This window comes from Ruditapes philippinarum, unplaced genomic scaffold (genome assembly GCF_026571515.1).
Source record: "Ruditapes philippinarum isolate M1 unplaced genomic scaffold, ASM2657151v2 ctg3094_1_1_1_1, whole genome shotgun sequence".
NCBI lineage: Eukaryota > Metazoa > Mollusca > Bivalvia > Venerida > Veneridae > Ruditapes > Ruditapes philippinarum.
The window spans coordinates 12,455-73,402 of NW_026858409.1; the positions used below are offsets into that span (position 1 = coordinate 12,455).

A 60,948-nucleotide genomic window follows, 5' to 3' on the forward strand; every position below is an offset into this window, starting at 1 on the left:
TGTTAAAGTGCTTGAGCTAGAATCAACAAACAAACTTTACAGGAATGCTGATCAGACTGTGAAGTTGTAAACCTGGGGTTTTGTATGTGGTATTATTTGCTTTTATCAAAGTCATTGCACTAGACTGAGCAAAAATTAGCAATCGGCCGTAGCTCAAAAAGTATTTGGTCTGGAGTAATGACATTTTACAGGTATGTTGGTCAACATGTGCTGTTGTGTTGTGCACCTGTGAGTTACCTGTAAGTATTTACTTAGTAAAGATTTGTAATTTTAAACTTGAGTCGCACATAGCCCAAAAGGTATTTGACGAAAGATTAGAGTCACGAAATGTTACAGAAATGTTAGTCAGCATGTGTTGTTGTGCACATGGGGATTCGTTTTTGGATTATTCAGTATTTGCAAATTTATTGCCATTGACTTAGTAAAAATTGGGTATTTTCATCTTGTGTCGCGCGTACCACAAAAAGTATTTGATCTAGAGTCATGAAACTTTACAGAAATATTGGACAGCATGTCGGGGGGGGGGTTGCTAGTGCATTTATTCAGTATTTGTAGAGTTATTGACTTTGATTTAATGAAGATTTGCACTTTTTAATTTGTGTCGCAAGTAGCCCCCAAAAAATTCAGCTGGATTCATATAATTCTACAGAAATGTTGATCAGCATGTGAAGTTGTGCACATGGTGGTTTGTTTGTTGAATAATTCAGTATTTGTAGTTGAATAATTCAGTGTTTGTAGAATTATTGCCATTTACTTTGAAAGTTGTCGTCTTTATACCCCAGCCACTTAGGTATATGGAGAGTCATGTAGAATTTCCTTTATCTGTCCCTCTGTCATTCTGTCCTACTGGATGTCAGTAGACGCGTACTTCACGGACAAAACAGTGTAATGTGAGGACACATTTCTAAGTAATAACAAATATCTAAGATGCTCTAACACTATTATTTAAATGTTATTAAACTCATATTTGCCCTTTCTAAAAAGTATAATAATTAGTCATTTATTAGGCATAATGTGAATGATATATGTGTTTGATCAAAAACATGAAATGAAAAAAAAATGATTTATTCAACATGTGTTGGAATAAAGTTATACACATGATAAATCTTCATGTCACATAACAATTTTCTCTTTTTAGTTAATAAATATTCATAAAAAGACTTAACTCGTGTTACAGAATCAAATATCATAAATATATATGTATTTGATTTCTATCTGGTAGTTTTATTCATTGATGCCTCATCTAAAACAATGAATAGTAAGTACATCTTACATTAGGAATTTGTTGGTCTTGTAAGCTGTAAATTCTCAAGACATTTTGTCTTGCTGTTTGGTGCTCATTACTGTACAAAATAAGTTCTCGTTTTGAGAGGTCAGCTTTTATACGTCAAGTTTGAATGTTATTTGTTGCAGTAAAAGAAATACAACAAAATGACGAATTGCTCTGGTGTTGAGAAGAAATAACTTACAATTTGCATTTGCTGTGTTGTCCTCTTCTTTGTCATTTTATTTTACTGCCCCCATTCCACACCTTAAAATAACAGAACAAAGTATGTAAATATATAGGAAATGTGTGTTGGTAAATTATTTTGCCCTTGATTTCTACTAAGTAAGTTTGTTTAAAGATATTTAGCGCTGTTTTTTAAAAGAAATTTCATTGCTAATTAGTTTAGTCACTATTTCACTTTTTCAGGAATTTGAGCGACCGTTGAAGAAATATGGTATGTTCAATTGTTTATTTAAACTATTCCCCTACCAAACAGATAGGACTGTCAAATGCATAATTACACGATATATGCACAGCGCAACAAAACGAACTTACACGCTATATGACGTGAAACATGGCGTCATATAGCAAATAACTTCAGGAAAATTACATCAACGTTCAATGTAGTTAAGCATATTTTTAACAATTCTCTTTTTTATCAGATGTTAAAATGGAAAAAGATATTAATTATTTTATATTTTAGTATAATAATGCACGTTTTATCGTTCAAATGCTTTTAGGCAAAAAAATATGTCTGGTTCAGGAAACATTGGTCCAAAAAATTAGGAGTGTAGAGATTTTCATTCTTTTTGGTTGGGCGAATGTCTTATTATCCATATTTAGATGTGTTGCTTTCTTAACATACTTAAACAAAGATTGTAATCAATCTGTGCAAACACCGTTTTGTAATAAACTATCAGCATGTGATATTGTGTTGTTTACTTCTTGTATGTAGTCATTTAACCATGTAGAACCTGTATTCATACTATTTTGCTTTCTATTCTTGCTTATAATGTACCCTTTGCCTTTGAATCACCGGCTGTACTTTGCTAACCTGCATCTGACAGGTCTGACAATTAAAAGATCAAGGATCACCTCTGTAACATGTTAACAGTAATGCTGTATTATACACATAGAGCATCTGACATGCACTATTCCGCGGAACAAAATAACACAGCTATATATAATTTTAATACTAAACATATTCAAATGGTCTTCAGGGGGCACAAGTCTATAAATGTATGTGCAACTGAAATTTCAAACAGGTAGTGCGTTTCACTTCAGCCTCAATATGAATTGTTTTGGTAAAGAATTAAATAAAAATGATCGCTGTCAACAAGTCAGGAAATATTCTGGATGACACTAGACTATTTATAAATATGATAAATTAAATAAATAATAATAATTATTATGTCTATAATGCCCAGACATTTCAAGCATTATTTTGTAATAACTCAGTTGAATGTAAAAATGATCGTCTTTCTTTAAATTATTAATTAGTGTGACCATGATATAGAAACAAAAAAAGATGCTGACCAATTGAAATAGCAGGGTTCTCACTAGTTTTCAAAGTAGGAGTCCTGGGACTCCCAAGCACAAAAAGTAGGAGTTCCAGATCTCGTTGAATATGTTAAGCTATCTTTGCTGCACTTATGCAGTTGACGAATATGATGTATTTAAACAGAGTAAGGGGTTGGGGAGTCGGAGTTTGAACAGAGAAAATTTTTAAGCTTATTCAGGAAAATGGTAATATGTCACAAATGGAAATCACTGTACCATAAAAGTGATTAAAAAGATTTGAAATACAATTTCAAAAACATACATCACCAGACCATTATATATGTTGTTTTCTTCCAGATTCACTCCAACCACCCCAACCATGAGAACATATAATAATCAGATGTTCGTACATTGGTTCATTAATTATTGAGTTTCATTATGTGACGACAGGGAACGTGTTTTTATTTTTGGTTATAATACAAAAGAGAAAAAACATTAAAGCAATCTGATTTATACGTGGGGGTTATGTATGACCCTTCGTACAAATCAGATAGCCTCGTGTATTAATGTTTTTTTCTATTACTTAACAAGGCTCTTATTTTACTATCTCATACTGAGAGAGAATAGTCAATCACGCTGATATTGATAATTTTACTAAGAATGAATGTTAACATAATTTAAGAAGGCAAGACTGTTTAGTGTCCAACTTTATTTGTCATCCAATGAAAACGCTGTATTTCTTAAAAATTATGTGCGTTAATTTTCATAGAAGAACAAAAGTCGATACTATATCGAATTCCGTTCATAGTCGCCTTCTATTTTTCATAGTACTTCATAGAACCGCGTAGTGACGTAATAAAGTGGATACAGGATAATAATGAGGCTAAATAAAGTTTGACACCTAGTATGTTAGTATTCATCCGTAGCTATTCTACAGAAATTATAAACATTCTCATGTCGCTATCGTTCTAGTCGAAGTTTCTAATTTCTGTAGAACAGCACGGATGAACACTAACATATACCACTCTCAGATATTTTGATAAATCAGTTCAGTGTGTAAAATAATATTTATGAGATTTTATTCTTTTTTGTGTCGCCTCTACGGAGTAGTGGCGACATATAGGGATCACTTCTCCGTCGTCTGTCTGTCCGTCTGTCCGTCTGTCCGTCTGTCTGTCTGTCTGTCTGTCTGTCTGTCCGTCTGTCCGTCCATCACAAAACTTGTCCGGACTACTCCTCATAAACTACTGGTGCAATTTCATCCAAACTTTACAGGAATGATCAGTACCAAGTCTAGTTGTGCATATTGTCAGGATTTTCCGGTTCAATGATTTTTGTTAGAGTTATGGCCCTTTAATAATTTTTAATTTTAAAGTTTGTCCGGACTACTTCTCTTATACCACTAATGCAATTTCAATGAAACTTTACAGGATTGATCTGTAGCTCAAGTCCTTGCGCATATTGCACGGGTTTTCCGGTTGAATGATTTTTGGCCGAGTTATGGCCCTTTGATAAAAAGGTTTCTTTTTCTGTGTGTTGCCAGATACACAAAAGCTTGTCCGGACTACTCCTCATAAACTACTGGTGCAATTTCATCCAAACTTTACACGAATGATCAGTACCAAGTCTAGTTGTGCATATTGTCAGCATTTTCCGGTTCAATGATTTTTGTTTGAGTTATGGCCCTTTAAAAATTTTTATTTTTAAAAGTTTGTCCAGACTACTTCTCTTATACCACTTATGCAATTTCAATGAAACTTTACAGGATTGATCTGTAGCTCAAGTCCTTGCGCATTTTGCACGGGTTTTCCGGTTGAATGATTTTTGGCCGAGTTATGGCCCTTTGATAAAAAGGTGTTTTTTTCTGTGTGTTGCCAGATACACAAAAGCTTGTCCGGACTACTCCTCATAAACTACTGGTGCAATTTTATCCAAACTTTACAGGAATGATCAGTACAAAGTGGTTAGTCTAGTTGTGCACTGTCCGTCTGTCACAAAATTGTCCCAACATGAAATTGGCCATCATGAGGCGACACATGTGATTACTGATCGCTCTTGTTCATTCTTTAACATTATTCAACAATTTAACATCTTTAGTGTCCGAATTAATTTTGAAACATTTCTGTTTTATTTGCCGTCACTATATGTTCATTAAAAAAGCATATTCTAGGTATGTTATCGTTTTTTACATTTATATTTATCAGGTACATCAACAGTTCCATGCAGTGAGATACGTCATTCAGGCTCAATGCGAACATCACAGTTTAACAAACTAAACCGAGATTCTCAAGTTGGATTACCCAAAGTAGTGTTCAAGTTCCCCTTACCAAAAGGATATACAACAGAATTCATTGAGATGTGTTGTGCTGATGTAATTAGCAGTCTTGAGTGTGATGTTTCATTCACAAAGCATGAACTGATTATCAAGTTTACACTGGAAGTATTTGAGATAGGAAAAACTGTGATTACTGATGTTCTGAAAAATATGCAGAAAGAATATCCAATTTATGACTTTCTTGACCTTACTCAGGGGGAGTTTAACCTGCATGATGTCAGGAAAAAGATTGAAGAAATAGAAAAATGTTCAAAGGTTAGATGTAGTGTAAGTAACAATGGAACATCAGTAAATTTCTTTGGCAAAATAGTTCAAGATGTGAAAGATGCAAAAAATAAAATTGTCAGTTTACTTCTGCCCCCTAGACGTTACTTAGAACAGAACAGCCCAAAGGAAACTAAAGATGCAGGCTCAAAATTTGTAATATATCCAAAAGACACATCTGTTTCACAGGTTTGTATTTTTTGTATACATGTATACAATAATATTTAAAAAGATAGATATGTAGACAAAACTTGAGAAGAAATTTTTTAAACATGTATGCATGAAGTCTGGGAGCAATATATAGACTATATTTGTTTATTTTGAGTGATAATGATACATGTATCTCGCTGAGAAATAAGAAATTCACATAATATGAACAAAATACACTGTAGTTTATATACGTCCAGGTATGTAAACTATAGCCTTGAAAAAAAAAGATTTTATACACAAGAACCTTCTTATTACTTGATAAAATGTATATGTAAAGTATTTTTTAATCAATTATTATATAATGCCAACAGTAATTTAGTCAAATAAGTAAATAAATAAATATAGTGCAATTCAAATGAAATTTGGTGAAGTTAGTTTCAGACATAACTCTAGATAAGCTGCATTACCCTATACATAGAATATATGTTTATATAAGATTTTCTTTTCATTTTTAAATAATATACTATAGCATAAGTTGTACGTTTTATTTCAAACATTCATTAAAATATGAATATATGATGATTGATTGTACAAAGAAGTTTTGTGCCTTTCAATAATTTTCGAACAATGCATCAAACAGTAAAGTTAATTTTGTAAGCTTGTCACTGTTGTTAGATGGCTAGTTTAGCTGTCTTTACATGTAAAGAAAAATAAATTTAAAAATAAAGGCTTTATAGTGAGAAAAACATTATTTTGCCACAATGACTAAAGTTATCTCATTATGACAAATCAGATATGTTGTTCTAGAGCGACAAAAAGGAAAGTTACTAATAGTTACATTTACACGATATCGGTTTGGATAATAGGAGAGCAATGCAAAATGGCTCATTTGGTGTTCTTGATCTGTTGCTGCTGTATTGGCATAAATGAAAATTTCAAATATGATGCCTTGTGTTGCATGAGCGTGAAAGAACGTAAAAACTAGTATCAATATTAATGTGACATCAAATAAAGACAAAAGTGATGGTGTGATGAATTGCTTAGAATGTTGTAACCGATTGATACAATTATCATGATAATATAGTTAAGGTACAATGAGTATTACAAAATAGCAACAAAATAGTTGAAATCCATTTCATTTGTCTTGTCAATATTAAAATTATTATTATAAAACATATTCTTTTAAAATGACAAAATAACATGTTATAATATGAAAAATTAACGTATGTTTCACTGTTTCAGGAATTCGAGATAGCAGGAAAGAATTTTGGTACCTTCAATTGTTTGAAAAAGAATATATTTCATCATGTTGTTACTAAAGATTATGATTAAGCGCTGTTTTTATTATTTTGAAAATAACTTAATAATAGACAAGTGTAGGAATTTTTCTTACACACATTTTGCCTTTTGTATTTTCTGTTTTCTTCCTTTGCATGACGAAGGAAATAAATTTAAGCAGGAAAGAATGTTTATTCAGTTAAATATTACATCACACAAACTTTTCTAATAGCATTTATTAGAAGGTCATTTTAAATAGAAGTTACTTTACGTGGTGCAAAAAAAATAACAAGTGAGCTTTTAATTTATTATCAACATTTTGATTGAATTTGCTTATTTCGCTGTGTAATGTTCATATATGATAAATCAATCTGAATGTGAAAAAGTGCAATACAAAAAAGCTGAAACTCTACTGTGTATACTTCTAAAGTTATTGTTCTTTATTATAAGTCCAATATTTATATCAACGTGAAATATAATAGATGGATAAACCTCATAAAGGAAAAGTACCAAAATGATCAAATACCAAAAAAACTACATATGATTGCACTTTCACTGCTAATTGATTTTCAATATCCATTACACTAATCACATAATCTTAGTTTCAAATACTCATCACGCTGAGTTTTATCTAAATTCAATAATGCATGGTAGATAACAGTTTGTAAAACTTGCATGTAATACAATTGGAATAATATTCTCAATATTTGCCAATGATGCAGAAGCATCAATGTCATGTTCATAATTATAAGGCGCTTCATTTCCAAGAGGAAACGTTAATGTAAGCTGCATGTTCCGTACATTGAAAGTACCCAAAATTATGCATCATTTTATACTTTTTAGCTGTAAATATTTCCTAAGCAACCACTCACTTGAATCTAGGAATGTTAAATATGATGTTTACATTATTTGATTCAACAAAGTTTTTTTTAAAAGCTTTTATAAATGTCATTTTTTCTAGACTTTCTTTGTTACTACTGATACATTTGTCAGAACTTAATATCAAGCTTCTTTGCAAATATAAAGAGATAATATTAGTGGTATGTCCTGGTTTGTTTATGTTCTGTCAATTGCTCATCCTTTGTATAGGACAAAGCTCAAAAGCTGTTCACGTACTTTGTTGATAGCGTTAAAATTGAGATGAATTACTTTTTTGAACAGATATTGTAACTAGTACCTTACCATGGATTCTACACCTATCTACCAACAAGTCGATATTGCTCTAACTTTTTGTTTTCTAACCTTCACCCACAGACAAAAGTAAAAGTTAGAAATACCAACCGGACCAAGCTTATAAAAAAGTGTCCATGCAAGGGAAGCGTCCCATCTAAGAGATTTTGGGAAATATATTTATAGATTTTAAGTATGCTGTACTTCAATTACAGAAGAATACTATGCCACTCTAATTAAGGCTTTCGCTTTTGATTAAAAAACCAAGGGAATGAAGTCGCTTGGTGTCCCTTTATAGCATGATGATTGTTAAATGTTATGATAAACAAAATATAATGATTTCTTCAATATTTCCTATTTTTACTCACACAACATATCAAATTTATTTTTTCATGACCCTTAGTTGTCATGTCACTCGATGTTAAACATAGCTAAAAAAATCCTCAAAATTCTTACGACAAAGTGGTCACTTGACTTTTCAAAAAAAAGATCACACTATCTTTATTAAGTTTTTCCTCCTTCGCTATAAAATACATTTTGACCAAAAGTTCTCCGGAAATTTTAGTGTCAGAACTTTAAATGTATTTCACGGGTCTTCAAAATATGGGAGACGTTTTGATGAGCAAAAAGGTATTGCATGACTGCCCTTAAAAATTGAATAGATTATTTTGCCAAAGTTAAAAAAACAAGATATAATTAATTGACTATTTATAAATTGTTGTTGACCGAATTTAGAACCCACCTTTTCAATGTCATTTTTATACAATATTTTAGCTTATATATTGTTTGATCCTATTCCAAACATTGCTTATCACTTATGAATAGTATTGATCTTATTTGAGATTTTGTGTCACCTGCTACAGTGTGGTGGCATGTATATGAAACATTTCTCTTTCGTCTGTACATCCATCATAAATTTTGTGTGGACTACGTCTATAAATTTACTGGTGCTTTATCATCCAAACTTTACAAGAATGATTAATACCATTATCAGTTTAGTGTGTTTTGGCAAATTTTTGGCCATGTCATTATTTGTTCTTTGAAAAAGTTTGTGTAACTAAAGTAATTTAATTGAAACTAAATATGATTGATCTGTATCTCAAGATCTTTTGCCTTAAAATGAGTTTGCTGGTTGAAAATTATTTTTGTATGTTCATGATTTTTGTGTCCCCAGCTACACAGAAACTACAGCATGATACAAAGTAGCTTAAATGTATATAAAACAAACTGTCCAATCAACCCTCAATACAACTGCGTAATTGTCTATAATTAGGCAATACATGCAATCACTGATTGCTCTTAATATAAGACCCTCGGGTAAAAAATATTGACTTTATTGAACTGATATACACAACAAAACATGGTACTAATCATTCTTGTAAATTTTGGATGATATAGCACCAGTAAATTTATAGACGTAGTCCACACAGGTTTTATGACGGATGTATAGACGGCTATTGTCTGTCCTACATCAAGTGACATGTCTATCATGTGTTTGTACTTTAACAAGGTGGTATTGCTTGTCATAAAACTATTGGGTTATCATATATCATGGTCAAGGTCACTGTTAAAAAAATGGGGAAATTGCTTTCTGAATGCTAACTAGATTTAGGAATGAGATATTGTAATCAGTTTTTGTATAAAGCAACTTTTAATTACATTGCTTTTAGACCCTTGAGTGTCTAGCTTAAAGTCATTGTTACTTAAATTTCTAGGCTATAACTAGAGATAGGATTAAGATAGAATAAACAATCTTAGTATATTGCAAGTTTATGTGGATACCTTCCTTGTATTGAATTGTAATAATTTCTGGTTCACCAAAAAGATGTCTGCACATAAGCCTGCTTTATACCAAGTTTGACTTTAAGATCTTATTCTTATGTCTAGATGTTTTCAATTATTAACATAGGTTTTAACCTGTTTGCATAGGTAAGGTAACAAAAAGAGCAGGTGAGAGTTGTCTGTCCTACATCAAATGAATTGTCTAACAATGTGTTTGTACTTAAACAAGGTTGTAGTGCTTGTCATAAACATATTGGGTTATCATATATCATGGTCAAATATTGTTTTAGTATTTGTCAAACAAATTTGGTTTTTTTGTATTTTATGTACCTATCTGCTGTCTCAGCATTCCTCTTATCTTTTATTTGAATAACAAAAGATTTAACTACAAACATTGACATGTGCTGTTTGGTTAAAAATATGTTGTGATGACAGTCTTATTTCATCCACTGATCTGATAATTAAAATTAGACAGGTCTATGCATCAACTGGTACATATTGTCACCACCACTCCACTCTGAAGCGAGACCATCGTAAACAGTGTATTTTACTTCTTGTTTTAGGAAATATACAAGTACATGACTCACAATCTTTACCAACTCCTCCACCAAGGGCAAGGAGAAATGCTCAAACTCAGCGTCCGGAAATGAAAAAACTAGGTAAAATTTGTTCATAAGAAACCCATTATCAACAAAATCATTGATTCTTGGCTTGTATTAGATGTCATTTATTGGAAGTATCTCATTTTTATGCTCTCCAAAGGGAGAGCATATAGTTGCACCTTGTCCATCTTTATATCCGTCGTCCGTTCTGTCCGGATCATAACTTGAAAACCTTTAGACATAATTTGTTTAAGCTGCACACAGTGGTAGAGGCCATTAAGGTCAAGTGCAAAAGCTAAAACTCTGTCCGCCTAATTTTTGAGTTATTGCCCTTTGTTCATTTTTACACTTTGAACTTTGTTTGGGACAAAGCTCTGAAACCATAAGAGTTATCAACAAAGAAAATGTGTAGGTAGATAGATCACACTAAATAGAAGAGCAGTGCAAAATAAACCTTATCTCTGCTTTGCCTATTTTGGAGTTTTGCTTTTTGTTCATTTTTACACTTTGTACTTTGTCTGGGACATAACTCTAATACTATAAGAGATATCAACATACAACTTTGTAGGAAGATAAATCTGGTAAGGTAAAGGTGCAGTGCAAAAGACCAATTACTCCGCGCCTTCCGTAATTTTGGAGTTATTGCTCTTTGTCCATTTTTATACTTTGAACTTTGTCCGGGAATTAGCTCTAAAGCCAAAAGAGGTATCAACAAGCTATTTTGTAGGTAGATAGATCCATTAAATAGAAGTGCAGGGGGGCCCAAAGGAACCGATCGCTGCCCCCCCCCCCCCCCCCACCCCGCTTGGGGGCCCCTTTTGGGGCCAAAATTTGAAGACCCTTTTTGGGGTTTTTCCATTTTTTTTTACACCTTTGGGGGGGGGGGGGGGGGGAAAGGGGGGGACCCTTTTTTTTTCTGGAACCAATTTTAAAACTTCAAAGATTTATTAAAGGGGGGGAAAAAGATGAATTTTTAATCCAAAAACATGAAAACTGTTGTAGATAGATTGATCTCATTATGTAGAAGTGCAATGCAAAAGAAACCATAATTCTGCCGTCCCTAATTTTGAATAACTAGCCCTTCGTTCATTTTAAAATAAAATTGAACTTTGTCCTGGTCATAGCTCTGAAACCATAAGAGGTATCAACAAGAAACTTTGTAGTTAGATAGATCTCATAAAATAAAAGTACAGTGCAAAAGAACCGAAATTCTGCCTTCCTTAATTTTGAAGTTATTGCCCTTTGTTCATGTTAACACTTTGAACATTGCCCAGGACATAGCTCTGAAAGTGTAAGAGATATTACCAAAAATAGAAGTGCACTGCAAAAGAACCGTAGTCTGCCTCGCCTCTTTTTGGAATTATTGCCCGTTTTCAATTTTACACTGTGCACTTTTTCCTGGACATTGTTGTGAAACTTTAAGAGGTATTTAAAAGAATCTACGTCGGTAGATATATCTCGTTGAATAGAAGTCCAGTGCAAAAGAAAACAGTAACTCTGCTTTGCCTAATTTTGGAATTATTGCACTTTGAACTTTGTACGGGACATAACTCTGAAACTACAAGAGGTGTACTTTTCTGTGTCTATCTATTCAGGGAGCATCATTCGGTTTAAACCGGCTCTTGTTAAAGTAAGATACGAATTTAAAGAGAGAAAGCTCTTAAGAATCATCTATTTTAAATGTAAGAAAGGATGAGTGATAATCATAATTACTCCATAACAACCTACTGTATATTAGTCATATGCTCTTAGAATTATATGATTTTACCAGAGCACATCAGTAATAAAACCATATAAATATTTAATTATCTCCTCTTCAAACACTTCAGAATTTGATGAAACTATACAGCAATGATTGTAAGGTAGTCATTTACATATGGCTAAAGTGGTTACCGTCCGCTGAACAGAATTGCCACTAGAGCTAAAGATAAAAATGAACTTACTTAAAAAATTGTTCTAATTGTTCATGTCTCAGAATATCAAAGAATGTACTGGTATTAAAATCTTAATTATACCGGCGTCCGTCCATAAATGTTACTTGAAACGACATCTCCTCATAAACAGCTAATCCAATATCATCCAAACTTCACAGGAATGATCCTTTGGTAAAATTATTTAATTTCATACAGATATATGGGTGCCATGGCAACTATAGAAAAAAACCAAGACCTAGAGCTCAGATATTTGACATGAAACATATTCTAGTACGTTTCTACATAGTTTGTTCAAATAATGGCCCCAAGATCAAACTTGGCCACGCCCCTTGGGTCATTGATTTTCCTTATATGTATATAGCAAAACTTAAGAGATAGAGCTAAGATAATAAGCATGAAACAAATTCTAATGGGTGTCTACTAAGTTTGTTAAAATAAGCCCTTATGACAAATTTGGCACCGCCCGGGGGGTCATTGATTTTCCTGATATGTTTATATTAAATTCCTTAAAAATCCTCTTTGAAAAACTTCTAGTGAGTGTCTTCCAAGTTTGTTTAAAAAAGCCCTAAGGTCAAAATTGGCCCAAGGGGTTATTGAATTTACTTATATGTACGTATATAGTAAAAATATAAATACCTTCTTTTATAAAAACCAAAAGAGCTAGAGCTTAGAAATTATGCATGATACATCTTCTAGTGAGTGCCTACCAAGGTATTTATAATAAAAGCCCTTGGGTCAAAGTTGGCGCCGCCCAAGGGGGTCATTAATTATCCTTATACATGTAAACATCTTTTGGAGCTATTGTAACAAACAAACAAAGTACCTTTTTATTGACGATTTGAAATCAAGGGGGCAATTAACTTTTCTGTGTGTACATTAAAGCTACTGGTTCAAACAAAACGTTTACAACATTGTTTCTCGTTTCTTATGGTTCAAATATGACTTTGATTTTTATAAGACGTTCAATAATCAATATACATTTGCTTAAATTGTCATAAATTTGTTATGGATTCACAAATTTATACTTACACTTAAGAACAAATATGACAAAAGAGGCGTGTAAATTGATTCTTATATGACCTTGCCCTTTATTTCACCATGACAATTTGAAATTGAGTTTTGCTTAATTTTTTTTATTAACTGACAGATTTGATTAATGCTCTGACAAAAGAACACAATGTCATTTAACAAAACTGGCTTGATGAATTATTCCGATATGACCTTGAAATTAGTCATTTACTTTTTTATTCTATATACTATATAACTTTATTTGTGGCCCCTTGAGACTTAGGGTTGAGGCGTAACAATTGCATCCACCGTTTATCCTTGCGTGATCGTAAGAGGCAACTGAAATGGGTTTGAATAATTGGAGTCTTTGCATCTCTCTTAGCTCAAGTAGGTTAGATGGTTTTGACCTCTGGTATTGTATTGAAGTTTGTAACACAACAGGTTAGCCAAAATATTCTTTCCAGTTTATATGACCCATAACATCCAAAAACCAAACAAAAATATCTTGGCAAAAGAACATATAATGACAAAACATGTTTTGTAGGTGCAGTACTTACTATAATATGTTCCTGTGATGTGTTTGACTTCAGAAATAAGAAAAAGTGGTGCTGGAACCGCTAGGTAGTGGCTCTTGTTACTCTGTTTGATTGTATAAGGCTGCCTATCATACATGCCAACCCTCAGACCGAAATTATGTCGATACGAACATGACCACTAACACTTAATTTCGTATCAAGCGAAGATTATTCGCGCTGTCGATTTTTGTAATGAACTGTTCTATTTAGCACACTTTTGTCGCTTAAGTGTAATGAATTATTAGATAAAAGAAATAACTCAAAAAAAATGTTTCACCTTGTCATGAATTTTACATCTATCATTTTTTCAACATTTTAAAATAACGTGTCAGAATGAATCAATTTGGGTTTTTATCACACTTAAAACCGATGTTAGTTTTAAATGACGTCCTTTTGCGCCTTTATGAAGGAGATGCATTCTTTGGATGACGTTATAACACTGCTTACGAATTCCTGTAGATTTCTCTGATATAAATTATATCAACTGAAAGGGATAGAAACTGTAGCGTTAGTTTATCTGAGTTGTCAATTAAACATACATGAAAAGGAAAAAAAGACTTGGAACAGAATGTCAATAAAACTGGATTATTATTGTTGCCCACAAAGTCTTTGTTTATCTCTGTTATCTGAGGAAGAACATGTATAAGCAAAGAAATTTTACAAAACCATTCTGTCCCCAATACGTGTTAAGTTGCAGTTAAACTCCGATTGTTTTCTACTTTGTGTAAATTGACAGACATACGAAGCATGTTTGAATATTATATAAAATATATATTTGTCTTATTCAGATCATTCACTATTGTTATATGGTCAGGCAAATGACACAGGTCAGATGTGGAATTCACGGGTTTTGACCCGTAGCCTAAATCGATCTGCTGGACAAACAATGGTAGAGTGTAATATCTTTTTACAGTTTGTGAAATGATTGATAATATCTAATTTTCCTGAAAGAAAGTATTTATATATGTCATCAAGGACAGAGTATATGACTTTTGTTTGATACAGCAAAATGTTATATCCAGCAATAATCGCATGATAGTGGTGATTTCCTTTGACGATAGGGGTTCTCATAATTTCTGGTATCTGGACCCTTGTTGTGCTCTAAATTAGGTATGAGGCACAGATGACGGTGTGTTTTAGATTAGCTGTGGGAAACAGTTTAAGGTGTGCTCTAAACGAGTTATTGGTACACCTTCTCGCACATGCTCAGTTTATTATTTTGTTTCGTATATATTCAGTTCGACCCCGGTAATTCGACAATTCGAAGCCAGACTAATTGGCGCTGACTCACTCGCTGACCGTCCCAACTTGTGAACATTTCTAACAAATTTGCATGCATTTAGACAGTTGTAATTATAACACGTAATTTGTTTTTAATTTTCATTAATTGCCAAAAATTACTTGCATGCGAGTGATTTTAATAATTGGACATCAGTTAAAAGTATTCAATTTAAAATTTTAATGAAGAATAAAAGTAAACAATCTTAATAATGAAATAAATAAACAAGCAATTGCAAAAAACATCCCTGTATCTGTATATGAATACTGAAAAGATTTTTTTTTCAAATCAGTGCACAAGATATCCTAATAGTGAATACATGTCGATCTTATCTATGATTATAATTCTGTACCGTGTCCGAGGTTATAACAGTTTATGCTTGAAGATGACAGCAATAATTTTCATGTATACGTTATGTGCTACATAATGTAGGATAAAATGCAAGTATCTATGTTTTCTATATCAATTAAAAAAATTTATTTGTTTAATTTATTTTCGATTGATTAATTGAAACAAGTGTGTTGTAAACGGTACTTTCACTATGATTGGCGTAAGGCCAAATTGAAAAGTTGTCGTCTGTCACTAAATAAGTTAATTTTCAGTCCCCAGCAATTCGGATAATCGAGGTTGGACTGTTTATATAATGAAATGAGCATACCTGCAAAAGTGCAAAATAAAACGAAAAATGAAACGATATATAGGCAGAATTTTACAAATAATCTCAGTCTTTCAAAACTTGAAAATACAGTTATTTTAAATAAGCTGACCTCCGCCAGACTAACGTACTGGATCATACTTATTCATACAAATTCGCACACATGTTGAACATTATTGTAGCTACCATACTGAGTTTATTTCGCACCACCTTAGTCTTTTTCAGCGCATAAAATGCCGTTGTATTTTCTTTTTTTACGTGTGGTGCTTCTTCGTGATCCTGCGCTAGAGGATACTTACTATGGGGGCTGCAGTCCATGAACGTGGCACTCTTCTCCTCTCTTAATTCTTATAATTTAAATCAGCAGTTGCTAGTTAATGTGTACAGGTGTACACTACGTCAGGATCTTGTATGGTGAAAGAATTTAACAATTTAACAGTTCTATTGCGTGCAATTAAAATATATGCTTTAAAAAACAGTGACACAGGCAAAACACAGGCATAATACATGCCCTTTTAGTCATATTTTTATGATGTCTTTACCCCGTGTTGAATAATATGCTTTGAATTTATATTTGTTCAAGAAGTGAACATCTTTATATCATTTGATTTAGCAAAATCTCTTTTTGAATATTTTTAGAGGACTATGAAATATGGGAAACAGTCACCAACTGCCAGTGATGATAAAAGCGGCATGAAACAGAAGAAATATTACTATGAAAAGGACAATGAAGAGAAAACTGCTCAAACTGTGGGTACTGGCCGAGAAGGTAGACTCATACTGTTGTCCTCCGTTAAGATTATTTATAATTTGTCCTAGAGGTCACAGAGGTCAGGAACGGATAATCCGGAGATAAGTCACCATAACATACACAATCATTGGTTAAATATTAGATTATCTTCTTGTTAGAAACCAGAGTTTTTTGAAAGCGTGAACTTTATACATTGACCTATGAAGTTTTTTTTTAAAACAAATAACACTCGGACTTTGTCAACAAGAACATGTGTGTTGTAATTAACATGATATTTGATGTACTGTGTCATAAACGCGTCGGCCTTGTAATGAAAGAATAGATAGCTATGTGGGAAGCCGATATTTCCTTGAATTAATGGCTCATTACTCATTGGTTTCAGGATCGGAATCAAAAGTGTGAATATATATAAGCTTAGGTTTCTACACATTGGCACGAAATTGTGTACAAACTTATTTCGCATTATTAAATAAAAATTCGGTGAATGGTATCCTGTTAGCTATTTCTGTATTACTGTTTAAGCAATCTATCTCAGGTTAGCAAAAAGAATTGTTTCGTGGTCGTATTTGGTAACTAGCATTGTCTATTGGACCTATATCGTGTTAGAAAAAAATGCCAATCATTTTGGCAAATACTCCAGTTTAGATTTTTATATTGTTACGTAAGAAAGTGGTCCAAACAATTTTTTTTAAATTATGGCCCTGTGGTAAATAGACTTGTCCAATGTTTACATGTCACAAAGATCAATGCATCGATGACAAAATTGCTGCTGTTCCCTTTATAAGTTTCATTTATAGAGCGGTAGTACCTGAAATTATATAAGGGGTAAAATGTCACTTGAGAATTTCACGAGCCTGTGGGCGGTAAGTCTGAGGGTAGTATGATTTAGCTGGCACATTTCAATTTTGTACATCTACATGAAAAGTGCGTCTGTGTGCCCGAACTTGTCAAGACAGTAACATGACTAACGATTTAGGGATGCCTCAAGAAATATGTTGTTCAAAATACAGATAATCATAGCTCCGTTAAAATAAGCTCATGTAAAAGAAAACCTAATCGTTCATTGTAAAATATAAACTGTGAGATGGTAATTATGAGTAGTTAGTGTGGTAGGCACAAAAACAATGTGTACAGATGAAAGGTCAATTTGATTGATGGTTTAGAAATATCTTGGCACAAACGTTAACAAATGTAAATGAGTTGACATGTCATTTAATTTGTGTGTGTATCTCAATGATTACGGTAACATGTTAAGCCGTAAAGTAGTGGATTTCAAGTATTCTTATATCATTTTTGAAGGGGAAGGGGGCGATTCTAAAATAACTTGTCTCACTTGCTTGTACAGCACAGTCAACATATCTTAAAAGGCTGTTTTCCTATTCACTTTTTAAATGGTACTGTTTTTCATATGATCAAAGGAAAACTTATATTCGTATTTAAAATTCTTTGTATAAATTTTGATTGTAGACTTTATCTTGGAAGATGGTGATGATGATGATGATAAAATGTGTCAGTCAAGCATGACTGAATGCAAAACATTAAAAGAGAAGAAAGATTACGACCTTTGGATCAAATACCACAAACGTACTGGTATCTATACACTTTAAGCGCTTATAGATAAAGTGCTGATATTGTTATTAAGTACAAATAATGTATACTGGGGAGGTAAGGTTTATTTGTTTAACCGGGTTCGGTCGGTTTTTAGCTACAACCGGTTAGAAAATTAAATAACTGGTAACCGAGTTTAATATTTGACCAAGAGGCATAATAGTTTTAAATTGATTCTAAATATTACCTTATTTTTTTATAAAAAGATGTGACAATCGTCAGTTGTACTCAACAATGTTTTTTTTTACCCGATCTGATCGAGTACCATAAGACCCTAGCGCAAAAGAATAGTTACTCAATATTCGGATGTATATTGAACAACAAAATACGAACAAAATGGCATATTTTGTCATTGAGTAACAAAGCGAATGTTGAAAATCTAAGGATTTTATTTGTACGGCCGGTTAATCGTTTTAACGATAAGCATTTGTCTAACCGTGATACCCCTTGAATAAGAGTCAATGTTTAGGAACCTTTATACCTTATCATAATTGATCAGAGATGTGTTGTTACAGTTTAACTCGAATGAAAGGTTCCTTTCTCCATGTGGCTGAAGGGATGCCTTTAATAAAGGTTTGAGGCATCTAATGCAGCCACCTTTTACCCCTGCTTGATTGTGAAAACAATTAATGGGTTCGAATTACTGGAGTCTACGCATCTCTTACCTCCAGCAGATGGAATGAATTTGACCCCTGATGTTGCTCGAAGTTTGTAACACCTGAAGATAGCCAAAATTATTTTTCCTGTTTAGGCACCATATGACCTACAATGTATTTGTGTGCCGTAAAAACATAACAAGTAAGAAAGGTAATTACGCCTACATATATTGGTCGAACAAAAGAAGATTCTGAAAAGTTCAACGCAAGGTGATACCAGTTGCGATAGTCAGACAGAAATATGGCTTTTAAACAAATGCACGAAAGAAAAAAGCGTACTTTCTCTAATTATATATCCATGTGTGTGGCTTTAACTGCACGTTGTTGACCCCATGTAACACTCACACATAAGGCATATGATGAAAATATTCGTTATCTTTTCTTATGTAAGCGACAAGAAAGCCATTATAGTTTTATATTTAATAAGTGTAATAATATTTTGTTTCATTTGTGAAAGGTTTATGAAATCAATTCAACCTTTGGATGAGAAAAAGGCATGAATACTTATAAAAAGCGATTTGAATTTTCTCATTCAAGATGACAAGCCATTCTTTAGAAATATTTATTTTCGATTATAATTCCAATTCAAACAATACTAATCTTTCATCATATTGAGTCTTATCATATTTTACTTGGTTTGAGGTTTTAACAAACATTAAATCCAAAATGTCTGTAGTCCATTTAATAATATTTTCATCATTATGCAAGATAATCATAAGATTGTATATATGATATTTTATTGGGAGTTTATTTTTACAGATTTTTCACCGAAAGAGACTTACAGTGGGTCAAATCAAACATGCCCAAACTGTGACACAAAAAAGCCCGACCAGATTATTGGGCAAAGAAAGGTAGAGTGTGATATTCTTAAATTATGGCTATTCCTTCATGAATATGAAGAAAATCAGAAGGGGCGTATTATGCGATTTCACCGAATGCACGTTGAAACATTGTATGTTTCAACGAAAGATTAAATTTAATCCGCCTATTTTATTATGTACTTGATGAGTAAAAAATGATATATTTGTGTTATTTTAAACATAAATATCTATTTAAGCATGTCCTTCTGTCAGTCTGATCTCATTTATTCTGCATGTGTCAAAGTTAAATCATCGAAAGACGCGAGGAACCAAATTTTAGTCGTTGATCTCGAAGAAGTCACAGTTACAAGTCAAATGCTTTAATCCACTCTTAAACTTTTGAAGCTGATGATCATGCTATTTTGGTCATGTATTAAAGTGCAAAATTATAGGTCAACGTCACCATTCAAAGTATAAATTTGAAGTTAATTAGTTTGTTTCAGCATGCTTTCTCCTAAGAAGATTGAGACAAATTTAAAATGCCTTGCGGTATGATCATCGTATTTGGGAAGTATACAGAACCTGATTTTCATGCGCTTACCTTCCACTAAGTCTATGTCACAATTTACAGCTGCCCAATTTTGTCCACCATTTAATATCCTTGAAGCTTGAATAACTTGTTTAGATCTAAGGCAGAACTTACGTTTTAAGTCATAAGTCATTTAAGGTCATTAATAAGGGTGAAAGGTATTCAGTCAGAAATTTCTGTTCGATCATTTTTTCTGGAATTCGTACCAGAAATTAATTTTATCGTCATTATCTAATAGCAATATTGCACTCTTTCAATTTTTTAGTCGCCAAATTGTTTTGATTCAACTGTGTATTTCAATACATGTGTATTTAAAAAACAAACATCTCACCATTACTTAATGGGTTATTAAGCCAATTCATTTTATAGAAATTTAAGTCAGAATGACTCATTTAATCTATTCCTTGTAGTGTAAATTCCCTGAAATATTTATTATATGGTTTTAATATTAAAATTACAGAGCTCCAATATGTCTGAAACTTCAAAGGAAAAGTCCTACGAAGTAAAGAAAGTGGGAAAATGTTGGCTTCTTGGTAGATCAGGAGGAACATTAAAAAAGTGCCCACTTTTAACGAATGCAGAAGAAGTAGATAAATCTGACAACTTTATTGCAGCTGATGATCAAGTGTATGAAATTAAAGAAGACGAATTTGAACAAGTGTATCTTGTGAGTGTTGAGGAAACACCTATTTACCATCATAACAATAATAACAGAAAAACCAGTCAGTCTCGGCAGGGGGAATCAATTTCCCCTAGTTCATCTCAAAAAAGAAGCAGAGCATGGTTCCAATCACACCAACAAGAAACACTGCCTCAATATGCAAAAGAACTAAATGAAATGACGATTACAGATGGATCAGAGATCGGAAAGAATGAGGATCAGTACTACTTATTAGAGGCAGGCCAAACTGAAGACTCAAGTTTGATAGAAATTGGTTTTCCTGCAAAACAGTGAAAATATTTAAAACTTAAAATAGTTATTTTTATCAATTTTCTTTACGACTAAACGGATTTAAGTCAGACTTCAGATAGATGTTTCTGATGAGCACTCATGTTATTAATAAAATAATTGTTGCATTTATATTTAAAGAAATATCTTATAAGGATTTCGTTTAAAATTGTCATTTTGTACTCCACCCTATTTCTATCGAGTGCATCTTCCTTTCCAATATGTCAAGTTTGTTATTTATTATCACCACTCTCTAGAAACTTACATTTAAGGCATTGTTTTAAACTTTAACTGAGAGTTTGTCTTAAAAACGTCAGTTAAGCTTAATTAGCATGACATGATTTTACTTTTTACTTAGTTTTTTTTTATTCGTTACAACAAGAAGAATGTTGCAATTTGATATTTCACATATGTTTATATCTGTTAAGTTATGTTATGTTAAGTTTAGCGATAGTTCGTTTTTTATTCAGTATACCATGAATACATGTATATTGTAATTTGCAAAAAAACATTTATATACGGCCATATAACCTGTCAATAACATTTATAATTGATAGTATATTTCATTCATAAACACGATTTGACCAGACAGTCTACGGAGTCACATGGGAAGTCAAAGGCAGTTGTTGGATTAAGGAATTTCTGACCAATTATTATGAAAGTGATAAGGGAAACTTTGGATTATTTTTTTTATTCATACAGCCATATTTTAAAGTTTATCTGCCAGGACATATACAGAAAATAAATATACAGCTTACAACATATCCTTTAAAAGTTTTCTTTTCATAAATGACTGGTAAAGATAATATCATATCATGATCGAATGTAGTATTACTACTTGCAAATCTAAAGGATATTGAGAAAATTCTATCAAAACAGTCGGTAATGAATTTTATAACATTAACGGATATAACTAAGCTTGGTTTCTTTCGTCAACACACAAAAACACATTTCATTTAAGATGAAAGGGAGTGCAAATTGATGTAATCAACGTATGGTTCCTTCATTAAAGCTACGTATTGCAGTTCAATAACTCTGTCAATGGTAGGAACCGGAATAATAGAAACATTTTTAAACTTAAATGTTGGAAACGATTTGAAAGTGAACAAATGTAATGATTTTCAGTTTATTCATACAGAATAAGTGCATTAACATCTGCAGAAGCACGAAGATGCATCTATGGCCGCACCCCGCAGGGCAAAGGAATTAATAGATTCAATGGCTTCTGCACGAAAGAAAATGTGCATTAACGCAATTCTTGCATGAAAGTATACATTTGATTCTTTGATATTTTTGTCTGTAAAGAACTCGGATTGCTATGCTTTTCACTTGCTTGTGTGATGTCATTTTACATTTATGTTTTGATAATGAAACTACTTGTGCTATCGTTGCAGTAAGTTATTTTGATATGATATTCTGAGTCACTGACCCATATTGAAAATCATGCAACAACGGCGCGGCTCTTGTGATTATATCCATGAATTGAACGTTTCCTTGTCCGTTAATGTTTACATGCATGAGCAGGTTTTATACAAGAATTGATATATATATATATTCTTGCATAAAAAGCTGCATACACGGACCTGAAAGGTCCAAACATGCATATTTTGTCCCTTTGAAATGATAACAGTTTTGTTTAACAATTATATAGTCATACTTTCACCGAACTTCTATAAACTTTAAAAAAATCATTTTTACAGGAACAAATGGATGCATTATGATAAGCCCCGGTCTGTTCGTATTGAAATATTGATATTTAGATTGCTTTGGGAACGGTTGTTAACAGTAAATTCATTCCTTACGCAACACGTGATAAGGTGAAATTTCTATGCTAAAGGACGAACATGCTTGTCAAATAAGTATTCATTTATGATAACGTCATTTAAATACAGAATACATGGTTTATGTCGGGATGGAGAAGGTTTATCCGGTGAGCGAGAAAGTGTATCTTGGCAAGCTTTAGCGAGCCAAGATTCATTTTTGCAGCGAACCGGATAAACCTTTTCCATCCCGACATCAACCATGTATTTGACTTATCCTGCTTTTAATAATGTGTTTTAGAATAATTAAATGGTTTCATTATTAATTCATGTACTTGTCTCCGATAAAATAGCATCTATGTGTAGCTAAACATTTGACGTCATCATATGACGTAATGACTGGAGATAGATAAGTTTATCCGGAAAGGGTTTATCCAGTTGATGATACAGACCGTACTTAGCAGGATAAAATACCATGTTTGCAAAATAATTTTTGATCCCCTTGATGTATATTATCATTAAAATTGTGTCATTAATGTCATGGAAACAAGCTGTTTATTAGTTATTTTTCCCTTAATAACCATATTATTTGTTAGAATTTGATTTTGCGAAGAACGCTTCTGCTTTTGTTTGTCTGGTATTCAAGGAATATGAGGGTAGGGGTTTGGTACATAATAAATTTATTTATTTTTTTGAAGTATATTGTGCTCCTTTTTGACACTTTATATGCCCGTTTTTTCGTTGTTTAGCTAAGTATCTAAGGGCTTTCTTTCTTTTTTGTTATTATTTCACAATGGTATTCAACACAGTGACTATTACTTTTTCTACTAAAGTGCCATTTCTGTATGTTAATTTTTCTACATACCTTTATATTTTAGAAAGACAACTAATACTAGTACAAGTTAGATATACATTTCTGAATTTTTTCTGAATTTTTCAATCATAGATGTCAGCAAGTATGATAAACCTATATCCAACATGTGCCATCCATTTTTTATTATTATCATTTTTGTCATTCCTGTTGTTTTTCATTTTTCTACAATATTTTTAACTACAACATTCCCAACAAACTTGCAAATTTTGAATGAAATATGTTCCTTTCAGCCTTTGAAAATTTGTCATTTTAATTTGGCATTGACATTTTTGCTATACGTTTTAATGCACATAATTACAATTATTCAAATGATTTATGCTTTATCACTATTATTGAAAGGAGTATTTTTTACTTCTTAGTTGTGGTTATATTGTTTTCTTTAAAAAATGTGTCCATCATTGTTTGTTACTTCAAACAATGAATAGAAAAACATTTTGAATATGTCTTTTGCTGATTTTTGCTATTTGTTTTCCTAATATTTTTATTTTATTGTTGCTGCTGCTGCTATTGTTGCTGTTGTTGTTGTTTTACATTTTTGTTTGAAGGAGAAACTATTATCAAATTTGGAATAGAGCCACGTTATATGCTATTCCCTAGACTTCCATCCGTTACCCATTTCTTATTCGCTTATTATGTTATATAAACAAAGGTTAAATGTTTATCTAAATGTGCCTAAGTACAGAATTTTGTTCTCAGATGGACAACTTTAGTGTTAAGTTAAAACAAACAACGCAGTCTAAAGGACAGTTAAATCCCCCTTCCGCAGTGAATGTGTGGCAAGTTACTTAAAATCTTCAATGAAGTCAAAAAGTTATGGAGAACATTTTACCTCGACCTTGGGAAGTAACCAGGATTTTATGCTCTGCGCATTGTGTCATGGTGGGGATCATTTGTGCCATTTAATTTTAAACCATTGAATTGTCAATAAGTTATAGAGCGTACATGAAAAATAGGTGGGTTAACATTGGACCTTTTGAGTGTGAACCTAACCTTGAGGGTTGTGACTTGATTATTGTGCTCTTGTCAATGGTTTCATAATGGTGATCATTTCTTCCAAATTTTCTTAAAAACATTGCAGTGGTTTAAACGTTATGGAGCGCACATGAAATGTAGACTTTTAACACTTGATCTTTATAAGTGTGCCTTTGACCTTGGGGTAAGCAACCTAATTATTGCGCTCTGTACATCGTTTCATAATGGTGATCACTTGTAACAATTATTTAAAAAAGAATCAGCGGTTTAAAATTAATGGGGCATACACGAAATATAGTGTTTTTTAATATTTGGCATTGACATATGTGGTAGCAACCAAACTAGTGTGTCTTATTATGGTGATCACTTGTGCCAAAATATTAAAAAAATTCAGATGTTTAAAAGTTATGGAGCTGACACGAAAAGTAGACTTTTACCTTTAAGTGTGACATTGACCTTGAAGGTAGCAACCCAATTAATGCGCTCTGTACAATGTCTCATTATGGTGATCACTTGTGCGAATTTATTTATTTATTTTATTTTTTTTTTTTTTGGGGGGGGGGGGCAAATTGAAGCGGACACGAATCAAAGACTTTTTAACATTTACCTTTAATTGTGACCTTGACCGTTGGGGTAGCAGCCCAATTATTGCGCTCTGCACATGGTCTCATAATGATGATTACTTGTGCCAAGTTATTTCAAAAACATTAAAGCGGTTTAAATGTTATGAAGAGGACATGAAATGTAGACTTTTTAACACTTGACCTTTAAGTGTGACCTTGACCTTTGGGTTAGCAACCCAATTATTGCGCCCTGGACATCGTCTCATAATAGTGATCACTTGTGCAAAGTTATATCAAAATGTTTTCAGCGGTTAAAACGTTATGGAGTGGACATGCTTTTCATTGAACCATTTTAGATTTTACATATTTTCCGACAAATTTCTTTTGCATCTTTGACTGAAATCTTATTTGATTCTTCAACAAATCTGCCTGTGATGCATACTTAGTTATTTAACAACAAAATAAAACGAAGTATCCATCATACAATTCTTATCTTCACGGAAATTAAGACTTTAGTTCCTCCATTTAAAATATGATATAATTGCATAGATGTACAAATTGTTTCCTGATAAAGATATTCATAAGCAGGCTATAAGTTTTCAACATACAACTTGTTAACTTATGAATGATTGTCCAGTATATTAAAATGATATTGATATTTAACAGAATATAAAATTAAAGAACAAAAGTTATCTCTCTTTCTAAAGTTGTCACTCGTTCACTTGGCAATCCGTTTGCTTTTGTTATAATTATACTCATTAGTTGCATAATATAATATGCTAATATAATATGTGTGTGATAGAATAAAATAATCTAATACAGTTTGTTTTTGTTTTTAATTAAACGATTATATATATTTTTATAACCCTTCCAGATTTTTTCCGCCTTTTTGATTGGATATTGATCACCCGAAAGAAATTGATATAACCGAGCCAGACGGGTAATATACACATTAAATTTCCCCGATTGGTACCCCACGTTGTAAACAACATGCGCCGTGCGATGCGCGTACGGTTTGACTTTACGCGATATAAATTCCGATTTATAAGCACTTTTAAACTATCAAATGATAAATATTTACCAAAATAGAGTAATGATACATATTCTCGTCAGTATAGGAAACAAATATGACCTTGTGAAAGCTTGATAATAATTCCAAAAAAGTGCGTTCAACAGACTACTCCTTTTCTCTTGTTTACATCCGTTATGTTCGAAAGAAAATACGTCATGCATTTATGTGACGTCATGTTATGGTGAAGGGGTATCCTAAAGGGAATCTTATTTCGACGTTTCATTTGAAGTAGCAATGATTTATTTTAAAATCGTCTTAACTCGGCACGGGAAAGGTAATAAAATTATTATTTTGGTTTTGGAGTGATATATGTGGATATATTACCTGCCAAGATAAAATATCACCCTCGCCTAACGGCTCGGGTGATATAAATCTTGACAGGTAATATATCCACATATATCACTCCAAAACCAAAATAACATATAATGTTGTCAATATACATTGTAATAGCACAGGCAATATATTTTCTACTTATCAAACATGCATAATTTCTACTGCGTAATTTTGAATGATGTACCTGCCAAAACAATATTTCAAACCAAATTATTATTAATAAAAACTTAGGGTTGTTTACAAACGAATAGAAATTGTCGAATCTTTTAAATATCTTGGTATTACACTTTTCAAAAATGGTAACTAATATAGAACACAACAAGAAAAGCATTGATGCAAAGCATCAAAGGGCGTCCAAACAGCAGGTGTAGATGAACTATAGATATATGATGACAAGATATTCTTATAAACTTTTCAATGGTTCATTGGGTTTTACCAGAATTGTATATCACTTTTGAATGAACGGACGAAAGACATTGTTCATTATTTATAACTTTGATCGGCATGCTAGAAATTAGAATATTACTTGTATTTCTTTATGATCGTGGTTATTAATAGCAACGGATATACATGTATACAATCATTTATAATCCATATGTGTAACGCATGATCAACACCATACTTGTGTAATTGTCCCTTATTATGTTATTGCTATTAACGAGGACCCCCTCTTAAGGTATCTGTTCACACTAAGTAACAATATGACACTTGTTATATTACCATGTTGATCATGTTGAGCATAATTGTTTTATTATACAATAAATGTAATTTCTATTTTAATAAAAAATACAGATTTTATGAATATTGTTTTCTTTTCTTTTTTTGTGTGTGTTTTATGCGCTATTTTAATACTGAGTTTTTACGTTTACTACTATTTTAAGAATTCAATTGTCATAATGATCGACGATTATAAGTCAAAACTTAACTGGAAAAAGTCAGTAAATCATGGTTAATCTTTCAATTTATAATATTGTTTATTCTTAAACCATATACATGTACAATTGTATTTTTTCTTTATCATTTTTTAAATTATCAATCAATTGAATAATTCATAAAATCTGATTTGTAACTTTGAATAATTCCTCGGAATCTTTACTAAACACGAATAACAAATTATATAAAATGTTTTAAAGTTGATAGTGTCATATTAATGCCATAAAAATGTACATTTTTTCTCAATTATTGTACATATTTATTGTTTTTATCTCATAAAGATAAAATATAACATGCGATTTGTGTTGTTGGTTTTTTTTTCGAATTGTATGTTTATGTATAATAATAATCAATCAATTCGAGAGTTGATCTGTGTTTATGAATTATTGTAACCAAACTAAGTGACAAACATTCATTTTGAAAAAAAGCTTATTTATCTGTAAAATATTTGTTTTCTGTTCTGTAACGATATCTACTCCAAAACCGGAGAGAGACCGGACAATAAACGTGTGGTACTATTCGCCGGTCATTAGTAAATCCCGGGAGAGACCGGGAATTACCTAGGAGTACATCCCTCTATAAATAGATTTTCGGAATATTAAGGTCATCAACTCATCATTCTATTAACAGCTTTCGGAATAACATACCATAATAACCCACTGTGTACTACAAAATGATAAGCAAAAATACCCCGAAGAGCGCGATTTATTGACGGAAAAGGTTATTTCATTTGAAAATGTTTGCATTGCGAAATTCTCCAGTTCGCCATTCATTGTACATATCGCGATTAATTAACAATCAAGCACCCTCATACCGATCGGAATGATCGGCTTTTATTATTGGCAACTATAAAAGGCTCGAGAAGTTGCTGTCGCCCTTTCACAAAATCTCATTTCATTCCAATAGGCGCCGCGCTTCGGCGCGGACGCCAAAAAAGAATCGCTCAACATGCGTCATATGCACTTTTTAACCTTTCTACAGTTTTTAGACACATACAGCTACCAGTTTATCAGAAATGTAAACTATTCGATTCTTTAGTAGGTTCAATTTTAAATTTTAGTTCAGAAGTTTGGGGTTTACACGATGCATCAGATATCAAAATTTTTGCGTAGAATCCTGGGTGTAAAAAAGTCAACGAATCTTGCAGCTCTTTATGGAGAATTAGGTCGAGTTCCAATACAAATCTTTCGTAAAGTTAATATACTCCGATATTGGAAAAAGATACTTAAACAGAATGACTCCTCAATTGTAAAACCATCATACCTTGTCCTCAAATCCGACACGGACTCCGGTCGTTATTAAGGTGGAAAAAATTGGGCCTCTTATGTTAAAGATATTCTATCAAGTAACGGATTTGGGTATGTCTGGGATAACCAATTTGATATAGAAATTCCGATTAACTCTATAAAACAAAGATTATTGGACACATATATGCAGAAATGGTATGACGAAATTAATAATTCTTCAAGATTACAAACTTATTGTCTATTTAAACACAATTTTGTTAGGGAATTATATTTAGACTCCGTACATGAAAATAAATATAGAGTAGCCCTTACTAGGTTTAGAACTTTTTATTGAAACAGGAAGATAATTATGATAATACCCTACGTGAAGACCGAATATGTAAATCGTGTAACATGAGAAAAACTGAAAATGAATACCACTTTCTGCTTTTGTGTCCACACTATAGAGAGCTTAGAATAAAAATTTTTAAACCTATATATTGTCATTGGCCAAACATGTATAAATTTGATAATCTTTTATCATATAGATCAAAGAGAACACTGTTGGCATTGTCTAAATTTTTGTATTTTGCAAATCAGAAACGTATTTCTTGATCACACATAACCATATAACAATATGGACGACACATAGAAACTTAGGTTGTATGGAAATCTAGAATTGTTTATTTTTCTGACACATATTTTTACTCTCCGGAAAATTGTTCTGTTTCTCATTGTATGTATATGTTTATTTGTATTTCTATGACTATAAACATTATACTATGTTTTATGCTGAATAAAGTTCGTATTCGTATTCGTATATTTAAGAAATAATATATCCCAAACCGTGATTTTATTGTTAAATAACATCACTGTTTGGAGTTCGGATGCGGGGAATTATATCACGAGGGCGTAGCCCGAGTGATATAATGATGCGCATCCGAACGACAAACAGTGATGTTATCAAGCAATAAAATCACCGATTTGGATATATTATTTCGATTCTAACACGAACATCAACAATTAAAATGCTGCGTACCTGAAATATTTAGCTAAATTTCGCCTGATCTTTTTTCCGTACTTTTTGTCAGCGCGTCACAATTTTAGTGGTTACGTCACGTGTATAATGATTACGTCACATGTCTAAATATAGAACGTCAAACAGTGATTTTATAGCATAATAACACACACTTTCGGTTCTTCTATGTTTAATAGGGACACATGCTGGTCGTGTTAGAATATAATTTATATACATGTAATTGTCAATCTTATACTACATGTATTATTATACAGCCATAGACAAAACACTGCCAAACCTAATAAACCTCAGTAAAACGTTATCAATCTAAGAAAGAGTTATTATTGTTCCCTCTGCTAATAAACAATTATCAGTAGAGTTTGTGACAAACACTACGCGTCCTTTTTTTGGATGATAAGTTGTTATTAGTCAGAACAGAACAGAACATATCTTTTATTTTCACCCAAGCATTTTTCAATACAATATGGGGGCATGACAGTTCCGGTACGAACAAAAAAGTGTATAATCATTTAACACATGTTACACAGTACATTTCCAATGAGAAAAAAAAACTTTACTAAATTAGAAAAAAAAATCTTTTTTAAACTATGGAATGAAATATCGAGCTGGGGTTTGCTTACTTTAAATCGATATACACCATTAATTCATTATTCTACGTGTAACTACATTTGAACAAAAAAAAATCGGGATTACTTAGCTTTGAAAGTTGTGTTATTATGGAACCGACAAAGGAAGCCATAGTGACAAAACAGTTTCTAAAGAGAAATTTAAACGGTTTTTAAAGTGCTGTTTTTTTTGTTTATTTGTTTAAATTTTTTTAAGGGGTCAATAGTCTGGGGTTTGTTTTTTGGGTTTAAAATTGAAAACTAAATTAAAAAAATTTAAAGTAGGAGAAAAAGTCGAAAAAAACAGAAAAAATTTATTGCAAAAAATTTTTAAATTAGTGGGGGACTTTTGGCGTTTAATTAAAAATATGACCAATTTTTTTAAAAAGAAAAATACCCCAAAATGAAAAATATGTTTGATAATTTAAAAACCAGTGAAAAAGAACAAATATAAAATTTCCCCCAACAATTAAAAAGAAAAAGAATTCCCTTTTAAAGTTTCCCCAAAGTGGTACCCTTTCCCAAAAAATATTAAAAAACACATTTTTATTTAAAAAATTTAAAGTTTTTAGACATTAAACTGTATCGGCAATTTTTTTGCATATTAAGGGTTTCCTACTTTCATGTAATGCATGTCTACATCAATTCTTGCCTATACTAGCAATGTCAGTAATTGGCGACCTACTTTCAATTAAAAACAAAATTAAAATCTCTACGATGTTTTAACATAAAATGTATGAAATATAACTACAATCTTATTGCTTCAAGTTCTGAAAATATTTTAAAAGCTATAATTATAGTAGAATCTAGATAAACAACTATTATAAACATCTGCTCAGTTATTTAAACAAATTTGTATTATAAACTATTTGGTAGCAATATCCTAGGCAAGTGTCATCAGTGCAAAGGGGAGATATGTGACGATGATGAGCGACAGATGATGATGATAACTAAACATATGTAAAAGTCAAGTAAGCATTAGACCCCGCTCTTTCACGTGTGTCGATGAAGACCTCATGTTGCTATAGACACAGTCGGTGGGAATGCTGCAAACACTACACGAAGATTGATTGTATTACACAGGCTGACAGGCTGTATAATCATACTTAAAGACACTGCAGGGAAGAGCTGGACAACATAAAAACATTGACGTAGCAGTCAATGCCATCACTGCTCCACCAAATCCAGCAGTAGCTTTTCCAATTAACTGGGTTATAGACGACAGGGTGCCTCTAATGTTTCCATGAAACATTCCGACGGGAAGAAAAACAAGTACAGCTGAAATGAAATAAAAAAAACATTTAATACTTTGGAAGTACATATGTCTTTAAATGTACATGAATTGGGGAATACTATTTTTGTTTTGAGTGATTATGCTATCATAACTGAGAAGTGAGAAAATTATAACTCACTTTGTTGTGAGATGTACTACTATTGCATAGTTCATGTACGTTTAGTTGATATAATTTCGTTTTGATTGAACAAATCACTAGAATCCATCAAACTATATGAGCCGCATCACGACAAAACCAACGTAATGCGTTTGCGACCAGCATGGATACAGACCAGCCTGCGCATCCAGACCAGCCTACAAACCCTATAACAAGTAGAGTTGGTAAGCGAACAGCATGGATCCTGATCAGACTTCGCGGATGCGCAGGCTGGTCTGGATCCATGCTGGTTGCAAACCCATTACGTTGGTTTTGTCATGACGCGGCTCAATTATACTTAATTATGAGGCTGAAGCCATCAAACAGGATGAGATTCTATTATTAATATAAAAGAAAAAATAATGCGGCTTTTAGCATATGAAAACAGCATACCTGAGAGGCTTGACAAAATTAGAAGAAAAGCCCATTTTTTTAAACGAAATTCATCACCAATACCCCTGGCAACTTTCTGTCTGTGTTGGTAAAATTTTATCAATGTGGCAAAAGACAAAATCATTCCGATGCAATATAGCACTTCCGCTTGCGCAAAGTCTGCTTCATCGAGATCTAGACAAAATAAATGAAATAATTGGTGATAATGATTGCTTCATCGAGATGTAGACAAAACAAATGAAATAAGTGGTGATGTTAATTAATTTCATTTATGAAAATGTAAAGATTTATGGTAGAAGAAAAATAAATAGAAAACTTATCGCAATGCAAACATTTTTGTCAGATTTCTCTGACAATAAACATATAAAGAAACTCAATAAAATTTATTATTTTTTTTTAATCCTACAGTAAGTATTAACAAGTTAGTGAAGATTAATAATTAACAAAGCTTTTAAAAGAAAGTTGACTTTTGCAGGCGAATTCATATATAACATATGGAACAACGACATTGTTTCATAACCATAACAAATATTCGACAAATTTAGTATTTGATATTGCGCCATCGCTTTCAAATGATAAAGATTCCGACATAAAATGTTCTAAATTAATAAATCTATATTAAATTACTAAAATAATTAGTTTTCATAAAATGAACCACGTCACGACAAAACCAACGTAATGCGTTTGCGACCAGCATGGATCCAGACCAGCCTGCGCATCTGCGCAGTCTGATCAGGATCCATGCTGTTCGCTTACCAACTATTTTACAAGTAGAAAAACTGATAGCGCAGGCGGGTCTTGATCCATGCTGGTCGCAAACCCATTATGTTGGTTTTGTCGTGACGTGGCTCAAATAATTATTATGAAACGTTTGAATAATTGTTATCCAAAACTTTTTTTTTTCGTTACTAAAATGGCTTTAAAAAATACTGGTATATGTCTTGACCATGTTGCTTCGGACATGTAAAATTTAAAGGAACTCCACTAATCCAAAAGTCTCAAAACAAAATTTGAATTTCTAACATTGATCGGGTGGAGAACTTAAAACAGAAATATTTACAAAAGATGATTTAGTAATATACCCAGGAAAATATTAAAAATCGTATTTATGAGTTATTTTTTAGCCCGACTTGAATTGCAACGCTCTTCAATTATGGGTAATTTTTCACAATCAGAACTATAATTCCGGAAAAACGGAGTATGCAAATGATTGAAATTTTGGGTACAAGTTAGTATCAAATGGGACATTAATCTCGAGAAATTATTTCCAGTCTCGTTATATAAAAAAACTCAGTGTATTCCCTTTAGTTATACCTTTGTGTACTCTCGGAGAATAACCAATCTGACTACGTCATCGTCACACACTTGATAGGAGATGGAAAGGCGTAGTATTTGTCAACATGCGGTGAGTCACAGTATGTGAAATACCAAAGAGAATAGTGAATCCCTCCATAAGAATCCCATCCAGGAGCAAAACACCCAATCGTTAACGAAACGAAAGCGGTAAAGTTTGACCAAAACAAAAAGCTGGCCATTCGGATAACGCCTCTTTTTACAGTATTTTTTCTTCCTGTATCTGAATTTATATTGCTTGTAAGCGCCATTTCCTGTTGGTTTGCAGTGTCGGCCTCCATTTGGTTTTCTCTTCAAAGAAAATAATTTCAAAGAGATCATCGGCTGCTTTGAAATAAATAAACTTTAATTCCATACTGCATACTTTTTGCTTTAAAGGCAAATAAGTACCATTTTGAAGATATTTTAAAGTGACATTATGTTCATTTTTTCGCTGTCAAGCTGACGTGCATTAGTGATGTATTTCAAGACATTGACCATTATAATTGACCAATAATTGATAATGAAAAATGTCGAGGATACAATTTAAAGAAAAAACTACCTAAATTATGAAAATACTGCATTACACTTTTTTACAAATGGAACGTAACAGATTTATTCCGAACAGAATTTATAAAAAAGTCAGTTGGTCACATGGATTATTGATTATGTTTGCATAGGAAAGAAAGAAAGAAAGAAAGAAAGAAAGAAAGAAAGAAAGAAAGAAAGAAAGAAAGAAAGAAAGAAAGAAAGAAAGAAAGAAAGAACGTACGAACGAACGAAAGAAACAAACAAACAAACAAAGAAAGAAAGAAAAAAAAGAAAGAGAAAGAAAGAAATTGTACACACAACAAAAAGATTCGCATTCAACACACTTCGTTTTTACCTCATTAAAAAGTTGTTTTTGTTTTGTTTTTTGTTTTCTTTTTAAATTTAGCTTAAAATAATGGTGTTTTTTTTTTTTGATAACATAAATAATACTGCAGGGGTTAGTATCTCGAAGCTATCGTTAGCATAACGACTATCGTATACCTCTCGTTAAGGTTTTCACCGCTATCTCGACGCTCTCGTAATTAACGAATAATCGTTAACATGTCCAATTATTAACGGATGCCTAGAGGGTGTCGTAAGGCGCTCGTTACTATCATTTTGACACAAAAATAAGAAAGGTGCGATTTTAAAGTACATAAAAAATAAGAATTATATCATTTTATTGATAAAAAATGATGAACCGACATAAATATAGTAGATCTATTGTATTTCTTTTTCTCATGAATTTTCACAGGCCCTGTAATAGATTTTATTGTGTAAATTCACTCAAAGAACTCTTTAATACAATTCCATAAAAAATATCATTGATTATTTGAAAGAGATAAACTTGTATTCTTGGATCTAATTGGCTCATTTTTATTGTCATTTACAAAGTTTTACATAACATTTTAAGCCTATTATAGCATTCGACACGATATGGCCAGTTATGTGTTGACGACCCGTAAAAATCCAAACAAACAAAATTTTTCTCACAATTCAAACATATGTAAAGGTTCTTTACATTTTAATTTAAGACTTATATTTGAATGCGGATGAAAAAAAACAACATATCATAACTTAAACAGCAAAAGGAATAATCTCCGTAATGTGTAATTTTGCACAAGAAAACATAAATAAATATATGCATACATCATGCTGAAAATTCAACAAAATTCAAACTAGTTACAATATTATATTTCGAAAAGTAAACTGTGACGTATTAATTACATCATGAAGAAAAATGCATTACGTCAGCTGCAAAAATCGGTACCACAAAAAGGGATGTAATATATAGAAATGTTGTTTGTTTATCATTTTATATTAACATATATTTCACTCGCGAACAACAGTTGTTATAATTTAACTCGTTATATTTTAATTTATAATACAGCAAGCATCCTTTGTTTAAAGGAATAGGAATGGATGGATTGATGTCTGTCTAATATAAATATTCATCATTTAAAAAGAGGTACCATGACAGTTTTTCTGTTGACATCAACCCTATAAGTGAGAAATTCGTGTTTTAAGACACTATTTTTTACTTGAGAAATAAGTACATGGGCGCCGCCATTTTGGCGTTCTGTCATTCTCGCGAGACAGACGAGACCGAGATTGTGACGTATTATACCCACTTCCGGTATAGGTATACACGCTGGTACAACTAAAATATATCTTGATGAAGAACTTATTAATCTTATTGCGTACATTATACATTATTTATGAAAATATCATATGGAACTGAATTGCAAAATGAAAATTTATCCATATTAATTAACAGCAGCCATGTATATATTTAGTAATACAGATTTTTGACAGGTTATATGGCCGTATATAAACGATAACCCGAGCCGCCACGTGAGAGTTATATTGCAAACAAAATTATATCGGCCATATATCCTGTTAAAAATCTTTATAACGAATTTACAATACTGCAGAAAAAAGAGAGATTTCTTGATAAATTGACAGCAGCTGTGTATATAAACTATATAAACACCAATTAAAATTGACGTACCAAACTTGCAGTAACAAACGTGCAGTATTATAAAAGATTTTATAATACTGCACGTTTGTCACGTCACTTTTCATTGGAGAATCGTGACATTTTTATAGTTTTATATACACTGTTTCTGGCAATTTTCAAAGAAATCTCACTTTTTTTTCTCAAAAAAAAAGGGAAGTTCGCGGTTTTATAAATTCGTTATAAATATTCCTGACATGTTAAATGGTTGTAGGCAATATAACCATCGCCTAGCGGCTCGGGTTATATTTCCAAACAGTCGTTTATGTAGGGCAATATTACCTGTCAAAAATCTTAATAAACTAATAATATAAACGTCATGATTATCCAATGAAAATCGACTTTACATATTTAATATATATTTATGCTTATGAAGTAATTGTTTTGCTCATGGCGTCATTGTTAGGCGCATGACGTCTTTGTAGCTGTGTAGCAAGTGGGATTTTAGAAAGAGTTGCTGTACATATGCTTGTCTAAAGGGTAAAATTTCATTATGTTTCGTAAAAAAATAAAGTCCATATTTCACTCAAACGGAAAGCAACAATGAAAGCAACATTTTCAAATTTGAATATTGACAGTATACTTACACCCTAAAACAACATGTTGCTATAGCCTGAAGAATGAGGGATGGTTATCTGTTCCCAGATTTTTTGACTGGTATTGAGAAGAAGCTCCGCCAGAATATTGGCTTTAACTATGTAAAGAGTTTAAAATATCTGACTACACTGGCAGCCTCTGCTGCTAAATCTTCAGTCTCTGCGGTTCTATATACAGTCGTTTTTTTTTTGCAGTTTCTATGTTAAGTTCCCGCCCCGCCCCTCAATTAGAAATCACGCCTGTTTCATTGGAACTTTCAACAGGGGCAGTTCCAATGACTGTTCTCTTTTTTTAAAGGAACCGTTTTCGTAGGTTTACCACTATCACAATTGATATTATCAAGGCAATCGGGATTTTCATCGCAAAACAAGTCTATATTGCTAGACGACAGACCGGCGGATCCTGCACGTGTCGTGTGATTGTGTTCCGGTTTAGCATGATCGTAACCTTATATTCACCTTCGTCTACGCAAAATAATGATTCGGTGAATATTAACAAGAGCTGTACACAATTTTCGGGTACATGCATTCAAATGATAACACAACGCAATCGTTAATAACTAACGAGTAAGCAAAGAACGATTGCTTAACTACTGCTTTCGAGATACCCGCGCTAGTCTCTCGTTAACCAACCCTCCGTCAATCGTTAGCACGTTCGTAAACGCAAATATAACGATAGCTTCGAGATACTAACCCCAGGATCGTCAAGTACAGATGTTTGTTAGTCAGTAGTTAGTCAGTATATTAATTTTTAAAAACATGCAAAGTGCGACCCACCTTAAAGTTTTATTTTATCAATAAAATGCTTACATATCTGATAATGGAGACAAATCACGTCCTGAGCTATGAATAAACCAAACAAATTAAAGCACTAGTCAATTAGTACAGTCACAGGTATGACCCAGAATTTTGCCTCGTGATATTATTACTCGCACACAGGAATGAAAAATGCTTCAAATTTGCCTTGGTATAATAACCTATATCGATATTTTGTTTAGCCGAGTTATCACAAAATCAATGCTGTTATAGAACTATATCCATGATAAAAGCGTATTTTTTTTTATATTCGTGTACACTTTATGAACTTTTTTTAGCCGAACTCATTCAACTATCTCGGACATTAATCACCAGTGCTCTAATACACAGCTTCTATAGAATCACTACATCCCAAACCACTACACGCGCGTAATAAAACATAATGTATAACAATCGGAGCCGACGAAATCCAATATTATAATTCACGATGGCAGATAACTTTTGTAATAGGACTTTACATTTTTAGTATGAAGTTCTTTCCCTTGTCGGTATTAAAAGAGAGATGGTTTAGTAAAAATCGTAAACTGTGTTTAGTTACCTCATAATAAGATAATTTGTATCATAGTTTGGGGACCTTTCTGTTAAATATGTGTCCGAGTTAAATCGTATACATATACATGCACAGTGCGTTACCTGGAGTGCAGGTATTAGTTACCCGCACTCCAGATACACACAAGTTTAGCCAACTTATAAAGTGTGTGTGTCGGTTTAGTAATAGAAAGCACCGAAACACGAGGCTATCTGATTTGTACGAGGGGGCGTAGCCCCCGAGTATAAATCAGATTGCCGAGTGTTTTGGTGTTCTTTCTCCTTTGTATCATAGTCAAACATAAAAGCACGTTCCCTGTATCACAATATGAAACCCCGGCAAAAATGAACCAATGAACGAACATCTGGATATGACATTTCTGTCGCTTTCCCTTTCTCTGCCGTCAAAATATGTAAACCCCAGCAAAAATGAGCCAATCAATGGGCATGCTCTGGAGTGCGGGTAACTAATACCCGCACTCCAGTTAACGCACTGTGCATGTATATGTATACGATTTAAACCTGACACATTTTCAACAGAAAGGTCTCCAAACTATGATACAATTTACATATGTTTAGTTAGGAGCGAATAAGATGTTTAATATTCTCAATTTTTAACCTTAAACTTTATTTATATTTATATTTAATATTTATTTTTCTCAAGGTATTGATATGACTTTTGATTATTTCTTTGCTATATTTGTTGACTGAATTAAATGTATTTTATAATAAAAAGATGAGCCTTTTTGTACTTTACTGCTCAAAAGTTCGCTACAAATATTATTTTGTATAATAAATGCAGATTTTTAAAACCCTTTCCAGAGGTAGTATGATGTAAAGGAGATCTAGTTATACCATTCTTAGATGTTTGAATAAGAATTTGTATTTCCTGTCCAAAAGTAGTTTTCATGACAATCAATTGCAAATACCGGCAATTGTAAAGCCAAAAAAAAAACTCGTTAATTATAGCAGAATTGTTAAGCTATTGAAAAGATAAACTTAAAATGAGGTTGTTTAAATATTGTTCCGGGCAGCGTGCCTCCGAATTCACTTTCATATTTACTTATAAGTAAAGTATAATTCTAAAGTGGATAAAGAAAGTAATTGACGCAAACACTAGAAAGAGGTAAAACTACGCAAAAAGCCCTATCGTACAAATATGTTAATCGCACAAACCATGTGGATTATTACTTGAATCTTAAACTTTTCTTAAAATTCTATTACAATTCTTCAACTTTAATTGGTACCTGTAATAGTAGCGGGAAATTATTACATGCAGTTAGATATGTTGATATATCAGTCAGAGTAAATCATTTTTTTTTAATTTTTATTATAAATAAGTGAAAAAAATCCCTGCCTGCTCCCGTAAAAATACAAACCTATGGTTCGTGAGTTTAGGTGAGCGGGTGATTAATTGATGCATCCTTTATACAATGAATATTTTACAACGGTAGTCCGTGTGCAGCAACATGTTTACAAAATCAAGTACCACGCACTGATGATTTTAACAAAAAAATAATAGGAAAGACCGGTCGGGACATTTCAACCTCTTGAATTTACAATTTTAAATTCACGAATTCACGATTTCAACGTGATGAATTCACGTATTGAATTTCACGATTTCAACTTCGAAAATTCACGATTTTAAACTAACAAATAAAGATTAACCAAACAATTCAAGAAGTTGAAATGCACCACCAGTCTTTCGTAAAATATATACTGTATTTATGTTTAAATCGAATGGACAATTTTTGAAAGTTAAGATTTCTTTAAGTAAAGTGTCATTCTCGAAGGATAGTATTGCTTAAAGTAGTGCAATCAACATGTTTTTATGTCAATACACATAGTCCCTAGATATATGAAACCAAATACTCTCAATAGCTTCTCAAGAGAATAATAAAACAGAAGCTAGTTTGATAGCACCTCTAAACAATTTTTTATCTGATTTGTAAAATAAGGTCAATGCATCAACAAAAAATGTCAAACCCGACAAAATATTAAGCATTTCCCTGTTGTTTAGTTATATCCGATCAGGGGCCAAGGTTGTAAAGAAATATTCTTATCTCAAACTCACATCTCAGGTATTCGATTGGTCAGAAACAGGCACAATGTGAATTGACCAATGAAATTACCCGAGATTTGAGCTTGATCTCAGGAAAAGGTTTTATATATTTGGGGCTTAGTCTGCTTTGAAATCATCCAATTGTTATTACTTCAACAGCACGTTACTCATAACTGAATACAGTTTTTGCTCTAAAACAGACAAACCTGCGCTGTATAACATTTTAATAATGGAATAAGAGCACGTAAGATGCTTATCATTTGATAAAAGCTGTATTTTAATTAAAAGCCCAATCAGCTTAAAATGTACATTTAAAGACTTGTCTGACTGTATACTGGTGTGGCTGTACATTTCTAGGCTTGTCTGAATGTACTTTTTTAGACTGTTCTGATTCTACATTTCTAGACTTGTCTGACTGTACTTTTTAAGACTGTTCTGATTCTATATTTCTAGACTTGTCCGACTGTACATATCTATACTGGTGTGGCTGTACATTTTTAGACTTGTCTGACTGTACGTTTTCAGACTGTTCTGATTTTACATTTCTAGACTTTTCTGATTCTACTTTTCTATACTGGTGTGACTGTACATTTCTAGACTTGACTGACTGCACTTATTTTAGACTGTTCTGATTTTACATTTCTAGAATTGTCTGACTGTTCATTTCTATACTGGTGTGACTGTACATTTCTAGACTTGGCTGACAGTACATTTTTAGACTGTTCTGATTTTACATTTCTAGACTTGTCTGACTGTACATTTCTAAACTTGTCTGACAGTACATTCTTGATTGGTATGACTGTATATTTCTTCAATGAAAGTGCGCATGCACATCAGCCCGGCCTAGGGCGTGAATAATCAGTATGTTATGCTTTAGTTGTTTGATTGCTTTTAATGACCTCGTTTTGCTTTGTCATAAGACATACATATATTCCTGCCTTTTGATTACTTTTGTTTTTGTTGCAAAAGTGTAAGTTAAACTTTCAACGTCGATGTGGCAGTGCTGCCATGCGGCGTTACACGGCATGTTGAAACTACATGTATGGAATACGACGGTCACCGTTTAACATGTTTTTGAGTTTTTAACTCCTTGCTTTTCTCACGCCACCACCCCTTACCCACCAAACTCACCCGCGAAGCACAAGAAGCAATCATTTATATGACAATCCTCGGGCAATTATTTAAATATATGTTTTTGTTTTTCAACCAGTGTGAAATTTATTGTCACCCAGGAAATATGCTTAAAAAACAAACTTGCATGTATTCTAGAAACCCAAAACATTTAAAAATAACCTACCAATTTTTATTACCCTAGTTTATTTTCACAAATAAACCTTATCCGGTACATTCATTGCATTAAGTCAAATCGTTATTGTTAGCATTTTTAATCTGCCAAATGCAAATTTACAAATAGAAGGTTCTTTAAAATAGGTTATTAGATGCCTTGCGTCGCCGTGTACACATACATAAACAGAAACTGTTCGGATTTTATTAAGAATATAAGGAAAGATACGACCCACTTTTCTGACTACACATTTGACACATTTTAATAAATTGAAGAAATAGAAGAAAAAATGTGTTTTAAATATTATGTCTTGAAGGGTATACATAATAACTTTTAAACTGTTTAAATGTACGAGAAAGTGTACTCAGCAGTGATTCAAAGAAGCTTTTGGATTTTAATGACACTAGGTTTCTAGTGTGTTTAAACTAAAACAACATCTAAAGTCATATGAAACAATATTTATTGTATAATGTTCATCTTTATGTTCTTTTCCAAAGAAAAAAACTCAAACAGTTCACATGCCTTGCTTATATGATATCAATTAAGAAAGTCTTCCATTTTCCCGCGTGAAACAAAAGTATAACTTGTCCAAAAATAACAAGAATAAAAATCAACAAGGCAAAGGCAACGTTCACAGGACGCCGCCCCCGGACACACCCAAGCAGGACACCCAGAAGGCACCAAACAAATACCTGGAGTGGACACAAGGGCGAAAGGAGCGGGACATGTTATGTGAAATAATACAAACAAAAAAGGCCCATAAGGGAATTAAAGGGAAAAAGGCTGTACGGGTGAAAAGGTGGGGGTGGGGGGGTAAAAATGGAAGAGAGGGGGAGAGAAAATACCTACCGTTGACGACAATCCAACAAGACAGACATCACAAAACATGTAAACATCCAAAAACAAGTAACAATACAGACAAGAAAACACGTGAAGGAACACAAAGGGGTACCGCCTTGGAACGGTCAGTGGTAGTTAAACCACTGGGGAGTTTAAACCGGTTTTAGGCGCGCCAATCCTCACTCATAGCCCCAACATGTTCCTGAATGACACGAAAATGTATATAAAGTTAATCCCCGACAAGTGAAACTCAATGGTCATGGTTACATTAGACGAAATAAATAAAACACATACAAAATTATGTAAATATGTAGAGAAAGTTACTGCCTAATGACTATTACCAAAGTACTCGATGCCTTAAAGGAAGGCAGAGCAACAAGAAAATCACCTACAAGGGCGAAGCAAGGCAGAAGACGAACATTTAGACAATTCAGTCCCCAAAGGGCTTTAAGAACTGTCCATCATAGAGTCTCCCACTTTGCCCTTGAGATGTAATCAAAAGAGGAAAGCGTAGCGTCCCACTGTAAAAGGGTTGAACACCAAGCATGCGGTATGCCTTAAAATAATTGGGTCGTAACCTCTTTTAATAAACCGTTTGATAATTTTAGTGACGACGGCAGAAAAATTACTATGACCCATGATCCTACGGAGTTTGTAAACCACATCTCCATAGAAGTCAGGCTTGCTAATACCTTGTCGTAAAAGAGTTTTTAAATTACAATTAAATTTTAAAACTAAGTCTGAATTACAATGGTAAAACTTAGTAAAATATTTACGCAATTTATGATAGCGATAACCTTGTTTAAGAAGTTTGTTAGTAATAAATAAATTGCGTTCATTAAAATCATCAATTCGACTGCATGCCCTAGCAAATCTAATTAATTGAGAAATATACACCCCATATGATGTAGCATGAGGTACATCTCCATCTAAATGTGGTAAGTTAACAATATTAAAATCAAAATCATCTCTTTTGTCGTAGATTATAGTTACTATAGTATTGTTTATGATAGAAATGTTTAAATCTAAAAAAGATGTAATAATGTCTGAAGAGTTACTTTTATTCAATTTAAGTTCACTGGGAAATATTTTAGAAACCAATTGATCGAAATAAGGATTATTCATGTTAAAAATATCATCTAGGTAGCGGGAAGTGTTGTTAAATGCATGTATAATTTCCTGATGCGAAGTAGGGGAAAGACTTAACATAAAATCCCTCTCATAGTAATAAAGAAATAAATCAGCTATCAAGGGGGCACAATAAGTTCCCATTGGAATGCCTATTGCCTGTTTGAAAACTGTATTACCAAACCTGACAAAAATGTTATTTAATAAAAATGAAAGTGCTTTACAAACTTCGTCACAAGTCCACATTGTACATTGTTTAATGATAACATTGGAAAAGAAAGCCTTCTTTGTTTTGCAAGCAAGAAACGTGACCTGTTCTCTTGCAAATGTTTTTTGAATTAAAGATACTAATTTATCATTTATAAGATTATGCGGCAATGTTGTATATAAGGTAGATAAATCGTAAGTACTTACAGATGAAGCTTGATAATTCTTAACTTTAAACTTATCTAAAATTTCAGTTGAATTTTTTATAGACCAAAAAAGATTTTTGCCCGTATTTTCATAAACAGTTTCACAGTATCTAATTACACGTGTCTTGATGGCAGTAAGACAAGAAGTCAATAAAATAGAAAGATTACTGGTAGTACAAGATAAAGAATTAGCACTAAAGCGGGCTTTATATGGATGTTTATGTAATTTTGGAATTACAAGCCGTCATTATAAAGCCATGCTGGTCTACATACTTACAGTCTGACCTGGCTGTGTACTTGGTGGCTCAATTATTGTATCCTTGTATTTTAAATGGATTGTTTTAGATGCAAAGCTGGACAATCAATTGCACAAACCCAAAAGGTTATGACTTAAACTTGTATGTTTATATGCTTGTTGTTGTCCTCTATCATTGTTTTTGTTGTTATCTGTTGTATCTGTCTTGATTGATATTTCTGTGACCATTTTGTTTTGATCCGGTCTTACTGCTTGTCTGTCTGTGAGAAAATTGACCTTTCATCTGTTAACAGTTTTATGCAAATTGACTGACAAGTATCCATTGACTACACTGGGCATAATACATAGTTACTAACACAAAAGAACACTGAGCAGCTGACCTTATAATGAATAGAAAAATCCGGGGCTACAACTGGAATGGTGGATTCTAACCTTGGTAATAATTATTTTAATCAAATATGCATGTATGCATTCTGATGTATGAACTTCACTATCATAATGTATATGACCTTGAACCTTGATCTCAATGTCAATTTTGTACTCTACGTATCAGGGATTTTAATGAAACTTCATAGACATGTTCTCCACTAGAGTAGCCGTGTCCCGCAACAAGGTTTCCATGTCAAAGGTCAAGAAGGGCACACTTATAAATCATTGAAAAATTAATTTCAGAGTTTCTAAATGTATTTTCAATATAATTTGTACTGTAAGGCAAAATTTCGCTAGCTAAATTCAGATTCATGCAGCAAAGGTCAAGGTCCCATATAGAGGTCAAAGTTTAGATAGAATGATAAGGAATGGATGATTTAGTCATCATTTATTGTTACAGTAACAAAAATGGCAATTATCATGACTACCGATGTGAAACATGTAACTAAAGTCAAGGCAAATTAAAACACATTTTATATTTTAATATAACGTAATACATATGTATATCTCCATGGAGTTACTTGACTAAACTTAGTTTAAACATATTTTATTAAGAAAATGTACAAGCGTGTATCATATAACATCACAATATATATGAATTGGAAACAAGCATAACACTTATATTAATTCCTTGTGGAGTTTCATTTTTATTTTCTCACTTTATATGATCAGTGCATTTTTAATAGTTCCATATTAATCTAAATTAACACACGTTCGTACAATATAATTTGGTTTTCACTTTTGATTCATTTTGCTTTCTGATAAAAAAGAGTAGAAAATAAAAATGATAATAATAATAAACAGTTGTGTCATACAGTTTACATAGACTTAACTTCTAACGAAAAACTCAGAATAACGACAATTCAAAATGAAAAAAAAACAAATTTACTTGCGGAGTGTTATGATATCATATTTTGTTGCGTCGTTATCTTCCTTCTTTCTTGTGTTTGTAAAGAATGTTTAAGTTGTCTTGGTCGGATATTTTACTCCAATGAATACTCTTTTTTGTGCGTGAAAATATGAATAAAAATAAGATTATTTAACAAATAAAAACTGTTAATGTAATGTATCAATTTTAAATGTATCTTCACTTTTCTGGTGTTACTCAGTTTTACCAGAAAATTTTATGCTTTGATGTTTCCTACATTAATTGTCCATGTTTTGAGCTATGTTATTAATTGAATAGACAAATTTCTGTTATACGTGCATATTTACAAAAGAGATGACTTAAACCTTTACAAAACAATTTTTCCGTATGTATAGATACTCATATTTGCTAATTTTGTAAAGTCATCACGTTGATAATAATATATTTCTCAAAATAAGATTTTTACCCCAAAATTGGCATTTCCAGTGTTTACAGTTTATGCAAACACTTGGATTCTTCATAGTCACTGGTTGACCAGATTAACAGAAAAAAACACATGTTTTTGTTTGCGATACTGTTCGTCAGCAATTAACCTCTAGCATTGAATAGAAAAAGGTGGGACAAAGGTTTTCTCTGCTATTAACTGGCAAAGTCCATGTTGATGATTGACCGAGTGACACAAGTAGCATGACCAGTTTACATTTTCTTAAAACAAATATGCATGTATATACAAGTCACACAAAAAAATATCGGAAAAACCACTTTCAACACAATACTTAAAACCATATTTTTTGTTTATTCACATAATGAAGGACGAAGTGAGATAATTGAAATTCGTGTTATTTCATATAAACAGTTCGCTATGACAACGGTTTGATGATTATCAAGTAAAACCCGCTTTACGGCTCATTTCTTTAAGAATTCTAATTCCTTCAAATCCTCTCTCAGTTTTTTCAAGTTCTTCATTTTGAATAAGCAAGTCAAGATATTCAGAAAATGACCTGCATAAAAGAGCTTTCTCTTTTAATCTATCTTGGGCTGATTTTAATATAGAAATACACCTTTCAATTTCTTCTGATTGTGTTTTTATTTCATGTCCTAAATGTTCAATATTTCTCTCGTTCGCCGAGATCCTTTCAAGAGTTTCAGCGTTGATATTGCTTGGCACCATGTTTCCATTATCGATTGTTTGACTGTTATCAACAACTGACCTATCTTTGTCTAATTCCTTTTGAACTTCCTCTGATTTGCTTTTACATTCCATTAAAACGTTTATATGGCACAAAACAAATTTAGAAGTTTCTCGTAAACTTAACTGATGCCGAAGAACCATTTTTGTCATATGTAAACTTTTTGCCTCGATCGTCTCTATATGACTAAAAAAAGAATGTAAACTTTTAATTCCCATTTGCCAAAACATCTTTTTCATCCTACAATTACTTGTTGCGGCTGTTTTACAACACAAACTAGCATTGTTAAATGAAAACGGTGGCCCAAATGGAAACTTATATTCCTTAAGTGTGTCTATGACAGAAGGCTCTGTGCAATCTGAAAATGTCATAAACGAACATATATGGTGTCCAATGTCTTTTCCAAATAATGTCAGTACTGACTGGAAAATGTAAGTTTGAAAAGATGTAAGGCGACATTCATGGGCTTTGATTACAAAGCATACCACATCAATCAATGCCAGACCGTATGGCTGCTTATCGGAGAGTATCTCCCGTAACTGGTCAACAATTTCTTGGTCTCTCTTATAACCACGTGTATTTCCGAATCCTGGAGTATCTATAATATTAAGCTGATAGCATAACCGGCTTCCATTTATGTTATTTATCGTGTAACAGGTGATCCATTCTGTGAGAGAGGCTGTCTGTAATATGAAAATCAAAGAGATACTTACAAAGTGATTTACCTACACAATGACGGATAGCAAAGATGTAAGCAATGAGAATAAAATGTTTTTAAGTATTAATAAAAGTACAGGGCCGTGTGTGCATTTCACTACATGACATTTTAAAGCTTTTAAAAGATTTACATCATTCAAAGCCAATGGTATCCTATTATAAGCAAAAAGTATGCATAACTTATATGTTAAGATTTATATGATTTACTTTATAGTGTATTAATTTCTTACACTGAAACTGCCTCTGTCTTTGCTTTTGTTATTTAAATCTGTTACTTTAAATCTGAACGGATCATTCCAGTTGACACAGAGTATGTAGTTGACAATCAAATCGATCATAGTACTTTTTCCACTGCCAGTTCCGCCAAGAATCAAAATGGTTTTGGTCTTTTTAGAGGTTTGCTCCGTTGTTTCGGTTGATCCTTAATAAATAGATATACATAGCGGATATTTCTATTTGTTTTGGTTAGTCTGACATGTATGCATTTGTGCGTACAATTAATTAAATCATTCGAAAATGAAGATAATGTATTACATCCTCAAACAGTTTAATATGCTTAAACAGTTCACAAAGCAATTTACAAGTCCAGATATACATTTAAACTCCATAATGTTTTTTTTCGAGAACATTAATTATTTTGAGTTTTCAGTTTAACTGGAGACTTATGAAGCCGTTAAACGTTTAAAAACTTGAAATTCTACTATTCACACAGTATTAAATTAATAGACTTACTAAACTCAAGTTTGTTTATTCTTGACGTTTCGTGTCGCATAATTTCGTTCATTGGTAAACCATATACTGGTTGTGAGAAATTGGCCTTGACCAATGATACTGATTGCTGGAAGACTTGACAGGCCGCCGATAAAGACGTCCGGATCTCGTTACTTTCTTCACTAAACGGCCCTTCTCTGTCCTCGTATATCACGCGAACACGAAACACAAATACTGTATTTGCCCGCAAGTCATTCAGTTCAGCGGTTGCATCTTGAAAGACTTCATCATAAAGAGTCCATTTCCCGCCGTGTTCCAACTCTTTGTAACTTATCTGGTAGTAGTAGCCATCTCTGATGTCTGACGGAGGATCCCATGTCAGTGAAACGACTTCCAAAATATCATTCAACCTTCTTGGTTTGCCAGGTCTATCCTGAAATTCAATGTCATTTAAAATTGTTAAAATTGGAAACGAATGTGCATCTAGGATGAGTTTTGTGATACCACAAAAGGAAAATCCAGTAAAATATATTGCGATAATTGACAGCCTTAGTTTCAATAAAGTAACATCATGTTTTTGCAATGCAAGTGTATCGATATGTTTAATTCATGTATTACTATATAAATTAAGACAGGATAATGTGGGACGGTCATCATTTAGTGTAATACATATTCGCGCGATGTCTGATCCAATATGGTAATTTGATTTTTTCGGGGTTTTTTTTTTTTAAAGTAAAAGTAAAATCAAGAACAAAATTAAAAGTAGTATTTTCAGGCTAACCTCTTTGCTCCTCATAGTGTCTGTGTCATTATTATCACCACACGTCATCATAGTGCTTCTGATATCCATGTCTATTTGTTTAACTTCATCTATATCTAGTAGTGAATGGTCCTTTGACAGTTTGAAACGTTTGTGAATTTTGCAACAGTTTACACACAAATAATCTTTGCAATCCGAGCATAATTTCACAGCCTTTTCAAAAACACCCTCTTCCTTACACTGACCACACCATACATTATCTTGTTTAAAGACCTCACTTATATCGTTAATTTGATGGCCCTTCATCATTTTCATCGATGTATGCTCCTCTGTACATTTATCGCAAAGAAGTTCTTCACACTGAGCACAAACACGTGTGGCGTTAACTGACATACCATCCCCGCTGCAAGGTTCGCAACATGGGAAACGGGGCGATATTTCAGAAGAGAGACTTTTGAGTTTGTGTTCCTTTGTGGCCTTTAGTGCTCTATGGTAACGTGTACATATATCACACAAATGTTCCTCGCATTGTGCACAAAAAGTTTCCGCAGTTTTCACCTCTTCATTTTGCTTACACGGATCACAAACTAATATTTCCTTTCGTGTTTTGCTGTCGGACATAACAAGTTTATGATGTTTGAAAACAGTCTTGTTGTTATGCTTTTGTGCACAACGTGAACACAATGTTTCCTCACAATCATGGCAGTACATGCATGATCCCTGATCTGTTTTATTCTCACAAAGTCCACATTCGACCATAACTGGTATACTTTCAAGACTTTTAAGTTCATGCGATTTTGTGAGTTTTCTTGTTCTATGTTGATTAGTACAGTAAGCACAAAGACGTTCTTCACATTCAAGACAAAGAGAGGTTGCGACTTCTTGCTTTTCTAAGACCAGGCACGGATCACAAAGACTTTGTTCCGATTTGTTTTCATTGTTTCCATAGTAACTGTACTGTGCTTGTGATGATACGGATGCATGAATGCTCGAATTATTTTCACAAGAGACACGATGTGGTAATCCTTTATCTGTCTTTTCCATCATAAATTTGTTTTCAATAAAAACAAATTTTAGCAAGCATTTTTTTTAGCTTACTATGAAATTGAATACAACTTAGCAGCATATGTATACTTTTTGTTCGTGGAGAAAGCAGGAAGCATTAGATTCCAAACAAATTTTCTAATTCCGTTTAGAAAAACTGATACTTTTCTTTGCAACTGTAACAGAGTCGTTCTATAAACGATAACAGTCGTTTACCTATGTCTATAGCAGTCATTTTAGAGTACCCCGTATTATTTCATTTGTGGAAGCCAAATTTATTCCTGAAATAGAAATTTATTTATATATAAATAAATATATAAAAGGCATATATAAATCAATATATAAAGACAAGGTTGTCAATACTTTGGTGTAAAAGTAGATTATACTAGAGTTTAAGAGTTCAATTGATAATGTACTAATGCACAGAGTTTCATATTGAATTTATTGTCGGATTAAAACATCGTTTTATCTTGAAACAAAGTGCCATGGATAATAGTTGATACGAAGAGCTCTTCCTATTTAGAACGCCTCGTAAATTATTTATAATCGACTTTCGTCCATATCCGAAATCTGACGGAAAAGGCTGAGAAGTTGCGGATTTGTCCCAGAGTTTTTTTATGACCCTTTCCGTCAATTTCCGGATAAAGGCGATTGTGAATAGATGGCGGTGTTCTATTTAAGAATGAGATTGGTTTTCTGTTAATAAGAAAAACGTTATAGTGGTGTAATTGCCCGCAGTGAAAGTGTGAGCATGTACATAAACTGAAAACAAAATCGTTTAAATCAACTTTAATAATATTTAGGATATATGTAAATAATGTAGATATAAACGGGTTAAAACCAATAATTTTACCTGACAAACATGTCGTAACATCTTTAATATCAGTTCTGCTATCCCATAAGTCTTTGAGTATATCCTGTAATCAGTAGCTACACAAGTTATAATGAACCTTGGTCTCCTCACTATCAAATGGAATAATTTCAAACCGATTTATGGTAGTACTTAGTGTCCATCTTTAATAATTATAATATTATGTAAACACAGTACAACGTCACATTTAAAAACGAAAGTAGATTGATTTTGACTGTGCTATATATATACACTTTGGTTAGTCTGGAGTTCCTTCCCCTTCAGTAGTAAATATAGGCGACACTTTGGTTTGAATCGTAGATTTCTTTACAGGACATGTTAATGTTATGAAATGCATCTTATATATGTTTGTTATAAAACTTGTAATATCACACAAGTGTTTACAATGTATATTAATATTTCTTTCTACATAAACAAGTTCGCGCTTAAATAACGTGACTTTGAACCATTCAAATTTAATCTCCGTAACATGATAACGGAATTAAATACATTTCATTGGTGTTAAAAACTGTTTCGGTTAATTAATTTACCCTTAAATTATCTATGATTTCTGTAGGTAGACTAATAATATAATTATGTCATATGTTGCGGTTCGGATCGGAATATCCGTCCCGATGAGATATGAGCGGGTTCCCCCAATCCGAACCCCAAACACGTGTCAGATTTTTTTTTCTTGCATATTTTACCATATTCTATTGGGTTTTAAATTCCTTACTTTTATAAAACAATTTTCCTTGAAAATTTAGATCTTTACACCCGTAACTATTTTCTTACAACAGTGTATAAAATTATAACTTCATTCATAACGGTAAAATTACGTCATCCTAAGCATTGTATAGCACGCAACTCATCTGACAACCCAATGCCAGATGAAAGTTTGGAACTGATTTATGTCTAGTTTAAATGTTTAATGCGAGAAGTACCATGTATATTACTTGCATTCTCATAAATAACATGCTAGTGGCCACTAAGGCGCCTCCGTGGTCGAGGGTTTAGAGTCGATGACTTCTAATCCAGTTATACCTCTCTGGCGTGGGTTCGATCCCCGGGAGATGCTTTGGTAGTTCAGCGCGGAGGAAGGTAGTCTAATACTGGTGTAACTCTCCAGGAACGATGGTTAGGAAACTACACGCCTAAATGACTGAAATACTGTTGGGAAAAGACGTAAAATGAAACAAACAAACAAACAAGTGGCCACTAAATCTACCTATGCCATCATTGTTGACCAAGATCAGCTGACACACCCGTGTCGTCTCGTGCAGTCTAGTGCCGGATAATCAAAGTCTGCACTGTTCGCTATTCAATGTGTGCTTTCTTTGTTATATTCCCTAAAAATGACTAGTGGATTTGTCCAAATTGAAAAATGGACAAGTGCGTTCATGAAATTCAGTTGGTTAATAGCCGTCAAATAAAAGTCAAAATAACGATTCAGTTGTAATTCATCACAATATTCTGTATAAATGATGACCAACTTACAGAGATCTTTGGCATATTAACATATTTTAATTTGTCCTGTAATCTGATTTTTTAAAGGAACTCCACTGCTCAAGGTCCACAAGCCTAAAAACATGAAGATTGAATTTCTTACATAGATCGGCACTTTAAACAAAAAGATATGTAACGATAATTCAAAATATGATCAGAAAATAATTGAAAATTAAATTTGTGTGCTATTTTTAGTCAAATATGAGTGATAAACATTACAAGGTTTTTCAATTAATTTTAAAAAGGTCATTTTTCGCAATAACAATACATGTAATTATTCTAAAAAACGGAGAGAGCGAATGATAAACTTTGCACACAAGTTACTGGTCAAATAGAACATTAATCTCGAAAAGTTATTTCTAGTCCCGTTATCTAAAAAAAAACTCAGTGGAGTCCCTTTAAGATATTCAATTACCAATTACTATTTCAAACTGAAAGTAGCAGTTCAATAGACGTAATAAAACCGAGTTTCCAGATATGTTTTTTTTTTAAATATGTGTTTTGTTTTCATTTTGTCAGGCAGTTTTTTATGTAAACGTGGAAAGGGCTGCATTTATCACCATCATTCTATAAAGTAACATTATGCACATTTTTTGCACTGTGAAGTTGAGTTGAATTAATTATTTTATTCCAAAAGATTGACTATTATAATTGCGATTAACAAATACAGTGAAAGTTGTGAAAACCGGACGGCTTTCGGACTGAGGGTTTTGTCCGGTTTTCTCAGCGGTCCGGTTTTCTCAATGTTCTCTTCAGGATCATATGACAATACAATAACTTACATTTAATGCATGTATATTTGCATTTTCATGATTATATATATGTAATTGAAAACGAAAATAATGTTTTATGATACATGTACAATAAAAAAAGTTATAAAATGACTGTCCCCACCTCTTTAAGAATTGAACGTTACAGATTCATTCTCAATGATATTTAAAAATAGAACTTTCCGTTGGTTACATGGAATATTTAAACAAAAAGATTCATATAAAAATGAAAAATGAACACAATTATGAAAAAACGTCAAATTATTTGATTCTTTAATCTGTTCACTTTACTCTTTAGTTTATATAAATTTGATTTGGCTTAAGAAGCTATAAGCTTTTTGTAACACCCTCGAATACGTTCCTGGAACCAACTAGTAACCAACTACATGTAGTACTAAGCAACAGATGTAAAGTTTCTTGCTCAAGGAAACAACGCCTTGCCTCTGACAGGGTTTGAACCCACGCGGTCAGTAATCCTTAAATCCGCGCAGTCTGATCAGGATCCATGCTGTTCGCTTACAAACTCTATAACAAGCAGAGAAACTGATAGCAAACAGCATGGATCCTGATCAGACTGCACGGATGCGCAGGCTGGTCTGGATCCATGCTGGTCGCAAACCCATTATGTTGGTTTGGCGTGACGCGGCGCAAATTACTAGTCTGACGCGTTAACCAATCTTTCATAGAGATAATGATACTCTAAGGTTTGGAAAATACATCAAGACTTCCATAAAAAAAAGAATATTTGATTTTTAACAAAATAAAATGAATGAAGACAATTTATGTAGCAAATAAACAAATATCAATGAACCGAAACAAATAGTAGAAAAATGCAAATGAATGTACAAAACATTGCTATAACTTTGTCATATTTCACAGATACATGTATTTAGATTATTGCGTTTTGCTGTTTCTTCACAACCACGGAATCATTTGTCTTTAATATACACAGAAACAAGTACTATCTTATCCCCATATTCCCAATTTACTTAGTGAGACACTTAGTGACCTTACAGGTCTATGTTGTAAGTAATTAAACAGGCAACATCAGCTTTGACAAATAAATTTGTATATAATATTACGTTTTTAATGGTTTAAAAATACATGCGTGCGTGATTCGTGAAACACTAGTGTAGCTCTTTAATTCCATTGGAATAACAGTTTCTCAACACCGGCTGTATTCTATTTTCTGGCACTCATTCTGTCTATGCGTTATAAAAACTTATTTTTCGTAAAATGCTTTATCAGCCTGGCGATGTCCTCTGTTCGTATCACCTCATTGCTATCATAAACTACCGTTAAGCATCAGCATAATCTATATTTTCAAATTCCGTATCGCTTTGCTCGTTCATGAGGTCTATTGTAAACTTTACGCCTGGTTTCCAGTCTTCTGGTAGTAGAGCTTCCTCGTGTTTATCGTCTGATGCAACGCCACTGTCGTCTGGTAGTCTGTTATTATTTTCCAGTAACCCTTGATTAGAACTAATGTGAAACAAAGAAGCTCCCATCATTCCTAATGTACTCCCAACTTCACGCTTTTTCTTACGTAACTTCCGTTTCTGCCTTCCTTCCGAATATTTTTCTTTCGAAAAGTCAGACGACAACTCGTTCTCAAGACGGAACAACATTTGCTTTTCTTCAAATGCTCTCACTTTTTCCGCTATAATTTCACATTCATAAACAAGTTTACTTTTCCTTCCGTCTATTTTCAGCGTTTTCTCGTTTTTTAAATACCTTTGGATGCTTTCGTCCTGAAGGAAATTCTGATGGCCGCGTCCTCCGAGTCGTCTGATTCTATTTATAAGCACACAGAATACACCAAGAATAGAATATACCAAAACTGTAGCAACAATGAAATGCATAGCACCAGTTTGGTCATATTCTTCATCACTGTCGTCTGCATTTGTTGTTTGAGTATCCGGTACTAAAATAACCCTAACTAATGTCCCGTTCACGTTTGTACAGTTAAGATCCATTTTGTCATTTAATTATTCAAACTTGGTCTAATAAAACTCATACACAAAAGTTTCCCTTCGCACTTTTTTGATTTAGTCACTTCATGTACACAGCCGATATTTCAGATTTCATTAGCTTTGTACTATTGTACATGATTTATTTATTTTCCTGTCAATCATTAAACAAACTTTAATACGGTACCATAATCAGCTTAAAATAACTATAGATAATCCAATAGCATATATAAAACATACTATAAATGTACAAGTTTATATTTGAAATTAAATCACAGATATTGTTTACATATTTTCTATTGAACGCAGCCAAGCATTTCATTTTGAAATTTATAAACAATCTTTGAAAAAGGGGTGTTTAAAATATCTATAAACTTTTATATATTGCTAAACATGCCAGTTATAAAAACGTTATCCGATATATTATTAAGACTTTCTTTAAATACTTACCGTCATTGGGTCAAGATTATATACTTTAACTTTGAACACCTATTTAAAGTTGAACGCCTGTTTGAACAGTAGATAAATTCAATCAAAATTTTAGTGCGAACTTATTATTATATTCTATAGAGAGGTTGGTATATCGAAGTCGCATACATTAAAGTCAGTGGTCTACTTTTAACGGGTTGTCAGAAAAAAACGTTTGATTATGAAAACATAGATTATATATAAATATTTCGAAAAGAAATTCGTGATTTAAACAACAACTTGTTTATGCTTTAAATACGATGTGCATCTTGTATCAAGTTAAAGATGATTGGTCTACAATGGGCATAATTTCAATAAGTATTTCAAATATTGTTTAAAGCAATAAGAATGTATCATTTAGGTATACTTATACAAAATTCCTTGAAGGAAAAATGATAAAATTCTTAGTAATTAAGTATGAACATTTCCATGATGAAATAAAATATTTTGTTCTAGAACAATTAGTTACTATATAATTGTCATATCGGGCAATGTATCCCACACTTACCAACAACATCCATGTATAATTATTTTGTGTTTTGTTACTACATATGATACTAAATGCTTTCAACATAATTATTAATGTTATCACAGACTTTCCATTAATTCACTTTAAAGTAAATAAAATTGTTGTAATTGTAGCGCAATGTTACAATACACGCATGACATTTCCCTTTGTAAACATTTTGAATTAATTTGCGATACTATGATTTGTATTATTACATGCATAAACAGAATTATTTTTCATTCATTCATACGTTCGTTTGTTCGTTCATCTGTCCGCCCGGTCCTTCTATCGGTCGTTCGTTCGTTAATTCATACGTTTGTCTGTCCGTCCGTTCCTATCTTTTAGTTCGTTCGTCCGTTCTTTTTTCCGTGTCCATGTGGTTTTCCTTGTGGTTACGGGCAATTTGACCATTCGTTCGTTCATTCCTTTTACCGGGTCCTTATGTTTTTGTTAGTGGTAACGGTCAATTTGACCGTGTGGACTGATGAACGTGAGGGATAGAAATGGAAAGTATTTTTTTTAGTTTTAAAACTAAATTATGATCTCTACTGAAAGAACTAAAATAAATCAAGTTAGAAACCTTCTGCTTTTTGTTCGTTTTTGTTGTTTCTTTAAGTGATACACCTTTTTTCAGCTGCAGATTGTTATGCTGGCAGACCCGCGATTCTTCGTCAAGAAACAACTTAGCATAACACTAAAAGATAAGTTACTTCTGAGATAGAAGAGATCATTCCTAGTCGTGCACCATTTCTTATCTCGCTTTGAGAACATATTTAATCAAACTAAGTTTTTTTTCTGATTTTTCTTAAGTTTCCTGTAATGGTCAAATATTATTAAAAAATAGTTATCAAGGGAAAATAATCTCACCTGTTGAAAAGAATCAAATTATTTAAAGATTTTTTTCTTCATATAATTTCCTGTTACAAAATTATTCGTAATTTCTACCGATCGGATGGTCATAATGTCTTTGATTTGCTTAAAGAAGCATGCCTTAGGGTTCAGGCTAAAGTTCATGAAAGTTAAGAAAATGATTTTAAAAGTAAAATATTGTGAAGTGAACGAAGAAAGTAATATATGCATAGCAAACACCACAAACAGTCCATGCAAAAGTAGCTCTTATTGCCTTAGTCACGCAGTAGAATCTTTTTTACTTTTCTGAAAATGTTAGTTCATTTTTCACAAATTTCATTTTCTTGAAATAGTTTGGCTCATCTGGAAGCATGCAGCTTTAATATAACACGTCTTGAATCTTTTTTACTTTTCTGAAAATCTTGATATGGTGGCATAGTTCTGCCAACAGATAACCATATAACTAACTAGTTACTAATAATCGAGAGGTTAACTAGTTACGTAACTAGTTAACCACTTAATTAACTAGTTAACCTCTTAATTAACTAGTTAATTTAGAGGTTAACTAGTTACGTAACTAGTAAACGTCTTAACTAACTAGTTAGTTAAGTGATTAACTAGTTACGTAACTAGTTAATTAAGAGGTTAACTAGTTACGTAACTAGTTAACCTCTTAACATTAAGCTGGTAAAATAATAAAAAGCATGGCAGTTGTAGGCACTAACGTGCATTTATTTCCCGTTGTGATCTTTTATTTATTGAAAAAATTAACTAGTTACGTAACTAGTTAACCACATTACTAACTAGTTATTTAAGAGGTTAACTAGTTACGTAACTAGTTAACCTCTTAATTAACTAGGTAGTTATATGGTTATCTAGTGGCAGCCACCATATCTTGGTATATTTATCTTAAGTTTGATTTTCTTGAAATAATGTATGTTGGCTTATCTAGAGGCATGAAGCTTTAACTTTAAGGTAATCGGGACGTCCTCGGCTTTTATACATAATCCGATGCAGACGGAAAGGCCCGAAAAGTTGCGATTGGTTTTCGTTCTGACTTGCAAAATAGATCATTTTACAGTTCTTCAAACTTTTTTTACGGTGATATGATGATATAACTCGCATGTTTAAACCTGTTGGCGTAATGCAGACGACACTTGTAATAATTGTCAAGACATGTGCAATATTTTATTGATGATATGCAGGTGTGAATGCAATGAAAAGATCATATTTTAAAGCTTAAATAGGATTAAAACCTTTTAAATAGGATATTTTGTCCAAAAACTTTGAATAATTTACATTAAAGTATTTTTAGAGATGTTTTCTATTTTTGGAATCATATTTGGGTAAATTTCTGTTAGTGCTTGATATACATGTATGTTCTGCTCGGTTTCGTTCATGGAATTTTTTGCCTTTTTTGGCATATGTTACGCTAAATGATAATTAAATATTTAGAATATGATATCTAATATTTATTAGAATATAGAAAGATAAAGCAGTCATGGCTACAAAACTGGAATCAGTTAAGATAAACGTGACTCTTTAAGCATACAGGTGCTTGTATAAAATATATAAGTATACATGTTACAATTATTTATTATTTTATACATTATTTAGTAGCTAATATAGTTGCACAAATATATACTTGTAAAAAAGGACTACAAGGAGATATAACTCTTCAGGGCATCAATACCTTTGGTAATACGGTTATTTCCCTTACATACAAAGTTGAGCTTTGAAAGGTTCTATTTTCATGACTTATTTCAGAAAGCTGAAGTCACTATGACTTTTGTGTACACAACAAAAAATGTGACATATATTTAAAGACAGAATATATATTGATATGCAACAAGCACACAATCTCAGATACAAATATATATATAATATACGTAATACATTCGCTGGGATAGAGGGTATTTAAAAACCAACTTACCCTTCCATTCGTATTTTTAAACCCAATAGCACTTACGTCAGATTTTAAGATTTTGTAACTTTCTTTTTGTTAGTTAAAATATCTTTTTAAACTCGATTGAAATACAAGTTCTTGCAAGTTATACTTATCATTCTTGAGTCCGCTTCCTGGAACCAACCAGTATACTAGTGCCATATGAAGAAACATAGTCGTGACCCAAGTAAGGCTCTAACCCATGATCCATGGGTTGAGAAGCAGACCATTTTTACCACTAGGCCACCACTCCTGTTATATATTATAATTATTATATATGCTCGTCAATCAAAATATTTTTAACCGTATTTTTATCTTTTCGTATTGCTTCATTGCTGAATTTATTGAAATGCTCATGGAATGATATATATAATCTATCATGTTATTTCATTCGTTCAATAAATACATTGCAAAACTTGCAATCATTCTATACAATCAAATTCTAACCCGAAGAGAAGTCATTTGAACTTTTCGGCCATTTCCGTCAATCTCCGGATTATCGTTGAAAGCGTAATCGTATATAGAACATTATAAGAATAAAAGTGATAATGTATCTTTGATATAGATGATTCATGGGAGATTTTTAACTAAACTATTTGTTGACAAATGTCGTCTAATTTGAATATTAATAGTAACGGTATATAATAATTTTGTCAAATAAAGCCCCATCTTGGGGAGGGAGAAAGGGGTTGCGTTTAAACAGCGTGTTTTTGTTCTCTTTATTAAATTATACATTAGCGAAGAAAACAAATATCACCTAGGCCGTAAATTTTACATAATGACTTGATTTGATATTGATAACATCAGTTAATGGGTGCAAAGAACGATATATAATCGGATATCTATTGTTCTCATGTCATTCTAGTCTCTCAATAGAAATGATGCCAGCATCATTTTTCACATACAATTTTTTATTCGATCAATTTTAACAAAACATATTTAAGCTGAATGTGGTGAACAGGGGTAGCAGGGATAGAAATTGTATTTGCTTACGTACGATGTTGAATACAGTATATAATTATGGTAAAATATGTATTTAGAGTGAATATAAAGCAGACGACAAAATATTCTTTATAATACTTGAACACTATTGTAATAATTATAAATTCGGTACATGTCTCTAGTTTGCTTGCATTTGTGATTACATAAATGATAACTGGCATAGTGTATATATTACTAAGGTCTACACTAAATTTGATCGATTTGCTTTACAAACACTCAATTTGATCAGTTATTGCATTTTTGCTGTTTGCTTTCAAGCAAAGCGAGTTTCTGTTTGTCGAAATATCATGCATAGTATTATTATGTCTCTTCTGCGCCTCACATTCATTATTTCAATTCCACTTGCTCGTTATTACGATTCAACTTGCTCATTTTTCGATTCCACATGCTCATTATTTCGATTCCACTTGCTCGTTATTTCGATTCCACTATTCCACATGTTCATTATTTCGATTCCACTTGCTCGTTTTTTTCGATTCCACATTTCCACATGCTCATAATTTCGATTCCACTATTCCATATGCTCATTATTTCGATTCCACTTGCTTTTATTCCAGTTCACGATTCCATTTGCTACTTATTTTAATTCCATTTGCTTGTTATTTCGATGCCACTGACTCATTATTTCCATTCCACTTGCTTATTATTACCATCTCATTATTTATTTCAATTGCACTCCCTCGTTTTCCCGTTCCTCTTCCTTGTAATTCACATATCTATTCAGTTTTCTCATTATTTTCGTTCTACTTTCTCTTCGTTTCCATTCTACACCGTTTTCTAGTTAAGTCAACCCAACTTTCTCATTTTTCGTTTATTTTGTTTTCTCTTTTTTTTCTCTCCATTGTTGCATTCTCATTATGTTCGTTTTCAACTATATTTTTATTTCCATTCCACTTCCTCTCCTTTCACGTTCTCATTATATCCGCCCCGTTTCCTTATAACTTCCGATCTGATTTCCCCTCATTTCCACTTTGATTTATCTTTGTTTTCAATTTAACTTCCCATTCTTGTTAGCTTAACTCCCATTTCTCATACATTTTAATACAGTAACTATGTTTTGCACTTATTTAATCTGTCTCACATTCATATACAGCAGGGTTTTAATCATTTTCTCACTACAGCCTTTTTTATTTTTAACATTTCTTTCCCATATACACATTTCACTTTCTCATTGTATATATCTAACTTTCTTAGTATCACTGTTT

General features: G+C 32.5%; 1 protein-coding gene and 1 long non-coding RNA gene across 2 annotated transcripts; both read right to left on the reverse strand.

Moving 5' to 3' along the window:
- Window positions 1-31,144: 31,144 nt before the first annotated feature.
- LOC132753089 (uncharacterized) lies at window positions 31,145-38,029 on the reverse strand. The gene is made up of 4 exons (XR_009628908.1): window positions 37,639-38,029; window positions 33,667-33,996; window positions 32,353-32,526; window positions 31,145-31,807 (listed from the first exon to the last, which is right to left on the reverse strand). It is a non-coding gene; the product is annotated as an uncharacterized LOC132753089 (long non-coding RNA).
- A 7,017-nt stretch (window positions 38,030-45,046) lies between these two features.
- Window positions 45,047-50,850, reverse strand: LOC132753090 (uncharacterized). Its single transcript, XM_060743501.1, has 5 exons — window positions 50,729-50,850; window positions 48,853-50,156; window positions 48,093-48,504; window positions 47,591-47,781; window positions 45,047-47,326 (listed from the first exon to the last, which is right to left on the reverse strand). The coding sequence occupies exons 2-5, from the start codon at window positions 49,876-49,878 to the stop codon at window positions 46,337-46,339; spliced, it is 2,619 nt and encodes an 872-aa protein (XP_060599484.1). The 5' UTR covers window positions 49,879-50,156; window positions 50,729-50,850; the 3' UTR covers window positions 45,047-46,336.
- Window positions 50,851-60,948: the final 10,098 nt, after the last annotated feature.

Bases quoted from the DNA above. Each gene is read 5' to 3' on its own strand.
- LOC132753090 (XM_060743501.1), bottom strand. From the start codon at position 49,878: ATGATGGAAAAGACAGATAAAGGATTACCACATCGTGTCTCTTGTGAA. The intron at 47,782-48,092 runs GTAAGTCTATTA...CTATTTATTAAG, and splicing joins AATAAACAAACTTGAGTTTA to GATCAACCGAAACAACGGAG. The intron at 47,327-47,590 runs GTAAGAAATTAA...TTCATATTACAG, and splicing joins AAGACAGAGGCAGTTTCAGT to ACAGCCTCTCTCACAGAATG.